Source organism: Sinohyriopsis cumingii, chromosome 10, assembly GCF_028554795.1.
Source record: "Sinohyriopsis cumingii isolate HCF-2022 chromosome 10, ASM2855479v2, whole genome shotgun sequence".
In the NCBI taxonomy this organism is placed as follows: domain Eukaryota; kingdom Metazoa; phylum Mollusca; class Bivalvia; order Unionida; family Unionidae; genus Sinohyriopsis; species Sinohyriopsis cumingii.
In genome coordinates this window covers 33,887,218-33,959,306 of record NC_142970.1, presented here as the reverse complement: position 1 = coordinate 33,959,306, position 72,089 = coordinate 33,887,218, and the positions used below count along the sequence as shown (strand labels likewise).

At 36.3% G+C, this 72,089-nt stretch overlaps 1 protein-coding gene across 2 annotated transcripts; it reads right to left on the bottom strand.

The window, feature by feature from the left end:
• Positions 1-12,942: 12,942 nt before the first annotated feature.
• On the bottom strand, positions 12,943-60,795 carry LOC149789855 (uncharacterized). Of its 2 annotated transcripts, XM_089973372.1 has the most exons (4): positions 60,670-60,795; positions 44,546-44,678; positions 20,264-20,456; positions 12,943-13,129 (listed from the first exon to the last, which is right to left on the bottom strand). In XM_089973372.1, the coding sequence occupies exons 1-4, from the start codon at positions 60,676-60,678 to the stop codon at positions 13,126-13,128; spliced, it is 339 nt and encodes a 112-aa protein (XP_089829498.1). In that variant the 5' UTR covers positions 60,679-60,795; the 3' UTR covers positions 12,943-13,125. The 2 variants fall into 2 exon arrangements, with proteins under 2 accessions (XP_089829498.1, XP_089829497.1); XM_089973371.1 differs by lacking the exon at positions 12,943-13,129 and having other exon boundaries at positions 18,786-20,456.
• Between the last annotated feature and the right edge of the window lie 11,294 nt (positions 60,796-72,089).

Here is a 72,089-nt window from a genome sequence, read left to right as displayed (position 1 = left end):
AGGCAAAGTGAGAGATCTATCTAAAACAATGCCCCGCGACAAAATAGAAGAATTATATTCATTGTGTGTTTTGATTAGCAATATTAAAACAAAATAATCTAAAGAATATGTACGACGAGACGAAGATGTAAGATCCGCATATAGAATGAAAAAGATGATGGAATCCAAAAGTAAATCGATTGGACATCAAAATGACGATAAAATTAAACAACATGAAGAAGAAATCAAAAGATTACAAGATGAGAAAACTGCCGATATAAATGCTATCGTTAGCGATGATTTAAATAAATCCGATGATATATTTGCCAACATTGTTGATTTAAATTAATTTCTTATGATGCTATTATTGATAATCTTGGCAATTTTTGGTTCAGATGATATTTTACCAACGACACGTTCGGGTTGACTTTCTTCAGTCTTTCTCTGTCTATTGATATATTTAATTATTTGTTATGTTCATTTTGAAGATCGAGCAAATCAAAATTAAGTTGTTCAGCATTATTAAGCAATGCATCACGTCAGCGATGACGGCGTTGATTCTATTAATATCTTTTCTAATATCGTCGTGCTTAGATCTATAAACAGATATCTCTTCAGCAATGTTCTTATTTTCATCACATAATTCATCATATAACTGTTTATTCATTTTAATTTTATCTTTTTCTATCTTCGTATCACTAATAATCTTATTGACTTTCACAGTTAGATCCTTACCTCTGGCAGTTCCAGTAACACCCGCGAGAAATTCTTTTTTTTTGTGTATGATTTTTCCCAGATCTTAAACAACCTAGACAGGCCAATACTGTACATACGTGCGATTTTATGCGGAGATTCCCCGCGCATGCTTATTATTTTTTGTTCATCATCGTGAGACAAATACTTAGGAGCTTTAGGCATATGAGTAATTGTAGAAAAAAATAAAAAATAAAAAATAATTATAAAACAAATATAACCGTCACAATTATGCATAAAATAATCATGGACATAACTTATGATTAAGTAATTATGATGAAATAATTATAGCTGATAATTATGTCGGGAACTATGTCGGGAATTATGTTGGTAATTATGTTGGTAATTATGATGAAGTAATTACGACGGTTTTGCGTTGACAAATGTAATAAAACCACGCTATTTATGCTTGACAATTCCTCCATGATTACCTATGCAGGTATGTTACTATGATTACGACATAATTATTATACTTACCGACATAATTACCGCGATTAATAATCATGGTGGTAATTATAATGGTTTTGCGTTCACAAATGTAATAAAACCGCCCTATTTATGCTTGAAAATTCCTCCATAATTACTTTAGCAAAGTATGTTACTATGATTACCGATGATTACTATAATTACCGACATAATTACCAACATAATTATTTTTCCATGAGCTTTTAATCATAATTGTACATATTTTTATCAAATTTTATCATTACCGACGCAGATTTTTTTTACATATTTAAGTACTTAACGAATGATTATTTTGTTATATTTTATGTTGTTTTTTTGGTGATCGCTATAACTAATGAAAATGTTATAATCGTATTATTATTATAATGATTTTGATATTTTCCCTAGCATCAAAATACATACGATGTGGCCCAAAATAAAAAGTTCGAAATGATAAAATAATTGTGATATGACCGTTATTTATCTAGAATTAGATTGTTTTTACTTCGCGGATAATAATTCTTTAATCTGATCAAATTTAATGCATGAATGTACATAATTTAGAATTTGATCTCGTTCACACACAATTTCAATAATATGTTCATGCCACAGTTTATCTAAATGCGATTGCATTAATAAGAAATTTTCGTTGCCGTATTCGTCAATGATTATGTTCATGGAAAATTGTTCTTGGGGTACTGTAAATATTCTCCTGATTGCGTTTTCAAGAACAAACTTGTCGTATATAAAAACCCTCACATGAGTGTACATATTATAATATCATGTCATTAATTTACAATCTATGATTTATCTATGATTATATGATCTATGATTTTACATAAAGATTTATTGACAAAATTCCCTTCTTAAATCATGTGAATGTCCGACTTGGTCAGTAATTTTAAAATTAATTCGTGACAAATACTGATCATGTGTACGTAGGTAAACCGGATTAATCGGTTCTTGTACAATTAAATATCCAGGAGGTACCCACGGAGTGAATGCATAAAGAATATATCCTTGTTGAGCTTGATTTGATTATGTAGTGTCTATTTGAAAACTATCATCGATTACGTCAGAAACAAGATTAATCGCGATTGTTGACGTTATATTAACGACTTCTGGTGAAATATGACGACCTTCACCATGCAGATTATTGTTATATCTGAGGATATTTGGAGGTGGCGTTATTTTTCTCCGTGATAAGATGATTTTAGGGAAGTTTTCCGTGATAATTTTGTTTAGTTTATCTTTATTAAATTTTGGTACAGTAAATTCGAGATTACCTGGTCCTTCATATTCTTTTTCTGTTATTGTATAATAATTAAGAAATGGTTTTCTAGGACGGGGGAAGGAAAGAGCATGTTTAAGTGCTGTTTCAACAAAAATATTATTAACATAATTAAGATCTGATCCTGTTTGATTTAGATGTTGTATTGACTCAATAATGTGTTGTTTTATCCTCGGAATAATGTTGTGATAACGACAAAAGCAGATTTTGTATTTTGTCAATTGATTGTTTGATCTTAGAATTAATGGGATCGGAATACATTTTATAAACATTCATATAAGTTATCTCATCACTGAAATAATAAAGACGATACGCACCACCGGCTCCATTCCATGGAAATTTTTTTCGATATCTTTGAGTTATCATAAATTTTGTTTCGTTAACGGAAAAATCATCTAACCGTGGTTCTGGTGGTCCTTTATATTCCGGCGGAACTTCAGGCCATCCTAATACGGATCTTACCGAGGATTGATAAATATCTACAGCGTAATTGGGTGAATCTATTTCAATCACAACCGATAATGTTGGTTCGTGGACTGTGATGCTAATTGTTTTATTCTTTTCCGATTAAGGATATGATTCTGCGCTGAAATTCACCATGTAATTCCTCAATTTGATAACTTCCCGTAGGAATAGAAACGACTGGACAATCGGGGGTTCCATCCGGTTTATTTTTATCGGCAAATACAAGCGAATTATTTGTTTGTAATCCTCCAAATGATGTTGATCTAAGATTTGGCCAACTGGTATATACTCGCAACTGTGCAAGCGCAATTTCATTTACACGAATTGGTGTTGGAAAGTTGACATTAAATTCAGGATTTGTCGAGCTTATTGATATCATCGTGGTTTTCAACGGTGTTGTATTTAGCGCAATCTGCCGAAGTAGTTCTTGTTGCATTATTATTATCACAATGAGTTAAATTGGAAAAATCTGACACAGCGACGCCACGATGATAGATTTTAATCATTTCGGAGAACTTGATATCGCTAATTATACCATCGTTGAGACACTCCGATATTAATAAAGACAGTTTTAAATACGCATCCCTTACTGTATGAAGTTTTGTTGTGTAATCGTGTAGTTTTGTATTTGTGCACGATGATATCTTTCTCGCAATATATTAAGAATTCCAGCAATCGTTGTTGACGCTGAAACACAAATCGTTACAATTACCGGAACCGTCATCATTATCGTTGACAATAACACTCCGGCGGCCGCGATAACAGCTGATGCCGAATAGATAATTACATCGATGGTAATTATACGTCGATGATATTTTTTTACTTTTTTCGTGTACGTATCGACGAATAACTTTAGTTTTTGTTGCCATGTACATAACAGATTATATCTGAAACTTTGAACGTCCATATTTACTACGCAGTGAATAATTGAGGTGTCTCAGCAACAAATTCCAGACACCACCATATTGTTGACGCGGTCAGTGTTTTATCAAATGCTTCCAATGTAAACGTTTCCATGTCCTTAGAATTTAATACTACAGACACGGTTCCAGAAAACTTTTCGGATGAATGTTCATGACGCCATGGATACATGGTAAATATTTCGATTTTGCGCTGCTAAATATTGACAATCTGTATATGCCACTAACTGTTGCAGTATGTTTAATGGTGTTTTGAAGTGACCATGTTAACGATCCTGATGATATCGTGTATACGTTGTTAGTGATACTTGCGTGGGAAATTTTAATCCAATCAATTGTTTTAACAATGTTAGCAATTCCACTAACAACATCATCAAGAGTTTTTTTTGATTGTATTAATGTTTGACATAGCTGTTTTAATTTCGGTAAGTTTTGCGTCGACGTAAAATGGATCCCCCAAAAATTCTTCACTAATTTTTATTGAGTTTTTGAAAGTTTCTTCGAAGAGCTGCAAATGTACCTAGATGAGAATCAAATTCAAGTTGAGTTGCGACAAGTCTAGAATTTACTAAGCTGATGGTACTATCTACGTATTTCTTTGTTGATGCGTCTTCATCAGATGTTGGATCCCTCATAACAACTATTTTATTTCCATTCATGTTAAGTTCACCCGTCATTATATCACCGGTATTTTTTAAACGATCAGCAACACTGCGAGTAATTTCATTTCTAATAATTGCAATTGATATACTTGAATCCCTGATTGTACCACGATCGGTGAAAACGGGAATGTTGTCCATGGTAGCGCCAAGAACTCGTCGTATTATATCACTCCACATGATATTGCTGGTCATTAATTTTCCTTGTTTATCTTGAAAAATAACAACCTCATCAAGGTCAACTCCAGAAAGATTCATAATTTCAGCAAGATCATCTTTAGTCGCGTATTTTGACAGATTAATATCATCTTTTTTCTTCCTTCTGAATTCCAGAGAGCATCCGTAGATATCAACCATTATTGATTTAAGATCTATTTAGATTGTCTACTTGTGTACCCAAGTACAACTTTATGAGGTGGTTCGGTTGATTTTGATATAGCATCAAGTACAGATATTAATTCACGACCACATATTGGTGGATCAGTTATTGTTTGTGTTGGTAATGTTGAATACCAAATAGGAGTATTCGCTGTTTATGTATTTAAGAAATTCTTGTGGTGGCGCTAATCCGTACGAGTCAAAATAAACAATTCCACGTGGATCAATTGCGTAGGCAACCCAGTGAGTTCCTGCACCAGAACTGTTATCGAGATCGATGATGCCGGTTTCATCACGATTTGGTTGTTTCGGTAATTGATCTCGCATAAAAACACCTCTGAAGAAATTTATTTTAAGTTTTTTAGCAGCATCAAGTAAATCAAAATTTGACATTGGTATTAAGGCCCTTTCCGTACCATGACGGTGGAGTTCCCGGAAGTCTCAGGCCTTTTCCGTACAATGACGGTGGAGTTCCTGGAAGTCTCAGGCCGAGTTCGTACAATAACGGTGACAGTTTTATGCGGTATGGTTGTGGCATACTTGGTTTTTTGGGGCGCCTTCCTGGATTTTGTTGACGTCGTTTTTTTTGTTAACCTTCCTTGTGTAAAATTCCTTTTCCTAATGCTTTCTTTGCTGCCTTTCCAGCGATGCTTGAAACAGTACCAAGTGCAGCTGCCTTTGTAAAGGCAGGTGCAGCCGCGGCAATTAATGCTGGTAATGCAGCGAGAAGTGGAAATATACCACCGGATTTAATTATGTCGCTGATGGCACTCGAGGAAAAATCAAGTCTAACGCCAGTATTTGCAGATTTAGCTTTATTAAAACGCTTATATTGACGTTCTAGCAATGATAGTTTATTCAGATCACCTGCGAGTTGATTCAGTTTTAACGATAATGTTGTTCCAATTTTATTTGCTGATTTTGATTGTAATTTTTTAATTTGACAGGACTCACGCTGACCCTAACATGATGATATGGCATTTTATAATTATTATTAGTAACTAATTGTTACAATTACATATTTTCTACTGGTGCATCAATAACTCGCATTCGTCCACCAACACATTCAAGTAACATTGAAGTATCGCTAAGGATAACTGCGATTGCTCTGAAACCACCAGCGGGTAATACTGGTTTGATTACGACACCTCGAAAATGAATATCAACAACAGATTGTCTAGATAACTCAAGATGCCCCAGCGAAAAGTAATAAATTGGATATAATCTTGTAAAATCTAACTGTGATATTTGTAAACCGGTATCTATATTTTGATCACGTCCCATAAATGTTAGTAAACGATGATATACACGTGCTACACTATTTATGGTATAATTTATCTTTATATCCTCGGATGGCTCTTGTTGACCATTTATTCTTAAAGAAACCTCAATAACTCTGAGTTGATCAAATAGCATATGACTACGTTCTTGTGAGTTTAGTCTCTCATTATTTAGCAGCGCAATGAAAATATGACGTGGTGCAGAAATACCCTGTTGTGATGCTATATGCCATGTAAATTCACCTCTAAGGTTACTTTGAATAGGTATCTGTGGTTACTGTTAACCATGATAACAATGATTTACCACCTTGATCCATAAAAGAAAGTAATTTTTGTTCTTCAGCAATTGTTGGAATTATTACTGGCATCCATAGTGAAAGTTTTGATATAATAGCTTTGCCCTCAGCAACGCCAGCACCACGCCAAATTGCATCGTTGTCATTATTTATTCTCAAAAGTGCAACTGTGTGTTTAGCCCCAAAAATAACCTTTCTAACATTTCTACAAAATCCAAAAATATGAGATAGTGGGATTGCGCATGAAAATCTTATACTTAATCCTAACAACGCTGATGCACGTGTTGTAAATCCTGGTTGAAAGTTGCATTAACACTTCCTAAAATATCAAAAGGAGCAGCTGGTCTAGCCGCGTGCTCAAAATCAACTGGCTGGACATCTGAAATATTTTGTGGTACTAATATTTTAGTATACTGAACATGATTAGCATTGTCGGTGATATCTTTAGCAAACAGCATTGATGGACCAGCTGATTTTATATAATCATCGGAATATCTTGCTAAATCTACTATTGTTGTAGCTACATCAACATCTTTTTGAATTGTTTCAATATTTTTTCCATCAATCATATACGTAGCGCTATCAAACACCGCCATGATTCCATTGTTAACAAAACAAATACGTAAATTTTCAGCATATTCCACATTAGCTACAACATTTGTCACAATTTCCACTTCTACTTCAATAAATGCCTCAGCGGCTAAGAAATATCTACTTGTGTCTTGAACTTGTAATTCGATTCTTCCATGCCGATTTGGTTCTCGTGCGTCATAAGAATAAAACTGATAATCACGTATTGATTCATCTTTAATAACTGGTGCATCCATGTCAAATGCCGGATCGGATACGCGTTTAAACATTTTATTGTAATTACCATGATCTAATTCATCGTCTACGAAGACCACTTCCTACTATTAAATTTGCGGTTATATTTCTTATGCTTCATCGGACAACTCTTCTAATTTCTAATTTGCGGCTTGTTTTATTATTTTACTAACATCTGCAGGCATAACCTGGCCAAGTTTACTGGTTGTGATCAGCGTCGTATTAATCGAGCTAATCTATCTTTGATTGATACTAATGCTTTACCGGAAAGATTACCAATAGCACCAATACCTTTTTCACGAATTACGTCAACAGCTTTCATCGATAATTGTTTTGCAATAGGTATTACTTTTGGGGCCACCCTTGCAAATAAACCTTGAACAACATCACCAAGTCCATCTCCGTAAAATTGTTTATAAATTGGTAATCGCGAGTTTACTACTCCGACGTTGATTGGTCAAGCATTATGAATAATCATCTAATTTGTTACTTATTTATCTAATCGTAGTCGCAGTGACCTAGTCACTATGATAATCATCGACGAGTTCATCAATAACGTGTTAATATATATTAATGTTCATGATGCCGTTAGTAAATAGTCGCTGGAAAATATCAGCTGCCTCACTGATAATTTCATGAGAATTATTCCCGGCGCGTTTTCCTCCAATCAGAATTTCTAGCCGCGAAACATCGGAAATAACATTGTTAGGACAATCTATAAGACCACTCCCTATGGTACCTGTGGTTAAACCATGTCCTGTGACGCCGGGGGGATCATCAGGTTTTTTTTTTTCATCTTTAACTGAAGGACATGTTAATAAAGATTTTTCATTATTTATTTATTTATTAATTTATTTATTTTTTTGGCATCTTTGATAAATTTCATAGAATTATTGTCACGTCGGAAAAGTTTATTTCTAAATACTGAATATACAACTTCAGTCCAATTGTTTTCATTCTCCCAGTAATCAACATACCTAGATTTTACATATCTTGATCTTTCATTGTATCCGGAGGCAACATCTAATGCACTTACATAATCTTTGATAGATTCGATACCTTGTTGTGAAAATTTACCTTTAATATTAATTAAGTTTGGATTTTCCTGAGGAGAATTTGGTTTAGGAGATTTTGGTTTAGGAGATTTTAGTTGTTCTGTTTGTTGCAGCCATGGAGGAAGTTGATAAACATCTTCAAAAGGTTCAAAAATATCCTCGGGTTCTTCTTGATGTGATTTTCTTGCTTTTTCTCGTTTTCTCTTCATTTGTTTTTGTGATTCTTTCCTCGCGAATTTTTCTTCTTGGTCTTTATTATATATTTTTGATACATCGGAAATATATTCGCTATAAATTTCATCACCTTTATCAATCCGGGGTTTATTTAATTTAATCTTAATTAAGACATCAGCCCATTGTTGTGGATTGGTAATACATCTTTGATGCATTGGTTTTAACATTTCTTTTCTATTATCGTATCCTCGACCGGCTAAAAATAATATACCTTCCCAACAAGCTTTATCAATTAATTTTAAAGCTTCTTCAGTAAATCTATTACGTATTCTTTCAAATTTTTTTCTTCATCTGTTTCATTTACTTTAATAGGTTTTTCTTGAGGTATTTGAACAGGAAGATTTCGTAAAACCTTGATGTTTATTCAGTTTTTTTCAGCTATCTTTTCAAGTTTAGGAAGAAGGGGTTTAGTTGTTTCGGTAACAAGTTTAAATAACTGTTCTGCACCCGTTGCAAATTCAACTTGTGATTCCTGACGTCGTTGCAGTTTTTCGCGGAAAGAATCACGAACGGGAATAGGTTTCTTGATTGCTTCTAGTCGCTCTCGAGCCAATCTTCCTTAGCTGGTCGCATTATTGATATATTAAAAATCTTAATGATGATTCAGTTATAAGCAGCATGGTGAGTGAAGCCACAAATGATGGTTCCGTTGTGTAATCGTCACGCAAAAAATTGCTGATTCATACGTGAAAAATTCCGATATGACTTCGCTGACAAATTTAGGGCAGCCCCAATGGAGTTAGAATGACTAATAAAGGATTTATTTTACGCATTTTTAATCATTTGTTTTTACAATCGTCGATTACATCATTGGACCCTTCAAAAAAGGTGGGTTCACTCACCATGCTGCTCAAGGAAACAAACAGAAAAAGAAATAAGTCGAGACAACGAGGTTGAACGAGAAAGGAAACAAAGAGAAGAAGAAGATTTGGAATTTGGAGAAATTCGACGAAGGAAGGAATTACGTTCTTCACCAAGTAAGAAAGTAGCCAAATGGAAACCAGTCTCAGGAGAATGGGAGAAAGAAGCAGATATAAAATAAGTGAGGAAGAAGGAGCAACTGGAAGTGGTCTTGTCACTCGAGGAAGTGGTCTTATTACTCCATGTCCAAGTAATGTTCTTGCAGATGTTGAACGGTTAGAAATTCTGATTGAAGGGAAACGTGCTGGAATAATTCTCCAGAACTTATTAACGAAATATCTGATATTTGTCAACGATTACTTACAGGAGGTATCAAGGATATTAATGTTTATCGGCCTCTTAGTGATGAAATAGTTGATGATTATCATTGTGATTGAAAGTAATTAAAATCAGTTACAATAAAATAAGATGATTATACATAATGCTCAACGTGGACCTGTAATGATCAGGGTGATACATTCGCGATTACCTACATATAAAACGATCTACGGTGATGGACTCGGTGATGTTGTTCAGGGTTTATTTAGAAGGATAGCCCCAAAAGCAATACCAATTGCAAAGCAACAGGGAATGAAAGCTATTGACGATGTTCGATATAAAGGTATTGGTGCTGTTGGTGATGTTGCTAGTAAAGCATTCTCGGCAATCAAGGATAAACTAGCACGATTAATACAACGAGAACCGCAATCATTAAAATTAGCCAGCACTGAAGTTATGTCTGCAAATGTTATAAATCAAGCTGCAGATAAAAACAAGTAGAGTTGGCTGTGTACCCATGTCAGAAAAAGAAAAGGAAAATAACCGCTAGTCTGATATCAAGAAGTGGTCTTCGTGTTAGACGATAGCAATTATAATAAAATGTGATCCAGCATTTGACATGGACGCACCAGTTCTCAAAGATGAATCTGTAACTAATTATCAAGATTTTTTATGACATACGAGAGCCAAAACAGCATGGTAGAATTGATCTCCAAGTTCAGGATACAAGTGCATATTTCTTACCCGCTAAAGCAGTTATTGAAGTAGAAAGTGAAATTCTGAAAACAAATAATACTGAATATGGAGCTGATGTTTGAATTTGGTTTTGTTAACAATGGTAATATGGCCTTAATTAACAGTACTACATACGTGATTGACGGAAGAAAACAACACCATTGAAATATGTCAAAACAATGTCGATGTTGGCACGATGATATTGGGTCTAGCAAGATATTCTGATGATTATTCAAGATCAGCTGGTCCGTCAATGATGTTTGCCAAATACACTTCTGACCATCCTAATAACATACAGTATAATATAAGACGACCAAGAAACTTCGCCGACAACGCTGACGCTGATGTGTGGTTGGTGGTTCATGGTGCTAATGTAGACTTTAATTTGGGATTCGCAGCGCGTCAATCAATGCTAAAAGATGGTCGTAGAAGGTTTTCATGCGCAATTCCACTGTGACATATCTTTGGATTTTGCAGAAATATCAGAAAGGTTATTTTTTGGAGCTTAGCACACAGTTGTACTTGTAAGAAAAGCTACTGACGATGATGCAATCTGGCGCCCTATCGGTGATGCTGGTGAAGTAATACTGACAAAACTTTCGTTATGGATGCCAGTAATGACTCCATCAATCGACGAAGAACAACGGTTGCTCTATTTTATGAGTCATTGTGGTAAATCAACATTATCGTGGTTGACGATGACCTCAGATAGTGTTCAAAGTAACATTAATGGTTTATTCACATGGCATATTGCATCACAGCAAGGCTTTTTCTGCACCAAGACATATATTTATTGCATTTCAAGAAGCTACAAGAGTAAGCTCACAAACACGCAGTCCGATTATATTTGACAAACTTGGTGTTACTGAAGTTTCATTAAGGATAAACGGGCATCAAAAACTAGCTGAGGATATAATACTGAGAATAAACATGTTTGATGACAATAATGGGACTTGATAAAATGGTTGATTCTGATCTGCAAATATCACAACTTGATTTTACAACGCTGTATCCAGTTTGTTACTTTTCTCTGGAACGTTTAGACCTATTCAGGCAATCTTTCGTTGATATACACGTCCGAGCTCTAGTAAACGTATTACCCGCTGGTGGTAATTACAGAGCAATCGCTCTTATACTTAGCGACAAAACAATGTTGCTTGAATGTGTTGGTGGACGAATGAGAGTTATTGATGCCACAGTAAAAAGACATGTAATTAGATCGCTCATGATAATTATTGTCATAACATCATGTTAGTGTCAGTCTGACTCCTAGTGAGATCAGAAATCTTCAATCAAATTCAGCAAAGAACTGTGAAATAAAAAATATCACTAAAAAGGATCAGATCGCAATTGGTCAAACAAAAACGTCAGAACGTCAACTCAGGCATTTCAGTGACGCCAAACAATCAAAAAAGGTATTAAACATAATCTTTATGCGAGCGCCATTAACGATTCAATCAAGACTGATGGTATATTTCCACTTCTTGCAGCTGTATCAGCGTTAATAGCCGCTGCGGCTCCAGCTGTTGCAAAAGCAGCTGTACTTGGTGCTGTTGGAACTGATGCTGGAATGGCAATAAAGAAAGCAACAGTTCAAGGAATAAAAACTCCTAAAAAAGGGGAAAGGGTATAAGATTGCCAGAAACCCCTCATTGGTACGGAAAAGGTCTGAGACTTCCAGGAAAACTTCGCTGATTCTTCCCATGTGTAACAGACTAGAAACCGAGTGGGTTTTGGACTAAATGAATAAGGCAAACACAATGTGTTGGACGATGGAAATTTATAAAATGAATTAATAAAATGTATAAATATTATTAATTCAACGATTTTCTCACGCTCTCAACATACGATTGATCCAGTCACTCTACACAAACATTCGCAAATTGAAAAACGAAAATATGATTATGTAATCTTATGTATAGAAAGTGAGATTCAAATAATCTCAAGGAATTCAAATATGTTTCAAATAATATTATGCAGTATAAGAGAGAGTCACATAATATCACGTATGGAATACGATTAAGATTCAAATAATCTTAAAGAATTCAAATATTTCAAATAACATTATGCACTGTAAGTGAGATTCACATGATCACCTAGAATATGCAATGTAAGCGAGATTTCACATAATCTCCTATAATACCAATAAGATTCAAGATAATCTCATGCAATTGAAAATGTACTCAATTGAAACATCAGCTGGAACAAACATATGCATCTTGACACTCGTACAGTCATATGATGCATCAACCTGGTTATAATAATGAGTACTGAAAAATCTTTAGATATATGCTAATAAATTAAACTAATAGCAACTTATAATTCGAGTTCACCACGTTTCAAATCTGCGTAGTAGTAAATGCATTATTACACGATTTGACATTAAACCCTGAATAAGCTTCACATACCAAATAAAATATGAATTTAACACTTACCCCTATGGCTGGAGAACACAACGAAGAACGTTCACTCCTTGACGAGATCCAAAGCGACCAGTGTCAGTTAGAAATGGAATCTGCCTTAAATCCATAGGAAAGCGAGTAATAGTCAGGGTAAAATAGCCGTGCATATCATGCTTTTATTGTCTCTCGTCACGAGTAATTCTTGACGAGATACATGCTAGTACAGTCGCTTACCTGAAATAAAAACAATTATTCACCTTAGGTAACGTTCTACGCATGTACAACGAAAGATGGTCAAATCATTCTAAGGCAAAACCAAGTTATTTCTTGCCTTATTCTGTGACAGTACCTTCCCCCAAGAAAAAAATGTACACATTTTTTTAGCTTTCACCGAATAAAAGAAAAATAACTACTAATGCTATCTTACAATATCTACACTGATTATACGGTAATCTGGGTATTCTATACTGGGTAAAAATGTATCCAAATTTCCAATCATGCCCTACTCAAGTAGTCTGCCCCTGTATTTTCAACTCCTCTTATTGCCTCTACACGGAAGCGATAAGGTTGTAGTGTCAGCGCCCAACGCATCAATCGAGCGTTAGCGACCTTGGTCTTGTTTAAATACAACAGAGGTTGGTGATCAGTCTTGAGAACGAAATCTCTCCCAAAAAGATACGCTTGATACTTCCCAATTTCCCACACTACGGCCAAACACTTTTTCTCAATAACGGAATAGTTTTTCTCCACGGGTAACGATATCCTACTCGAATAAGCTACGGGCAACTTACTGTTATATTGCTCTTGCAATAAAGCTGCTCCCAACCCAGTTTCAGAGGCATCTGTTCTTAAAATAAAGGGTTTGCTAACATCTGGCAATTTTAATATAGGTGCACTGACTAATTTCTTTTTCAGCGCGCATAAAACTCTTTCTTGTGGCGGTACCCACTCTACTTTGTTTGGTTGCCCCTTCTTTGTCAGATCAGACACTGGGCTAGCAATGGCTGAAAAGTTTGGTATAAACTTTGTATAAAATCCTACTAGACCTAGAAATGAATGAACTTGGGTCTTGTTGTCTGACTATGGTGCATTTCAAATCGCTTCCACTTGCTTGGGGTGAGGTTTCAGCTGTCCCGAACCACTGAGCCTATGACCCAAACAATCTAAATCTGTATAACCAATACTGCATTTAGTGGGTCTCACTGTGAGATTCGCTCTGCGGAGTCTATGGAAAAGTTCCGTCAAGACGGACACGTGCTCACTCCAAGTATTCGTGTACACGAATATGTCATCTACAAAGCTATCAACGTTTGCTGAACCCTTTAGCAACTTGCGCATCAAGCGACAACACGTGGCACTGGCACCTACTAATCCTAATGGCATTACCTTGAACTGATATAATCCTTTCTGGGTCGCAAATGCTGTCAATGCACGGGACTCGTGAGCAATGGGAACCTGCCAATATCCCTTGGACAGATCCAATTTGGAAATCCATCGGTTACCCGACAAATTCGCAAATAGACCCTCCATATTTGGCATTGGTTCGGCATCGAACACCTGATTTTATTTAACTGTCGGAAATCTATACAGAATCGGTTCGTCCCATATTTGTTTTCTGACTAGCACTACGGGAGATGCATATGGCGAGTTGGAGGGTTCAATCACCTCTAGATCTAACATTTTACTCACCTCTTCGTCCACAGCTTCTCGTGCGTTGTATGGTACCGGATAACCGTTGATTCTAATGGGGTCAAATGTGTTCAGTTGAATTGTGAGGTATACCCAGGTTGTACAACCAGGTCTGTCAGTGAATACGTTCGAGTATTTATCCAAGACCGCGTTAATTTGCTGATGCTGGTCTTTGGTCAACTCCACACTCACAATGACTTGATCTGTCCCTTCCCTCGCAGCACCCAAGGGACACTCAAGAGAACCTCGATTTCTGACTCCTACGTCGTCGTCGATGACTACCGTACAAACGACATATAAGACCCCTTTTTCTACATTGTCGCCCTGTCTCTTGATGTACAACTTAAGCATGTTAGCACGGAATGACCTAAAATGACCGTCGATGTCAATTTCATAGTCATTGTCACCCTTGACCTCTTTAACTTCGTAGGGACCTTTCCACTGAACTAGTAACTTATTAGTGTTTGTAGGAAGAAGCGCGCTCTGCGGTTATAATGCTTGGTATATCTGCGTCCCGATTTCATTAATTCATCACGTGCCATCTGGCATGTACTTTCCAGTTTTTCTCGCAGATCTAACACGTACTGGAAGGTAGTTTTTATTTCCTCGGTCGCGACGTCATCTGTCCAAAGTTCGCTCAGTATCCGCATCGGGCCTCGAACTGTTCTTCCGTAAAGTAACTCGAAGGGTGAAAACCCTAAACTTTCTTGGGGTACTTCACGGTACGCGAAAAGAACCGCGTTCAAATAGCGGTCCCAGTCTTGCGGACGTTCCGCGCACATTTTTCGTAGCATATGTTCCAGGGTACCATTAAACTTTTCTACCAGTCCATCGCACATCGGATGGTATGGGGTAGTGTTCAGCTGTTTGATGGAAAACAACTACTTATTTCATCCATGAGGTCAGAGGTGAATTGGGCACCACAGTCCGTAAGGATTTCTTCTGGCACCCCTACCCTACTGAAGATGTCAACCAATGCTTCAGCCACCAGTTCGGTTTCAATAGTTGGTAACGCTATGGCTTCGGGGTATCTGGTTGCGTAATCCACAAGAGTAAGAATATACCGGTTCTTCCTTTCGGTAACCGGTTGTATTGGTCCACAATATCTATTATTGGCATCTGTCCTAAGGGCACCCTTGTGACCCTTCCCTTATATACGGTTTTCTGGCATACATCACAAGACCTACAGAACCGTGTGACATCGCCATTAACACCAGGCCAGTAGAATTCAGCGACTACTCTGTTGGTGGTCTTCGCCTTACCCAGGTGTCCTGCCATGCTAGACTCGTGTGCCACCCTAAGTACTTGAGATCTGTATCTCTGGGGTACGACCACTTGCCAATACCTCTTACCCTCCGGAGTGATAAACTCCTTATGAATTAGCTCGTTCCTACGAACGAATCTCGAGCTGCCCCCACCCTTGTAGTGTTTAATTGCGTCGGACGCCATTTTCTCAACAATAGTTTTGATGGTCATTATGATTTGATAATGGCAAGTAGAAAGATAGTTCGTGATACATTCAACAACAATTATTTTTGTTACAGAAAGAAATATTTTCAAATCTACCCGTACCATTGTGTTATCAACCAGCAGATACACGACGAAAAAATATCGACGTTGATATACCAGGCTCCTCGACAGAGTCAAGGAAACAAAATCTTGTATTATATGTTATTCTTTTAGTTCCTGTCAGTGCTGTTGAGAGCGCGTTAACTATGGACAAAACTCCATGGACGCTAGGATACGCAATGACGATTCATTCATCACAAGGACCATCTCTGATACAAATGTTAGGATCGTCGATGATCGTATCAAATGGTCAAACTTAATTTGTCTCGTAGTTTCTCTCGAGTCCGAAGAATATTTCAGCTGCGGAGAATTGTCATAGACTTCACAAAAAATAATAATCAAACTGCTGCAGATAATAGCGATCATTTAGTAAGAAAATATTGGTTAGTTATAAACAGTGTGACAAAAAATTAAACGTGTCTTTAATCTCGATGTTGAATTTATCATGACGCTAAAACAGCTGCAAAACAAGTGTGCAAGCTGTAACTCAGTACTGTTGTGGCAGTATTCAAATAATAATCCAAGACAATTTACCGTAGATATAATTAATAGTAGTCTTGGTCACACACGTGAAAATATGATGATGACTTAAATGTGATCGACGTCGAGGTGCTAGTTTGCAAAAGTGAATGCGGCGGTATTTGTGTGTCTTCGGGAATTACTTGTAATTGTTCACGTACATATCCACGTTAAGGAGTAGTTGAATCTTACCACGCTATAAATTTTATGTGTCGTAATACTTCAAATAGGATAAGTCGCTCGTTTTCTACCACCTATAAGTTCACCAGGTTCATATAAATATCTAACAGTCACATTATCTAGTACTGGTTATTTTGAAAAGTCATGTTGTTGTATTGGTATATGTTTTTGTGATCGCATTATTATGTTTCATGGAAATCGCTCTAGTAATTTCATTATTTAACGCAGCTATCACACTTGGTAATCTTGAAACCCATTCGCGAGATCTTATATCTTTCTGAATTATTTCCATTGCATATTGATATCCAAATAACCGCTCAGCAAGTATTCGATTAAATTGTTAAATAAGTGCCTGATGATGATGAATTGCGGGATGTCCTCATCTAATTTTGACATTATGATTTTTCATCAGAGATAATATGTACCAAGAAATTCGTTGCCAGGATTAAGCAGTAGAAACGGTGGCCATCGCAAGGGTCGTCGTTGATAAATTCTCTCAAAAGCAGATACAACTTCAGCTGCTGTTTCAATTGATAGTGGTTCTGCTTCTATATATATACTTGCAACGTCAATGACGGTTAACGCGTATTTGTATGTACGTGATTGACGCCTACCAATTTTAATAGCATCGTGTGGTGAAAATAAAATATCTACCTGATAAACTTCATTAGGAGTGCTGATATCAAAATGCACATGCTGACTATTTTAGTTGTTGGTAGGTACATTTGCCATATTGCCAATCGTGCTAACCAATTTTCAGCAACATAACGTGTAACATTTGCTGCATCAGCAAGTTTACTAATCGCTGCTCTACCTCTCCAATATCATCTTGGTCTATAATAAATTGATTCCATTATGATAATAATAATAATCAGTTGATTAATTACCGGCCCTTAATACTAGTTTACCTTTCATCGCAGATCTTATCAATCAGTTAGCTAATGATTCCCTGAAAGATTTTTTATTATGGAATTTAGCGAGTGAATCAACTTCACATCTGCAATATGTTGTTGTTCTTAATCCTTATTTGTATTCGCTATATCATGAACGTGACACGCTTGATCAATTGCATTTATTCGATACTCTCCAGGTCTTGGTTGATCTCGTTCGCCAAGTCGGATATCAAGTCGAGTTCCAGGACCACAAAAATTATATCCGGGAAGATGTTTTCTCCTAAATACTTAGCCCATAGAGATCCTGATACTGTTTCCAATGCAGCGGCTATATCACCACCAGATACTTTGTGCTCTGGCTGTGTCAGGGGAGATACATTTATATTTGTTGTACCACATTTTACACATTTACCTGTAAGTACACTTTTTTATTTTCTGTTGTTATTGTTGTTAATCCACTTGTGGGGCTATATGCTCTGCATCAAGCACAATATAAATCCATGTTATTTATTATATTTGTAGAACATGGATGTCATTAATTGCTCAGCGAAACGAAAGCGAGTGCCAGTAAAACATATTTCAGCATTACCGTATTGCATCAGATTGATAATAATAGGTCCATTCGGATCGGGTAAAACGCATTTACAGCTTAATTTGATAATGAGATGGCTCAAATGGGATAAATTATATTTAGTGGCACCATCTGTAGATATTCAAAGATGCTACGATGTGCTTAAAAATTTTAATGAAAATGCAAAATTGTTGGACGAAGATGGTAATGATATTTTTGGTTTTATCACCGATATTGATGAAGCCCCACCTGTGGATGACCTCGATGGATTTATTAATAATCTCGTAGTATACGATGGTGTAATGCTGGACAAACAATAAAATCTAGTTCGGATATTTTCTCGAAGCAGACATAAAACACCGATGTAATTTGTGTTACTCAGCGATATTCCCAAATACCTAAAATGACGAGAGATAACTGCAATATTTTATTTGAGTTTAATGGAGTCAATACACATACTCTGCGAAATATTCATCAGACTTGGCGTAATGGGGACATGGACATAATTAAGTTCAAAAACTTCTTTTCAAAAGCACAATCTACCCCACACGCATTTATAACAATAAATTTACATGATCCTCGATCACGATATCGTATAGGTCTTGATAAAATATTTGGTTGAGAGACTGATATAATAATGATTTAATTACTCACACATTACAGCAGCAGAGAGGCTGCGACCAAAATATGTGTCCGACGGTAAACATAAACACGCAATAAAATTTAGAAAAAAAATCGAACGACAAGAAAGAATGAAGCAACAAAAAAAAAATAATACCAATTTGAGAAACTCTCGGTGTTTGGTTAGAGGCTTCGGTTTTGTGTTCTTACGCTTATATTTTTCATAGGAAGTTTTTTTTCTTCATAAATGGACCTTCCAGCAAGTGGTCTGTTCACCCTTTCTGCTGCCTTATGAAAGTATTAAGCTGCCACCGACAATGTGAGCTATTTATGTTGCATAATTAATCAAGATGACATCAACAAGACAAATTACCAATTGTAAATACATATATTGCTATTTTTTAAATATATGTACAATAGATATACCAGTTTATCGTCATATTTACATAATCATGTCAAAACGTTGCAATCGGTATTTTTGATGTTAAGGACGTCGTCTTGATCACGTACGTTCTAGAAAATGAGCATTAAAAAGATGACTTCTTAATGCTTTAATATTTTATAAATCTAGTATTCTGAGGAGACTTACAAGCTATTGCCTTTACCATCTGCCACATGACATAAATAAGAGCTTGCTCGTTGCATAACTGCACTACTCCCAACGGGATTGTCGTTCAGTGAAAAAAAAGTTAAATGAACCAAATATATAAGAATAATTGCTTATTTCGCAGTAGGCATCCGCTTCCCACAACATATAAAAAGTGGATCAGATATCTCAGTGCGTAATTGTCGAAATTGCCTCTGTACGTAGTCCTTCCTTTGCAGAAATGACGTTTGACAATTTAAGATGCAAAAGTCAAACTTGGTCATGATGACGGTAGAAGTGCAGATCCGTATATTTGCAGTGTAGCTTTAAGTCCATAAAGGAGAGAAAATATTTAGTATGGGATGCTCATCCAATGCGAACACGCTAAGCTGTGAGTTGAAAAATGTTGAATTATCGCTCTGAGCTTCGTGATATTGGTTAAAGAAAATAAGGTGGGGTAAATACATCACTGGAATGGAGAACGAAAGAAAGGAAGAAAGAAAGAAAGAGAATAATTAGAAATAAGATAATTAAATACAAAAATTATATACAAAAAGAAATAATGTCTTTAAGCCAAGATGATCCATACAACAAATATGTCAGTTGTGATTTTTCATTAATGGAAGAGATTTGAAGTGCATTTGCTCCCAATGCATCACCTCTGAATATATCACTGCAGAAGTGAATAGAAAATAAAATAAAATAGCCATTCCAGCTTCTTTAAGTCTCGCGGACCTTACCGCCGGTCTATCGCCATAGCCCTTGGGAAACCTTGCACTTCCTGGGCTTCCTGCACTAGGGCACACAAATGGCAGCAAACAATTGTCAGGCAGTCGTTAATTGTCGACCCCTGAATGCCTTTCTGCTCACGGATCTTCCCACGAATATTCAACATCATGATGAGGTCCAGAATGGGAACAAAATATACAAGACCTGCAAAGAAAATGTTACATTAATATAACTGCTTCCATTTTATAATGGCGAATGTTATAATGGACATTACTTGCTCCATTAATGTTGCTGTCTGGCACATATTAATATGTGGTGTGGAGCACATGTATGAGAACGTATTGTTACCAACCTAGTCCTATATTTAAAACGTCAAATTGTTTTCCTGATTGTATTAAAGTAGCTCAAGTAACTCATATTTTTTTTAAAAATCCTCTTGATAAAAGTGATTCTAGACCTGTCGGCATTTAACCCATCATATCCAAACTGTTCGAGAAATCAATTGAGACCATTTAGCATCAATTTTTAAGAATATATTTTTAACAAAATATGTGTGAGTTTTTAAAGGTAATGGATTCTCCACCACTATATTATGTATACTTAAAGAGTGCGATAGGCTCTTGATCAAAACAAACATGTAGCTGCAGTTCTGATGGACTTATTTAAGGCTTTTCGTGTCTCCTTTAGGTCCTTTAGGGACCATTATCTTTAATGTTTTTATCAGTGATAGCTTCTATTTTATTACATATGACTTTTTATATAACTGTGCTGACGATGACACTTTGTCCTTTTCTCTCCGGATTTTGAGACTCTGATTATTGCGCTTGAAGCAGAGTCCAGCATTCGGATTTACCGTTTCACTGCGAAGAAAATGCAAGCCAACTCTGAAAGGTGTAAAACACTAGGTGTGGTTTGAAAGGGACATTCAGTATGAAGCCTGTACGAAACATAAGCAGTTCTGTCATAAACAGTGAATAAAGTTTAGACTGCTAGGAACTGCAGTTCGGTTTATATGTAAACAATTTATGTAGGAAAGCATAAAAATAACTGTCTTGAAAACGTATTGGTTAGAAGATAACTGGACTCAATAAACTGATAATGTTACATCCTCTACAACTTCAAGTTCTTACCTTTAGCCAGGAATTTATGCAGTGATATAAACATTACTACAATCAAAAAAACATAGAAGAATGTGCTCTTAGTTACTTATGGCAATATTGCTAATCAAAACGACGCTAAGATTCTGAAAAAGCTCATTACCAAATGGTTAGGTCATTTAATATGGTTCAAATACAATTTTAGATATTCAAATATCTTAGATGTCTCAAAAATTTAAACCTCAGCATTTGGCCACAAATAATTTAGATATGCAGCGGACATTCTATGAAATTAGTTACCAAACCACTCTGGAGGGCAATATAATATTGATTCGTTTAGATCCTTAATTCTTTTATAGAATGGTAAAGACTGTAAATGTAATATCTGCAAATAATGCGAACGTTATGATGTCGACAGTAAATGTAAGCGTTATTATTATGTCTTTGTCTTATGCACTATCAAGTGCCCTAGTGTTAGCTCCTTCCTTTTTTTAAGTAAGGTGTAAACTGCATCACATACTGCTTTTTAGTCCTAATTTGGTACTATCTTAAAGTGTTATATTAATGCATCCAGATACTAAATTCACTTTTAATCACTTTCACTTGCTTATGTTTCATGTTATGTGCTGTGTTGTTGTTTTTTTACAGTTGTATATACTTTTTATTCTGTGTTTCCATTCTTTGCAAATCATGCTTATTTTAATGACTCATCTTGTTCTATGTTGCAAAAAGCTCATTAGAGTTTAAACTGTTGTTTTAAATAAAGTATGCGTCATCTTATCTTACAAGCAATATGCTTGTAGACATGCGGCGTTCAATTGATACCGATAGGTTTTGAATTTTACAACTGAACCATCTTTGAGCATGACATCTATTAGGTTATTTACATAATTTATTTTGTTGTGTGGAAGAAATTTGATTATTTCGTATGCACATTTTGCTGTCCATCGTGTATGTTTATCTGTGATTATACTAATTTTAAACTCTGTTTTTTATTTCGTCGCAATGGCCCCTTCCATCTTTATAAAAAATATGACCATTATATTGGAATATTATTAACATGTCAACATGTCTTTTCTTTTTCTCGTGCACTTATAATAACCAGTTTGATGTAACATCGTTTAATTATTTCATAAGTATTCACACTGTGTGTGTGTGTGTGTGTGTGTGTGTGTGCAAGAATGAAAGCTAAAATCCTGTCAAAGATCATCTTTCTACTTTCGTTTATTTGCTGTGCAAGGTTGTTACCTAAAATGATGAATGAACATTCAGTTAGAGTATCTTTTTTGTTATGTTTATGAGTGATATTTCTGTACTCAATTTGATCTTACTCCAGATTAGGTCATTTTATAAGTGTTATATTTCTGTACTCAGTTTGATCTTACTCCAGATTGGGTCATTTTATAAGTGTGATATTTCTGCACTCCGTTTGATCTTATTCCAGATTGGGTCATTTTATAAGTGTCATATTTGAATAATTGAGCTTTCACGCTGTCTAAATAATCATGGGATGATGATATTCCTTATGTTCAATTTCATTGAAAAATTCAAAACAAGTCTTGATTTATGCTCCTTAAAAACTGTACCGTTTTAAAAATAGATGAAAGTAATATTGGTCCTTTCCTTGTGATCCTGTGTATGCATCATCAGTAATTCCATTTCATTTGGAAGACGTATTTCAAGCGATGTAACGTAATTTTCCTCTTTTTGGGGTATTGTTACATCAACGATCGAAGTATTCGTTTTGATTTTTAACTGGAAATGTTCGAATATATATTTAACTACTATGGTTAGATACAAACTATCTAGGATGAGTTTAACGAATATTTATGCCTGTTTTAAATTCAAATTTATGTGAACACCTTTGTCACATTTTAAGGAGAGTGTCGTTTACATAATTTTTGAGAACTTAAATTAGGTTCAACTTGTATATTTCGGAACTATGCCATTATTTATATCTCAACAGTTCTAAGATATTTTCAGTGTCTTTACAACGCCGTTATAGATACACGGCAAGGCTTGTCCGGAAGAGATACTCTGCTTTCGCCCTTTCGCTTAGCTAGTGAAATTTAAATTATTTTCTTGAAAGATACATCCCCCAATTGGACTGAGGTAAATAGCTCGCTTAATTCTTACACAGATGCACTCAGAACCTATTGTTTGTTGCAAGAAACTACTTACTGCAAAAACTCTCTCAAACGCATTTGGCATTGGCTTTCGCACAACGCTCTAAAAGGATCATTAAAGGATACCAGAAAGCACTATGATCTTAACACATGACCACTATGGTGTGAATACATTTGTGTACATACTCTCCCGTACGTTTGAAGGTTTTGTTGAGAGAAAAAAAGCTTTGAAATGTTTCTGGCTTTTTCAAATTTGTTTGTTCTGGTCACCGTTGATTAAATATTTTTATATATAATTTTTATTATAATGTAACTTAGGTATTAGTATCAGTTGGAATTATTCACAATGCATAGTTTCTGCTGTGCTCGTTTGAATCTATATTGCCAAATTACGTATTATGATGACAACAGTGAGGACGTAAAACTTAACTGAATAGTTTTGCAGAACTTCTGGATAGACCTTTAAATGATCATAGTAGCGTTGTGAAATTTCCACTTCTAAAATGCACTCAGAATAATTTTTGTCACGTACTTAGAATGCATTGTATTTTATCCATTCTAAATTATCATCTTTGTTCAAGTAGTATTCATGATTTCTTTCATCATATCCACGTGGTATTTTGCTAACTTTATCTTTTCTCGCTCATCAGAAACACGTCATTGTCTGTCAGCAGTTCTAATTCAACACTAGGTATCTTTAAACGTGCATCGTGAACTAGTTTATGTTGTAATACAGATATTCATACATTCCTCAACAATGGCACATATTAACCCTTCATGACTTTTCAAAATTATTGATTTGCTGATATATGAGTCAATGCTTTTTCCTGAAATATTAATATGTAATGTCTATTTAATGGTTTAGTGTCTCTGTAAATTGTAAATGAATGCCTCATGAATCCAATGCTAAAAACGAACAAGACTGTATTTTCAACTGTTATGTATTTTTCTTCTTTCATAACCCTATCAGCTATGAAATCCTTATCGTATCTGCATTTTGATCTTGATCATTGTGACACGTGTTTTGATGAACAGATGGATGTCATGACCAGACAAGTCATGAATGAACAGTTAGTTTGTGTTTGAACATTTAACATTCAGATTACATTCGCATGTGTGTTACCACTACAGTTGCCTGATAAATGGTAATGGGCTCATACTTTGTTCTGAATTATTTATAATTTACGGATATAATATATGTTTTACTGAGCTAAAATGCATTTTGCAATCATCTCTTACTAATGTAGATTTGTGTCCCTAAATCTTCACAGCTTTGTAAATCAACACAGCGCATAGTAAAATAATTTAATACAATCCATTCCCTCATAAGCGATGACTTATTTATATCTCTTGTGGACTGATATCTGGTACAAACCAAATCCGGATGGAATGCGTTTTGGTGACTTTCTTTGTCCAGGATATTTAGTCTTCAATAGATGATCTGCATCTGGCCGACCGAAAGGGACATCGTCTCGCAGCATGACAATAATACATTTTGGCACACCGATGCTTTTTAATTAACAACAAACATCTCACTAAACTTGTAATTAGTGTTGATAGCGTTTAACGTTTACAACTTTTCATGCAATATATCTATCCAGTTATATACATGGTAAAAAGATCTTGTTTCTGACACCATTTTAGGTTTGTTATATTTACATACCACCAAATACTAACCTAGTACCAAACGAATTAGACAAACTTGTTCAACAACTTCCTGCGCCATTTGTTTTACTCTGGGATTTTAATGTCCATAACATTTTATGGGGATCAAATCATATAAGTGAAAGAAGTCACAATGTTGAAGACTTCATTTCTAGCCACAATTTGAGTAACACCAAATTACCGACATATTTACACCCAGGAAAGGGTACTTACACGTGCATCGATTTGACAATTTGTTCTCCGCTGTTTCTGGACTACGAATGGAAGGTCGCTGATGACCTTCACAGCAGTGATCACTTTCCAGTCTCCCTTGAAAATATTAACTCTACAATTGATGACGCAATTCCTCAATGGAATATTACCGACTGGGCTGTTTGAAACACTCTGTAAAACTAGGCTGAATGAGGATACAGTTTTCAACGTTAATGGCCCTATTCAGCATTTTACTTCTATTTTAATCAAGATTGCAGAATAATCCATTCCCAAGTCCTCACGAACTGTAAAAGAACCCCTAAACCTTGGTTCACTAAGAAATGTAAGGAAGCCATTAGACAACGCCGAAATACTTTGAAAAAATTTAACAATAGTCCGACGCCCGAAAACTTAAGTATATATCGTATTGTTCGGGCCAAAGATCCCCGCACAAAGAAAGTAAACGAGCATCATGGAAGAGATATATTTCTTCTTTAAACTCTCGTTCCTCTATTAAGAAAGTTTGGGACACTATACGCAAAATAAACGGAAAGAGAAAACACAATTCTCTCCGACATCTGACACTGAAAAATAACAATTTTAGGTCAAAACGTGACATAGCAAATATTCTTGCTAATAGTTTCTCTAAAAATTCCTCATCATCTAATTATTCAGAAGCCTTCCGAAGATTAAAAACTTAAAAAGAAAAGTCACGTTTAAAATTCACATCCAACAACTCGGAAAGTTATAACCAACTGTTCTCACTATCAGAGCTTAGGGAGGCTTTAGACAAGGCCCATGATACATCCGCTGAGCCTGACCAAATACATTACCAGTTTTTGAAACACCTTCCAGAATCATCGTTAACAACTCTTCTGAAAATCTTCAATGATTTAAAGTTTACGTGTAATGTACCTAAAATCTGGAAAAAAAGCAGCAGTAATACCAGCTCCCAAACCAGGTAAAGACAGCGCAGATCCAACCAATTATCGACCTATTGCACTCACAAGCTGTGTGCAAAACAATCGAACGAATGATCAATTCTCGGCTTTAATATCTCCTTTCCAAAGTGGCTTCCTATTTGGCCGGAGTACCAATGATCATCTGGTTTGACTGGAAACATTTTTTCACGATTCATTTATCAAGAAGGAACATTTAGTAGCGGTTTTCTTTAATTTAGAAAAGACCTATGACACGACATGGAAGTAGGGGATACTAAATGACCTGCACGATCTAGGTCTAAAAGGCCGTCTGCCATCTTTCATCTCAAACTTTCTCTCAGAGAATACAAAGGACGAGTGGACTCTACCCTCTCAGATCTGCACTAGCAATAGATGGGTGTGCCCCAGGGCAGTGTTTTATCTGTGACGCTTTTCAACACCAAAGTCAATAGCATCACCAAGTGTTTGGCTCCTGGTGTGGATTGCTCTTTATACGTTGATGATTTTTTAATATGTTATCGATCAAAGCAAATGCATACAACTGAAAGACAACTACAGCAAAATATCAACAAAATTCATAATTGGGCCAGTACTAACGGTTTCAAATTCTCGAAATCAAAAACGGTATGTATGTATTTCTGTCAGTTACGAAGACATCACGATGAAACTAAACTCACGCTGGACGGAACACCTATTCCAGTTGTTGAGGAAACAAAGATTTAGGTATTATCTTCGACAGAAAGCTGACTTTTATTCCACACCTAAAGAACTTGAAAGCTAAATGCTTAAAGACATCTAGATCTACTTAAAGTAGTAGCGCACACTGACTGGGTGCTGATAGAAAAGTCATCCTCAATTTATATAAAACGTTTATTTGCTCCAAACTGGACTATGGTTGCGTTGTTTATGGTTCAGCCAGAAATTGATGTTGAAAAATGCTTGATCCAATTCATCATCAAGGAATAAGACTCGCTCTGGGAGTATTTAAGACATCACCGTGTGAAAGCCTTTTAGCTGAAGCGAACGAACCACCGTTATCACATCGTAGAGAAATGCTTTCCGCCCAGGTTGCTCTCAAATTAAAATCAAACCTTCTGAACCCCGGTTTTTCGGCTGTTTTTCAACCCAAATACAAAATCTTATACAAAAATAAACCAAACGCCATACCTTCCTTTGGCATTAGAATATCATTAAGCCTTGATAGTACAAAATTGATCTTTCTAAAATTCAGAAAACGTCCATCTCCGAAGCACCACCCTGGCTACTGAAACAATCAATAGTACTTTTTACGCTACACGATGGAAACAAACCTGAGATAAACCCTTTCATTTTCCACAACTCTTACCATGAACTCCTCACCGAATTTAAAAACTACACAAGAATTTATACCGACGGATCAAAGGATGATGAAAAGGCTGCTGCAGCCTTCGTGTGTGGAAATCAAACAACGCAAGTTCGCTTACCAAATGGCACATCGATTTTTCAGCCGAAATCAGAGCAATAGACCTTGCGCCGCAATATATCATGAACAAACGTATTTTAAACAGCATCATCTTCTTCTACTCTCTATCAGTACTTCATTCACTACACAATAGAAAAATGGAGAACCCAATGTTGACCAATGTCCTCGTCAAAAATACTAAGCTGAGTACCTCCCACAATATCGTATACTGCTGGTTACCTAGCCATGTTGGTATTAAAAGTAATGAAAAAGCAAATCGCGCTGCTAAAATGGCCCTATCTCATGAACCATCTGATTGTAAAATACCGTATACTGATTTTAAACCTAGTATCAAAGAGACCTTACGTCAGAAGTGGCAGGCATCATGGAATGATGCAGTGAATACTAAACTTCACGCCATCAAGCAAACCCTAGGAGAATGGACTCCTTCCTACATAAGCATGCGTAGAGAGGAGGTAGTCATTGCAAATATTCGAACTGGTCATACGTATACAACCCACTTTTATGCTATCCTAAAGGGTGAAAACCCACCAGAGTGCGTTTCTTGCAATAAACCATTCACTGTTAAGCACTTTATGATAGAGTGTTCTGACCTGCAATCTACGCGCGATCAGTTTTACAATGTGCATGACATGAAGGAACTTTTTGATACAATAAACATCACTTGTATTATAGAGTTCCTGAAAGCAGTGAACATTTATTCTAAACCCTAACTTTTATGCTATCACCTAGAGCAGTTTTATGTAATATATAAATACCGTCCCTTTTTTCAATACATTTTCATCACTCGTCATTAACATACACCATTTACATCCCCCGTTGATAGAGAAGCTTTATTTTTCACCGTTACCATCTTATCGTTTTAATTTCAACTATTGGGTTTTTATATCGCTGGTCGATATGATACTTTTTATAATTTTTAAAATATTATACATATACCATTTTGTATGGCGCTAAATAGCCAAACAGTGCTGACGCACAGTTAAAATACAATCAATCAATCAATCAATCAATCTTTCGCATACCAGGGCCCAGCAACATGGAATGAATTGCCCCCTGAACTTAGACAGTCATCCCATTCAAGAGTGCTCTAAAAACTCACTTATTTCGACTGCAAGAACAAACTTAAAGACCTAATAACGTTCATTACCTTAAATATTTTCAGCATATTGTTTATGTTTTTTAATTGTATGGTGGTTTTTTTTTTTGGTTTCTTTTTTTTTTGTAATAATATCATTGTATGTTCTTTTATGTTATAGGCGTTGTCTAATGTTATAAAGCGCTTAGAGCTTCTAAAGATTAGGTAAAGTCCTCATTATTATTATTATTATTATTAATCTTATTAATATTATAGAGGCTTACATTTCCGTGTTAGCGATAGAGATATTGTTGATAAAGATATATTCCAAAAGCTGCTTTTAAACTTTCAGCAATCTTAAAGTTATAATTTTTTTAGTGTCATTTGGACATGATCTTGCATCGGTTTCTGTCAGATCATCGTATCGATAGGCAGATTTAGAATTTTAATCGAAGTGAAAAGGTGCAGAAAAAAGTACTTTTCTCGCGTTCAATGACGAATCACTGATTCGTCCAGGGCCGTGCTCAGTTGGGGGCATGTTTGAATTTAGGTTTGGCATGAAAACTCGCCATTAAAATGCACAATAAAACTTGGTAGACAGTATTCAGGTGTTATAGAGCAGCAGTATTCCGATGTTACAGAGCAGCAGTAATATACAGATAACTGTTTGACAAATATATTATGTAAGTCATGCTTTTCCCAGAGGCTAAGTTTCGCCCCTTTACATTCCTTATACTATGTCATACACTACCAAATCCATGGTTCCTTTACTGTACAATCAAACCGCCACATGCATTCGACTGATATCTACATTTAATAGTTATTTAGGTGCCAACGTCTGTTCCTTTGCAAAAAAGCAAATATTGTTTTGTTTAGACTTCGCAGAGCATCCTGCTTGCATGCATGTCACCAGATATATATCTTCCACATTGTTTTGTTTTTTTATTTGTTGGATACTGCTTTGTTGACGTTCTTAACTCTGGATTTGATTTCTTATTAACGGCATATTCAGTTCAACTACATCATGAATCAAAAGCGCCGATGATAGCCTAATCAGACGTATGTATGTATGTATGTATGTATGTATGTATGTATATTGTATGTATGTATGCATAGGATTTAACGGCATATTAGCCATTCCTGGTTACAGAGTGCCAAGTATGAATTTTAACTTGTAAAAGATGTATAGGAATCAGACTGCCAAAGTCTTTAGGATAATAAGTCAGTAGTATAGAAATTAGCACAGTGGATATTGTATTCTGTGCTCATATTTCAAATTTCAAAGGGTGGGGGGTGGCCGAGTGGTCTAAAGCGCTCACCATTACTGATCACTGCTATCTCACCTCTGTCTGTGTGGGTTCGAGTATCGGGTTCGGTCAATGTAGGTATGAGAAAGTTTGTCAGTAGCTTTTCGTGGGTCAGTGCTTCTTTCCGGAATTTTCCCCGGTTCTTCCTGGCCGTCAGGTATAGCCTATCTTGTGCTGAAAAATCGCGTTAAACCCTTCAACAACAATAACAACAACAAATTTCAAAGTGCTCTAAAATAGTAAAAGACTTGTACAACTTTTGAAGATGCTGCAGTAGCTTTGTTTCATTCTATTGCTCTACAAAAGTCATAATTAAATTGTAATAACCCAGTTAATACTCGGAAAGAAAAAAGATGACTCAAAACAATAGCTTTTTCTCTAGAACTACATGCATGTATATTACTTTGTACATATTACAAAATCGGGATTGCTTATGCAAAGCATATCTAAGGCTACAGTAAATAAACGTGTCTGTAAAATCATGACACTTGCGCCGCAAATTGTATAAGCTGCCATACAATATGGATGGTATTCTATAACACAAACGAAACAAACAAAAATACTAATGACACGAGTTGGATTTTTATAAGGAGATTCAGTCAAATCTGACAAACCTGTAACAATTCCTCAGAAGTTAGTTTATAGGTCGGGCCATTGTTAAATTCCATTCGTTTTCTTTTGCTATATAGTACAGTAAAAGAGGTATCGGTTTCAGAATGGCATACTAAGTAAAACCTTGAATATTTTTGCTGCATCTCTTGAATTTAACTGTTTTGGTATTTGGCTGGCAAAATTGCTACTTTTGGTTTATTTTTGGGTTCATCAATTCGATTTTAAACGAGCTTATGGCTTTAATGATGAAAAAGCCCTATTCTGAAATAGGCAGTCCACAAAATCGATTGAAAATTTACATAATTCTGTTTATAATGACTTTCAACTTACACATTCATTATTTATCCTTCTCTGTGATATCCTCCCCCGACTCACTATCGTATAACTTGTCTCATACAAGTAATATATTAACGCTTTCTTCTAACTTACAGATCTTTCGCTGCAAATAGTTTTTCATTTAGCTAAAACATGTAATTCGTTTGCAATCAAATCATACGCTTCCTCAATTTAAAATACTTTTTTCTGTTCTATGCACCTTCCTCAAAAACTTGTCTTTTGTTGGTTTATTTCCTCAAAGCACTGCATTCGCTTTTTTCGCAGTTTGTCACATGTTTGCCAGGCACATAAATGCCTGTAGACAGACACGCATCTGCTTACGAACATTTTGACCACAAAAAATGCATGTCAAACCAATTATTTTAATGATTTATTAGTACTGCAATCGACCTTGACATGAAAACAATCACTCCGTCATTTTATGACTGATGTTTACAATGATTATACTCAGCCACTCCGAACCCCATGTAGCTCCCTCTTGCCGCTGCGAGGCGAAGGAAATGCCTTCGTCATTCTATACTCGCGTACGACGAAAATGGTCTTGCTACGCACCTGTTTGGCTTGCTAATAGTGCTAAATGTACTAAATGACAGGCTAGCTGATGTTGTTGTTGTTGTTGTTGTTGTTATGGGGTTTAACGCCATTTTTCAGCATGTGTACATAGGCTATACATGGCGGCCGGTATTAATGGTGGAGGAAGAACCAGGGAAAACCCCGGAAAGAACCACCGACCCACGAGAAGCTACCGGCAAGCTTTCTCACATATCCACAATGGCCGAGCCCGAGACTCGAACCCACGCAATGGCCGAGCCCGAGACTCGAACCCACGCAGACAGAGGTGAGATGGCAGTGATCCGTGACTGAGAGCGCTTTAGACCACTCGGCCACTCGAGGCTCCGACAGGCTAGCTGAAGTTAATGTCCAATAATGCAGTTAAATTTCTTTAAATGTATAAAAATAGGCAAACGTTTAAAGCAATTTTGTTCATTATAAAAATTACTGATAGTTAAGCGCAAATAAAAAATTTGTATAAATTCCAGTAGATCAAACATACCAATCAAGACGGTTGGAGATAATATTTTGTTTCTAAACAACTGTTTGATATGTTAGAAATTCGATGCAAGATATGTCATGAATACAAATCAGCAAACGAACCCGAGAAATGAAACAAAACAGACAGCTAGAAAGTCAACAGGAGGAAATGCTCCAAGAAAACAGTTTTGAAGTTCCTTTTTGATGTTTTGATGTCTTGAAGTCCGATGTCAGAAGACAGAAGAACGAATACTTTCTGATGCATATGCATTAAATTGATTTTGATTTTCATCATTTTGCTCAAGGAAAGGTTATACCTTATCTTTCACACTTTCATTACAAATTACACATTCACATTTTCGTGCCCAATTTTTGTCACTTTTGTTCAATAAAAGCCGTTTTAAGAGCTAACTATAACTTTAAATAAGCATCATGGCAGAAGCCAACCGTTTCAGAGTGGATGCCTTCCTCTCCCAGTATTTTCAAACTGAGGAGGAGAGCATCGACAAAGGACGCTTGATAAAGGTCTACAGAGCCCCTTGGGTTCATGCCATAGATCTATCCCAGATACAGGCCCAAGAAAGGCCAACAAGCATAGAAATTCTTGCAGCCCTCTCCGCAAGAGGCCTGCGAGACAAAATTGACAACTTCCATAGTATCGGGAAGGGAATATACCTAATATATCCAAAGGATAACAAAAAGTATTACTAGACGGTAATATAATAATAAAAGAACACGTCGCAAAAGTAGTGAGGCCACCCCCCATTACGCGACTTTTCGAAAGGAAATTTGCGGATATTTATATATCCAAGTTTCCCCACGAAATCCACCTTTATGTTTTGCAAGGAGGGTTTCGAGCAAAGAACTGGGCTTCAAGTGCTCGAAATAAAAAGAGGCACATACAAAGCTATGCGTGGTCTCCACAAAAGAAAAATTATCATCAAAATTGATATTAAAGATACGGGGAAAATCCCAGAATTTTTCAAGATCATCGGGATACCAGTGGTATTATAACTGCCATATGAGCAGGCCCTGTTCCAATTACAGCTCAATTGGTCACAAAGTGTGGAACTGTCTACAAAAACAGAACAACACAAACACAAACCCACCAAATACAATTCACAATACAACACCCCCATCTTATGCGCAAGCTGTAGCCCATAGCACAAACACACTAACCAACACCTCAGACAATGATGACAGCGAAGAGGAGATGGAAATGCCATCTTCTCCAAGCTCGAGATCACCCTCTCGAACACAATCTACGTCACCTGCAGAATCCCCAGAAAGACACGTCACACCACAATACACAATTACAACCCAGCCAACCTTTGAACCTGTTTTACCTTCCACCTCAACACAAGAAGATACGTAGGTACAAACAGCTATCCAAATGCAAGACATTCCACCTAAACCATCACCCACAACCACCATAACCATAACTCCATCACAAAATACATCACCCAGAAAAGGCAGGAACAAAAAAGAAAGGCTAACACACCTAAAGCCAATAAGGCGAAAAAGACAACACCAACACCATCAACATCAACATCACATCAACTGCAACATCAGCAACAAGATACACCCAACACAAAACTAATCAAGGGCATACTTCAGGAGCTGGCCCTTGAACCCAAAACTTAAACTCCCTGGACAACAACAATAACATCACCGGCAACAGTACTGGCAACAATAACAACAATTCCAACACCAGCACCATAAACACCAAACATACACCATCACAACATAACAAAGACCAAACTACCTCCAATGCTAATCCACCCAAAGGGAAGAACTATCCCCCCCCCCCGACAAGCCCACATAAATGTTCTAAGAAACAAAATGTACCACATGCGCCAAAAAAAATTCCGAAAGGGGAGGAACCTCCCCCCAAAACTAACGAATCCAAACAAACTACAAACAAAACGAATGAAAACAACAACAACAACAACACTATTAACATAGACTAATAACTTTTCTTTATTACTATTTTTAGTATACCACAAGGATAATGAAAACCAATAATTCCAGTTAAAGAAAGGAAATGAATTTTTTTTTTTAAATCCTAAACATTCTGTCCATTAATGTAAATGGACTAAACAATACCAAAGCAGATAAATTAATCAACTTAGCACAAAAATATGATTTGATATGTATTCAAGAATTGTATCACATCTCACCTGAACTGATGAAATATGTAGAAGATAAACTCAGTGCTATCTTCTTGACTAATTTAAATTATCTAGATACGTGCTCAGGTGTTGGAACACTAATCAATAAACACCTACTTAATACTAAATGGAAAACTTTTGACACTCCCCTCGAATTAAATGGAAGACTTCTACACCTCTCTATTAACAACCTACACATACTTAATGTGTATGTTCCTGCAAGAAGCAATAGGAAAATTGCATTTCATCATAAACTTATGAGGTACACTCAAACATACAACACAGAAAATATCCTCGTTATAGGTGATTTCAACACCTTAACAGAAGGAATCGATAGAACTAAGAGAATTATCCCACAAGATAAAAAACACATCAAAATTATTAAAGAATTCATTACTTATAATAATTTAATTGACCCTTACAGAATACTATACCCTGCTAAGAGAGAATACACTTACTCATATGGAAACGAACAGTCAAGAATAGATAAAGTATATATTAATAAAAGCTTCCAATATAATTTAGTAGATAGTAAAATCATACAAGCACAAATTTCGGATCACAAACCAATTGAAATAACACTTAAGAACCCAAAACAAAATAAATGGGGAAATGGGTCATGGAAAACGAATAGTTCTATCCTTGACCTACCCAAATATAAGCACGAAATAACTGAACTTTTGCAAAATATAGACCATGAATTCTCCTACTATTGTTGGGACGAAATCAAATCTGAGATTGTAGAAATATCCAAAAAGTATTCAAAATGGTATCTGAAAACAATAGATTAATAGAAAGTGAATGTAAAAAATAATCATTGAAAACCCTAATACCCCAATAAATCAGAAAGATACTGCAAAAGAAGTTTTGAATCAAATTGAACAAAACAAACTTCAAGGTACAAAAATTAGAGCAGGAAAATATGATTCTCTGTATAAAATGGGGAAAAATATTTACAACAAAGAAGAGATTAGGAAAGGCTCTGAAAGAAGTATCACTAAACTTATCGATAATGGAGAAACATTCGAAGGAAAAAAGCAGATATTGGAATATATAAGATCGTACTAAGAAAATCTTTATACATCCCAAAACATAAATGAAATTACAATTCAGAACTATTTAAATAATATTAATTTACCGACATTTTCACAGGACTCGAAGGAAAACCGTGAAGCGGAAATTAATGATACTGACTTTATATATTGACATAAACTCAAAAGTACAAACAAATGGGGCTCAAACCAAATCTTTCAAAATCTCAAGATCTGTTAGACAACGCTGTCCCATTTCAATGTTACTGTATGTTATAGGTATTGAAGCCTTACACAATGCTGTTCAGCAAGACAGTAATATAAAAGACATTAACATACCAAATATGACAATAAAGTGCAAAACGTTTCAACATGTGGATGATTGTTCAAACATTATTACAACTAAAACATCATATACTCATTTAATAAATCAATCTAATATTTTCGGAAAGTAGTAAAAGTTTAGCAGTAACGATATTACAGATGCAGTAGAGATAGACACCATCATTAATTTAAATGGAAACCTAATTGAATATCAAACAATCAATATTAAATTGGGACAAAAAAACTTACATATTTATAATATATATGACCCTGGAGGAAATAATACAAACCCAACCCAAACTTACTCGGTGCTATTCAAAGGTAAGGGTATAAATAGCATAAATTGCGGGGACTTTAATGCACATCACACTGAATGGGGTGGTGACCATATAGACACAAGAAGGAAAAGCATCGAAAAATACGCCAGAGAGAATCAACTTATAATATTAAATACCGGCACACTCACCAGAATAGACCCCATCCACGGAAAACTGACACCTATTGATTTAACACTCGCAACACCAAACCTTGCACTTTTCACGGACTGGGAAGTGCTACAATAAAGCTCACTTGGCAGTGACCACTATGGCAGTGTATACCAATACACATACAAAGTCCAAAAACGCAAAAAGTAACCATACAAAAATGGAAAACAAAGCAAGTCAATGTGGACCTCTTCCAGTATGCCTTGAACAAGATACAACTAGAAGAACTTCAAAGTAACGATGCAAATCAATACAATCACAACATAACCCAGGCTATCAATGAAGCGGCACAAAACAGTATACATAAAACTAGCTGGAAATCCAACCACAATAGTATACCATGGTGGACAGACAATTGCCGCATAGCCATCAAGGAAAAAAGGAAAGCCCTCAACCGTTTTAAGCACACAAAACTAGCTTCGGACCTTTAAATATATAAACAAAAAGAAAACAACACAAGAACAGTAATAAAGGAAGCAAAAACTAATTCATGGCGAGCATACTGCCCTACACTCAACCATCATGCCAACTCTAAAGAAGTCTGGACAAAAGTCAAAGCCATGAAAAGGAAGGTCCCGGCAACATCACCAAAAATATCAGGAACCACACCAACCAGAACAAAGCAGAACAGCTGGCACGACATTTTGCTAATTCCAGCAGTAATAACAATCATACCCAAAAATTTATGGAGCAAAGACGGACAATCGAAGAAGAATTCCCTCACATATTCACGGAGCAAACCATCAATGACTCACCACTAAATGACCCATTCAACCTCGATGAATGGAGAAAAGCACTACTTAACAAAAAAACCACATCCCCAGGTGAAGACAACATCGGCTACGACATCTATAAACATCCCCCGATAAATATGCAAATAATTATACTAGACATGATAAACCTAATATGGCACGCTGGAAACATACCCACATTATGGAAACAAGCAGTTGTCATAGCCATACCTAAACCAGGAAAAGACCCAAAAATCATAATATCATATAGACCCATCTCCTTGACTAACACCATCTGCAAAGTCATGGAAATAATTATCAACAAACGGCTAAGGCACCACCTGGAACAAAACCAGCTACTTACTGAAAATCAAATTTTATTTAGAACCAAACGCTCCACCATTGATCAGCTAATTCAACCAGAATCCAGCATTAAACTCGCCTTTAATGCCAAACGGAAAAAGATATGCACTTAATTGCGGTATTCCTAGACCTCGAAAAAGCGTTTGATATGGTCTGGACTAAAGGCCTCATTTCCAAACTCAGTCACTTTGGCATAACATGAAGAATGCACAGTTGGATCTCGAACTTCCTAAGGGGGCGGTAAATCAAAACTAGAGTAGGCGATGCATTCTCCGCGACTTACACTCTGGACAACGGAACTCCCCAGGGAATCGTAATAAGTCCAACACTGATCAACATCATGATCAACAACCTCTGCAACAATATTACCAACAAACTAGTCGTACTGTCCCAATTTGCTGACGATAGTGAAATATGGAAGACAGGCAACCCCAACAGCCAAAACAACATCAAGCAACTACAGCAAAGCCTAGACGCCATCGGCAAATGAGCAGACAACTATGGATTCAAAATATCTGACACTAAAACAGTAGGAATGCTTTTCTCCCCAACAAACAGGAAACCTACTACATACCCAAAACTCTACATTAAAAATACACCAGTCCCATTTGTAAAAGAAACATACTTTTTGGGAATGCTACTTAACGAAACACTTAATTGGAAAACGCATATAACAACCCTAATCAAAACATGCCAACAAGACATCAACATCCTAAAAAATATCAAAGGGACAACGTGGGGAGCTGACCAACAAAATATGCTCAAGCTCTACAAATCATTAATCAGGGTTAAACTGGACTACGGTTGCCAGGTGTATGCCTAGGCAAACAAGGACCTGCTTAAGAAACTGGACAGCATACAATATAAAGCACTTAGACTATGTACGGGGACTCTACTTAACATCTCACTCGAGGAGCTACAAATACTAACGGGGGATCTACTGCTGCACCTCAGACGAGAAGAGCACATATTGAGATATGCTACCAGAAACTCAATACATCAAGACACTAACCCAACCAAAATGATTAAAAAGTGCAACATTCCGTTCAGGCAAAAACGAGCTCTAAACCACCAGCAGGTAAGAAAATACACACACTCTGTGATGAAATTCAACTATCCGGAATTCAAGCAGAACAATACAAAATCAAAGATCCTACCCCTTGGAAAAAATGCACGTCCCAAATAAACCTGTCTGCCCCGAATTTGGATCCAAACTACAAAACCCACCAAAAATACTAACAGAAATCCAGAAAATCATCGAAGACTTCTTAAAATCTACACAGATGGATCAAAATCTAAGGAACTAAACATAACTGCTGCTGAAATAGTGGTGCCGCAACAACAAGTTGAATTTGGTGCAAGACTTCCGGATGCCTGCTCCATCTACACAGCAGAATTCTGGGCAATACATGAAGCACTCAAATGGATTAAGACCCAAAACCACAGCCAGTAGGTCATTATAACAAACTCACTAATCGTACTCAAATCCTTAGAGACTGGCACGTCAAAAAGTAGAGCAAATATGCTAGATCAGGGAGATCGAAGATAAAGAACAAACCATCGAATTCCTATCGGTACCTTCTCACATCAATCTGATTGGCAACGATAAAGCTGACCGAAGGGCGAAAAACAATCTCCTGAACAATTTAATAGAAACACTTAACTACAGTGTGTATGAGATATATAGCCAGAAAAGAAGCAAAATGAACAAGAAATGGCAGCAGGCCTGGGACAACACCAACAAGGACAAACATTTATACCAAACTGCAAAAAGAGGCTACAAAGGCACCTAAAATCCTGGAAATCGTGGACATCCGAATTATCAATAGGATCAAAACAGGAAAAACTTTACTCCGAAACAGCTTTGTGAAACATCTCAGGAAGGAATTGAACAAAACTACTAACTGTCCACATTGCCCTGCTGCAGAAAAACTGGACCACGTATTCAACACCTGTCCCAGATACCATAATCAACGAGTCGGTTTCCAAGATTGCCAAAAGAAAATTAATTCCCCTACAACATACCCTGAATTTTTGGACAAGGTACGCAACAAAATCATCGATACCACATACATGAACATAATAAGGTACCTCAAACAAATTAACAAATATGGCAACATATAAATACACCAAAAGTAATTATAATAACAATTAACAGAAGGGCTAAAGCAGTAATATAAGAATGCTAGCTGAAGCGCACGCCCATGGTTGTTGTGTGTGTGTGATTTTTCTTTTCTTTCCCGCATGTAGGCATGCAGCTAACACAATACTAACCATCATGGTCTGAGAAAAACAACACATATATTCTCATAACTATGTATACATATTATAAAGGTGGCAAACCCCTGCCATCAGGCCCAGATACACAAGACAACAAGAGTAGTACGATATAAATAAACACAAAAAATTCTTAGGTCCCAACCATCTTAAGACTTTAAGGTGACCTAAGTTCAGTCATGAGGCCCCCCACACAAAGCGGAACTAAATAAACAACAACACAATTCCCAATTATTAACACGACATGTAAATCCAACACTGATACTCAGACCAAACATACTAATTTATACAACAAAAAGGGGCAAAATATACCTTCCAAATTCAATATAGCTTTCAAACAAAGAATCGTGGCGATAAAAGACCATCGCAACATCAAGATCTAAGGCAGCGGAAGTCGAGTCGAAGCAGAACAGCAAAACACTAAAGAACACGAAGAAGAAAGAAAGAGGGTATCACAGAATAAAGAAGGAGTAAAGAAGAAAACGGACATGGACTTTCAAATTGCCAATTTATATGAGGTTCTTCCTTCGGCTATTGAAGACCTCTTTCGATAAATGCTCTATCCCCACAACCCTAACTCGATCCTTTGTATACCACCATCAAAAGCGAAAACCGAAAGTAAACACAGCGTGACCCAGACATGTATGGGGTGCCTGACACCCAGCTGATTGACAACATTTCGGAAAATCTAAAGTACACCATGTACACCACATTCCAACTTTAATTAAGATAGTAATGAAATTACACAACTCAAAGGATTAGGAAAATTACACGAGTGGCTTACACACCATTGGAATATATTTCTGTCTACTAGTACAACTGGACTTTATTTGATCTTACGCGCTTTGCCGTTTCTGGGCGTACAGCTTTCCTGCGACGTTTCGCGTCCCGCGGACACCTTGCCTCCTTTCCTCGGCCGGACATGTTCATGAATTAAAAAGTGCAACATTCGCACATAAAAGCCGGACTGCAGTGGCTCCATTCCTACAGTCCCGATCATTTGAAAATCTCGACCTTCGAGACTTAACCACTCGCGAAAGCACTAGTTGCGTAGGCGACTAAAATCATTTAATTAATTGATTGACAAGAGTATCCAAAGCCCACCCCGTATGCTAAGGCATATATTTTCTACAGACACACAACACACACGCATATAGAAAACAAACAGGTAGACACCTTATTTTATAAAGGTTTCTCTTTTAAGATAAGGATAAATAAGAATTAAAACTCTCATGAATTTGACCTAAAAGGCTGTCCAAACACATATACAACAACAACAAAAGCACCAAATACTTACACACATGGACATATGACTCTGGCAAAGTCACTGAATACAACAACAAACTATGGGGAAAGGGAAGGAAATTATTCCATAGCCGTACCTATGGAGTAATAATAGTACAACCCTAAATCTAAGCTACTGGGATGGAAATCAGGCCCAATGTAAGCACTGACATAGGGAAGATAGTACATCACGTAGCTATATGGGCTAAGAAAACTGCATAACTTGATAGATAAAAAATAAAGCAACCCTGCAATTATTTTACCGCATTATTGTTTTTACACAATAATACTTACAACGGGAGGACAGGGGAAACCCACACCAAAAACACTTTTTGAAAAACAGGGTGTCACTTTTAAGTTCTATAAAGCCATATAAGCTGGGATGGAGCTAAGAGGTGTCAACAACGAGAAATGCAATGATTCGATGAGATATAAATCATTTGATAGAAAGGAAAATAATGAAAATATTTTTGTTACCCAAGACAAGGTTCCTCTAGGCATGGTAACAGCAAGTGTGAATGCAGAAGGTTTTGTAATAGCTGGTCAAGTAATTCATTGTCTAAATTCTACAACACAAAATACATAGGTTGGTGTGTGTGTGTGTGTGTGTGTGTGTGTTAGGGTCTATGAAATACCTCAGGAGAAACATTTTAGGCATCGACATAGATGATAAAAAGTTTTTTTTTCGTTTTTTATTTTACCTGGAAAAAGGCGTTTTTTTACGTTTTTTATTTTTTTGCGTTTTTTTATATTTGGTACTTCCATTTTTTTTATCATCGGCCATACAGGCGGTCGTCTGTCATACTCTAGATAACAAATATCGATCAATAATGAATCTATGATGCTAGTCTACGATACTTTATGTAAACATGCTACAACATAGTGCTGATATCTGGTAGTGTAGGCCAGGCGTGTATACATGGAAGATGACGCCGTGTTTAACCTTTTGCAGTCCCTTTTTTGGAATGTCTCGCATGCTATAAAGTCCAATTTTTGTAGTTTTTTGAGTATTTTCTATTCATCAGATTAGGATAAATATCTTTCACAAAATAGCGTGTAAATAAGTAAAATATTGATTTTTGTGTTGCCTAAAAACTACTGGAACGTTTTTTTTTTCGTTTTTTATTTATTGAGAAAAAAGCGTTTTTTTACGTTTTTTATTTTAATTTTAACGTTTTTAACATCTATGGGCATCGATCATCTTCAATGGCAGAAATACATTTAATTAGGCTAGAATAAACACTATTAACAGATGTATATTTAAAAGAAAAACCCACATGCTTATGCCATTATTTCATTGCATTAGACAAATAACCCAAGGACTATCGCGTGTGCTTGAAAGTAGACAACACTATTGATATTACTGTTGATGAAGGCGCATTCATGAATTTTATTTGTTTAAACAAACAACATATCATCAGCAACTAAAGATGACATTCGTACTGTATTGCGATTTCGAATATGTATTTGACGAACGCTATGATGATTCAAGCATCAAAGTATTTAATTAATTATTTTTGAACATTTGTACCAGACGTGTGCACACGGCGCACTACTTTGGCCTGCGACATCAAGCAAACACACTCGCTCTGGATATTAAAAAAAGAAGTTAGGGCATATCATGTAATACCTACTAAAGTAGTTATACAAGTCGAAGAATTATATGTACCGGAAGAACTTCAAATTCACTTTCATTTATTGAAGAAATTGAACATTTATAGACAAAAACATACAAACCTAGAGTTTCAACACAAAATATCTGAGGTACTAAAATTATGAGTGATAATGACCTGGAACACATTCTCAAGGAAAACAAACAAGGGCAGAATATGTTGCGACTATTCGCAACTAAAATCATACCTATTAATCGTGTATCAAGCCCCTTTGAGTAAGCACGATAGTAAAAATGATGCATTAAAAATATAATTCTTTGAGATCGTAAGTTTCGAGGATAAGTTCAATCATAACAAACAACAGATAGATAATCATATCTTGCATGGTCGAATCATTGTTAGAAAAACCTATGAAGCATTAACGCAAAAAAATTATGGAACCAACTTAATGGAGACATCAAAGAAGGGTGTTATGTACACGAAGCAATACACACAAGAAACTAGATAATCAGTGCAAAGGTAATATATCTGAAAATAACTCAATCTTTTTTTTAAAGCAAACCAATTATATAGAGCTGAGAGTTTCATCTAGTTCAGTTATCACCTGATACAGGCTGGGTGTAATCACTTATGCATTACACTAACAGTCCAATATTTTCAATTACATTGCTCAATTCGAGTGGAGGCCTTTCATTTTTACCTTGATTTTTAAGCCTTGCCTTCTGTAACATTCGGGTTCAAAGGACACACAAACACCAAGTAAGGATCCTACAACTTTATGTAAAATATAGCTATCTTTGCAAAACTAGAAACCAGTGTTGCTTACAGCACAAAGCCCCACCAAGGACTGCCTGCTTCACCACTTTCATCCTGTTTTAGTAAGGGTTAGATATAAGGGATCTTAATTAATTTAACATTTGTGCCTTATCAGAAGGGCCTGACTAGTCCAGGTTCAATTAGCCATGAAAAGATAAACAACAAAATGGAAAATTTTGACAGTCTCTGGTATCAAATATCCAGAATGTGGGGATTAATGTTCTGGTCAACTATCTCTGCTAACAGCTCATACTAATAACACCTTCATCAACTCGTACAGTGTGTATTGCTGAACAAACGTTTTTTATTTAAAATCGGACTGCCATGCAATTAACCTTGAAGAATTGCTAAGATCAATTGTGCCGTTCTGCTTGGTTCAGGTTTGTTGCCTTATAATATCGCGCTGTGACTGAAGTTCAAGCTCTTCTTGTGAAATTTAGTAAATTTCATTGGCTTAGCCTAATAACAAAATCTGGTTCAGTTAATAATTTTGTCTATTCGCTCTTCCATGCAATTTCTAACGCTGTTGCTATGATATTTTTACATACGCAGTTACTATGTGGGCATATTATTATAGAAGTAGGAAGTTTTAGATGTGAATCGCTATTGCTTTGAGTCATTTTCTCATTTTGGTTTGAGTAGTAATTGATTTATTACAATTTATGTTCATGAACCGGCGCAAGGAAACAAAGCTCAAAAAGATCATTCAAATTCTGAATTTAGTCTGGATTTTTACTTTTCTCTGTTCTTCTCAACGATATTTCAAATTTAAAGAATGCAAAAATCTCTAACTTCTACAATACTTCAACCCTTGCAAATACGTGAGTTAAGAAGTTATTTGCGGAAATATCATTAACTTGATCAAGTATTGCAATGAATGGTGGTGCAAGAAGGTTACATTCATTCATGGGCATGGATGAATCAAGAAGTTTATCGTTGAGATACAGCTGTGATATTCTGAGCGGCTTGGTTTTCATTCACTGGATTTGATAATTGTTGTGTCCATTTTGTAACGTGTGCAGGAGTAGCATTTTAGGATCTGCACTGTGGAGAAGCTAAAGTTCCTATGTTCAAAAATTCTATATAGCTTTATTGAAAAAATGAATTATAAACCTTCCTATATTTAGTCAAAGCCTGAAGAGGTGTAACGGTTTTGGATTACTGTCTAGAGGATTAGGGTGTGAAGGTGGGTGGTTGGATTAGTAGGTGTAAAAATGTACTTTTACAAAGTAAACTATCTTTGATCAAATTGCTCGGAGATTAAGGATTACTAGCTACTGATGTTATTTTAGGTTTCTTTGTTTTGTTTGGTGATGTCGGGATAATTGAGTAATGAACGTATATGCTTACCACAAATTAAACAGCTACCTTCCCCCATGGCTTCTGCTGTCTGTCCAAAGGTTACACAAGGTGCGACATAGGTAACAATGCATATTCCAAAATTGTCAAAGCACCCAAAAAGACTGTGAGACCAATTTCCAACCTAATAATAATAATAATAATAATAACAATTAATGATGACCATAATAACAATAATAACAGCAACTTTGTTATTATCAGTGATTCCTCATTCACAACTATCCATTTATATTGATAGTCTTAACCTATCAGTTTTGTTCTCTTAATATATCTAGTCCCAAAAATGTATGGTGATTTGTTTGGCTATCAGAGTAATTTATGTTTTAATTCTAAATATTTTTTTTGGTTTTGAAACTACCCTGTGCCGTTGTTAATTGTAATTATATTTCGGTATACATAAGAGACGAGACGAGGCATATCTTGAAATCAATGAATCAGAATATACTTATATCAAGCAAAACAGTTCGTGATCAGTTCACATTACATTTATATGCAAGCTCGAAACTACTAAATATTATTTTTTCATTTATTGTAGTTGTTTCGTACAATATTTAAAAAAATATTATTGATAGTTTTAATTACGTTACCATATGGAGCGTGTTATGACAAAGAAAAGGTTGAGAATCTGCCAGTATCGTTTCAGGACCAGGTGTCGGTCGCGAAATGACTCGGTATCGTTTAATACTATGCTGGTCACGAAACGCAATGTAACAGTTCCACCTAGGAATAGTTAGTATTTATAGAACCGTTTTAAAAATTTACCAACTAGCACAACCATTCGAATAGAATGAGAGGGGTTTCTTGACATACCATCTGTAAGCGTACCCACGGTGCACTTTGTAGAAACCTTACACAAATTCCCCTATTGCATGAGGTTTGTGGGTTGGCGGATTGGACCTTCTTTTAAGGTATCCGCTTAATTTGGTTCTCGTTATCTAGACGTTGACCACCCTTGATGTTATTGTCCGGTTCGAGTAAATATAAATATAAGTGGTGAAACTTATAGGTGGAATAGATAGAGATCTGAGTAGAGATATAGAATAGACAAACACGAACCCCCGTACATGTAAATAACAATTTAATCAATTACATAAAACAACTGTGATAATTCTTTGTATCAGGAATATACTCTGCTTTCAGAAATAAAACTTGCACCGAATTACAAAGAACACAAATAAATTTAAATAAAGTAACCGATCTGTTTTACTGATAGATTTAGTTCATCATAGGATCGAGTGAACAATCGAAGCCAATGCCTTGTACAATTGAATAACCTGTTCTTCCGGTTCACTTCACTTACACTGTAGCTGTTCCTTCGACCGCCCTCTGTTTTACCTCTTTCGGTCCTCAACTCTATGCGTAGCACGTAGATTCACAGATACGTCACAGGATACGTCTCAGAATTAATACGTCACAGGATACGTCTCAGAGATAATACGTCGCAGGAGATAATACCTTGCAGAAGCTATTTTCTCCCTTTGAGCTGTCAGCGTCCCTAGCTTCTACCGCCAAATTTGTTCGTCGGTTTTTCTCGACAACAGTTCTCATGAACCACAGTTTTACAGAGAATTTCTCGAAAAAATTACTCTTGGAATCTTCTTACGCTTGTTTTCTAATGCAGAAAAGCTTAGACTGATTAAACTTTTCGATGTTTCGATATTAAAATTAGGAAATTTAGTGTGGGAAACACGCCGCTTATTTAGCGTAACAAATCAGAATCAAATATATCTGCCGCCTTTTTCCAGAGGAGCCAAAGTCGTGGTCAACTTGACCTTATAGTTTGAGTAACAGTGTTCTGCAATCTTTCAATCCTGACATTTACAGTATGGAATCGAAGTTAGCTTTTGTTTCCACGAGTCTTCTGTTGGCTAAATAAACGAATGCTTAATTAAGAATAAAATTCTCCCTTCGAAAAGACATTACCGATTGTGACAGAATGGCGATTTGATACGCGCCTGTCCCCATAAATCTAATTAACTGTTCTATGGCAGAAGTTAATGTGTACCTCAGAGATCGCCATAAATTTGCCCCTTTACACCATCTCTACGATAAGATTGTCATTACTACTGCCTCGGTGTCCTCGGGATATGGTCAACGGTCCTTTACACAAACATTTCAATTACAATGATATTTTCAAATATTTTCCACTCAAACAATATCTATGTAGCCATAGAGGGAAGACAAGTAAAATACCAGAAGATTTTTGTATTATGATCCTTCAAACACTGTTTGCTGCTGGGTATAGGGCGACAGCATGACCCTCTCAAAGCAGAAATTGTGTATTTCACGTTGATAATGGTCTGCGCGGAAAGCACTTTGGCGTTGGAATATACCCAAGACCTCGAAACGGTGTATTGTGACACATCTAGCTCAGCTCACACCACGAAATGTCAGCGGATATTTGTATCAGGTAGGTAGTTGCGACATATGACTTGGTGTATATCTTGCCTTCAATATGGCAGGTGTAGAAGAGAATATTATATACCTCTGTTCTTGTTATAAACTAGGACTACAAATAGTTTATGGTATGATTTGCAATTATAAACATTCTAATGAGGGTCCAGAAATCTTATATAATCTTTACAGTCTTATCTACAATTAGACTAAGATTTCCTTGGAAGTCCTCACATCTTGCTTCGTAATATATTGGATTAGTACTCCCTTCTGAAGAAAAAGACGTAGATCAATATTTTCTGCATTAAAACAAACAGCTGAAAATTTGAAATGGCCAAGAGAGACTGGACTTTATTATTGCAGATTTGAAAAACATGCCAGTTTGATAGGTGGTGTTTCTCTAAAATGTTACACAATTCATATTAGGTGAAGATTTAAAATATCGCATCCATAGTGATGTCAAGACCGTTCTTGACGAGCAAAAGCGAGGAACTTTGGAAGATTCCGCTCACACAACTGATGACTACTACTTGACTAATTGCTATAAGTTAAAACATAAGCAGCAGAATAAAGATACAGCTGTTCCAAATGATTTTATTCCTCAAAGGTCAAGATTCAAAATCACGGTCATGTATTAGGAACAATACGGTTTTGTTGGGTCAAACTGTCTTATTTTACTATAAAGAACCAGAAAACATTCGTATTGAAAGGATCGATATCATTTATTGGTGATTCTCCCAATCCAAACCCTTTTGAAATATTAAGGGACACGCGAGAATCTCGGGATCATTTATTATCAGATATTTTGATTTTATTTGACAAGCCTTCTTATAGTAAAAGTGTTTTTACTCAGACAGAAGAAGGCAGCTTTGTTAATATATCTCTCCATTGTGTAAAATATGTTATCAGACTTAGTTTTAGGACTTGTGACTATAGGAGCTGTGAATTCTTTACCTATTTAGAGTGCTCGTTCATTGCTAGGTAATTACGCTGCTGTAAATAAGGTAGTACGTAATCCACTAGGAAAGAAGCGTTATTTCGATCAAAAAAGAGAAATTCTATTGAATTTGAAATCATTGATTTTTCTGCCATTTGTACTAGACCTATGGCAAAATGAGCTCTTCAGAATTATGCTGATTAGGATAGTTTTCATTTGGCTGATACAATTAATGGGTTACGCTTTTGATGACGTCACGTTTGCCTAAGAAAGTTGTTAATGAAAAGGTAATGATCACAGTGATCCTGTTTTTACGTCTCATTCTTCCAACTCTAGTAGTGTGACAATAGATAATCCCTTGTCGTCGAACAGGAACAAGATCCTAAGATAGCCTGTTTCAGAGGGCTATCAGCCAAACTGAAACCACAGAGGTACCAGATTGCTATTTAGTGAAAAATGGGGTTTCATGAGAAAATGGAGGCCACCTGAAACACCTGCTGGTCACAAGTTGTCAGTGAGCTATCAATTAATAGTCAATGCTTTCCCATGAAGCTCCATTGGAGGGTCTTTTATGAGTCAGTAAAACCTATCACAAGATTTTGATTCCTTTTATTGTTCGAAAATTTGAAGTGATGTTTCTAAATACTGTAGATCTTGTCACACTTGCCAAATAATAAATAATAGGACTTATTATATGCTCATTTTTCCCCGTTAACTTTACATTGTTAGAATTGGGCAATATTACCCGATACTGAACTCGCGCGCCAATACACATGTAGCTTTCACGTGCATAAAGGAACTACTTTCTATACTTTCTATTGTAAACAAACAATGGACGCAGACGCCAGCTCCTTTGATTTGCAAACAAGTCATGTCCATCCGCGTAAGAGGCGCTTTACGTTGTCGTTGTTTAAATTTGTTTCTGAATGAACTAAAACAGATGTTTCGTGGATTGCCACTTACCAGCTGTTTTGGCACATTCCGCGTTGATACAATGTTTTGGATTTAGGCTAGGTACAGTGTACAACAGACGCAAGAAAGGGTCCTTACAAATGACAATAAAGAAAAGAATGTAAATATTTCAATTTGCTGAAAATTTCAAATAGCTGATAGAGTATTGGATTTTGTTATTAGAAACTGTGTTTATTGGAACGAAGTGGTGATTATGATATGGTCAAGGAACACATTTTAAAGGATTATGAGTTGGTGCCTGAGGCATGTGGTCAACGGTTTAGAAATTCAGGCTTATGTTTTATTTGTATGGGAAAAATAGCAACTGTTTAATAGATGGTGAACAGACAAGAGGGTTGACAAAGATTATGATGATCTCAGACAACTCAAGAGTTCAAACAATTTTGAATAGTAACGCCAGAATCTACCTTGAGAAGTAAAAGGATGAAACTTTAGAAAAGGAAGCTAGTAGGTTGATGACTATTATCTGACTTACAAGGTCTCATGTGTACATAAATATTCCTCTCAGCTGATTTTTGTTAGAAAAATTCTCTCTCACGCGAGTACTTCCGAATCTCAAACTAATACAACTATTGGGAATCAAATTTCTGATAAAACTGATCAGAAATCGTTATCTCCCCCACGTTCGCTTATTGTATGAGGAAAGATCACGTTACTTCTGATTGTTATCGTTGAAATTTAGGCAACATAATAAGGACAGAGCTGTTCCAAATGCTCTCGTTTTTAAGAGGTCAGTGTCACGGTCACTTATTAAAAGCAATACATTTATTGGGAATAGCAAACCCCAGAATAACTGAGATTGGAAAATTATAACTATTCATGTCCAAAGGTTCGATATCACTTCTTGGTGATTATACCAAGACTATTTGTATTAAGATATTAAGGGATACAGGAGGTCCTAGGACTCATTAATTGTCAAGTACTTTGCCTTTTCCTGCAAAAGTATTCTTATAAGAGATTTGAGTGTGGATGTGCTAATGTTCCTCTCTATTGTGTTAATTTGTCATCAGACTGACTCAGAACCTGTAATCATAAGAGCGGTGACTTACTTGCCTTTTGAGGATCTTTCTTTGATAATAGGTAATGCCTAGTTGGAGATAAGATAGTGATTAACCAATTGAAACTAAATACCCTTGTATGGATCAAAAATTGTATCCTATTGAAATTGAAATCCTGGTTTAAATCCAGCTTGTGCAGTTACTAGAGCTTTGGCAAATAATGCAGTTGGAAATGATTTCGATCAGAAAACTATGACTTTAGCTGACGCATTTATGGACCAGTATTTAAATTAGATCAAGTTTACTAGTAGTATGGATCAATCAAGATGTATTGACCGCACTGAGTTACGAATCTATATTCTTAAAATAACTCTAAAATAAGTGAAAAGCAACAAGCTTTCTAAAATTCAGCAAATAATTTCTCTAGAATGCAAAGTGAAAATGAGAAGAAAAAAAAGAACTACAAAAGTGGAATTAAAACCCAAAATATTCCAAGAATGACGGACACAAGTCCTAGTAAGTTAAAGTCCTCAATAAGAATTCACTAGATGTCTAGAATAAATCCAAAAATTGAAGGTGATCATGTCTGTGGTAACTTATAGAGTGCTGATGTATCAACAGACGTTTTAAATGACAGTAATATAATTTCAGGTTCGAATTCGCTATACATTCCAGTGAATGTCTCCATCCAAGAATTTTATTAGAGTACTTTTGTATTTCCAGAGGAAAAAAATCACTTGAATTCTAACATTTGAAGAAATAAAATTCATACCAACTGGACACAACTTATAATGCAAACTGAAACAGCTAGAGATTAAAGCATTACTGAAAAATCTTCCTCTCAGTTACAAGATTTTATTGTATTCTACTTCACCTCAGGAAACAATTTGCATTTTCTAGAAAATAACCTTCTAGGACCATCCTAATGTTTACAAAAGAAAGAAGCATAACATGGATTATATTAAATTCACTTCGGAAATTCAAAGCCTAGACCTAGACCCAAATAAATATATTTACTTCTATTGATAATAATACTGATGTTTATCCAAAACATGTCGAGAATAATTTGGTTATGTATTAGTTGTTTACACAGAATAAAATAAGAAAAATCAATTTTGGGTCAATCAGAAATTAATTCAATTTTGGAAAAGATCATGTTCAACATAAAATGTTACATAATAATAGCATGTAATGAAAAAATGTAAAATAACACTGACAAACAAAGCAAATTAAACATGCATAACACTTCACCGCATAAAGAAAAAGAAAGATTTATGCAAAGAAAGTTTCTTTTTGCTATTAGTCAAATATACATGTGGTAAAAAAATTACAAAGTACACATAAAATAATATACTTTTATACACGTGAATATGCATCTGCTATTAAATAGTCTTCTCCCCTGACATGCCTGGTGTCAATATTATATTCCTACATCAGAAAACTCCACCTTCAAAATCTCTGATTTTTTTTTATCTTGCCAACAAAAGTAAGGATTTTGTGATCACTAAACACAATAATAGGAGAAGCTGAACTAACAGACTTCAAACTTGTAATGCCAAAATCAAAGCCAAATATTCCTTCTCGATTGAGGAATAATTTGTCTGATGCTAATTAGATTTCTTAGAAAAATAGCACACCATTTTTGTTTTCTTGAATCAGTTCTTCTTTAACCCCAACATCACTTGCAACAACAGACAGTTTAAGTGACTGACTGAAATTTGGAGCTGAAAGAACTGGCGCACTCTTAAGTATGGGCTTTAACTTATCAAACCCCTCCTGACATTTTTCAGACCAATGATAATTCTTTTGTTTGCTCAATTCATTTGTCAAGGCTTCAGCAGCTAGGGAAAAATTGGAACAAAATTTACGATAGTATCCAGCCATACCCCAGAATCGCATTAGCTGCGTTTTACTTACAGAAACAGGGAATTCAGAGATAGCAGTGACCTTAGCATTCATAGGTTTAACTTGTCCATGTCCCATGATGTCATAGAAATGTTAGAACTGTACGGCAAAACTCACTTTTAGATAAATTAATTGTATAATTTGCATTAGTGAGTCTGTCAAGAATTTCCGAATTGTTAAATAATCTTTCCAGGTGTCGTTGTAGATGATGTAAGCATCACAATTATCTAGACCAAATGTAACCATGTACATTAGACGTTGAAAAATACTACAAGAACATTTCATCCCAAACGGCATTCCTTAATCCTGATAAAGTCCAGCTTGAGTCACGAATGCCGAAATTTCCTTTGTCCTTTCCGTCAGTGGAATTTGCCAGAATTCTTTCAGAAGGTAGATGTGGTGGTATTTTCAAATTTATCAATGCAGTAATCGATGCTTCGTAATCGAAATGAATCTGTTTTAGACAAACTATTCACCTTTCTATAGTTAATTCACATGCGGAGAGTATCATATGTGCAATGTTTGCCTTCTTAGTAAGGGGTGGTTAATTGGATTTTGCTGGAGTTATCTAGAGGATGACCTCCCTAGATGTTATAGCCCGGTGGGAGTGAAAATATAATACAATTTCAACAGAGAATTGAGCAAGATTACTGGGAAGAAATAAAGCAATACGAGCCCCCTTAGACAAGAAAAATAACAAATTTACTCAAAACAAATTAAATGTGGCAATTCCAATTCAGTCTAAATCATGCATACATAATTTAATAGAAGTGTCCAATTTGGATTTATTTCATCATTATAACGAGTGGTGAAAAGAGCGATATGTCCACGACTGATTGCATCACCTTCTCCCCCTTGATCATTTATCAACGTCTTCCTGTTTCCTCGAGCCTTCCTATTCTCTGCGCTTCACTCCTTCCGGACTTCCTAGTCCTGTATTCTGAACTCGTCCTTCTTTTCTTTTGAATTCCGTCTTAGGACTGGCTCGTCTCTTTCCCAAGAAAGCTGTTCCTTAAAGGACAAAATTACCTCATAATCTCTGTATGCACCACTTCCTACACAGACATAAAATTCTCTCACTTCGTTACACTGAAGCATACTAGCTAATCACAGACTGCGTAAATTCGGACTTAGTACGGTAAAACATTACCCTCGTTTAACAGCGACTAGTCATAAATTACCACGTGATCTATCGAACATTACCTTATTCTTGTACCTATGCTACTACATGTTCGATTACTATTGCAAGAAATTCACAAATTCTAACTCACAGCAATCTCTGACCTACAAGTTTATTTAAACTTTACAAGATCAAATATAAATAAGTAATTATCGTCACCTCAAGATAATCAATATTTTCCTAACAGACAAAGGAAATTATTTCATATAACCCTATGAAATCCTACACATATGAAATTTCGGATCGCATGCAGTCAATTCTACTGATGAACTAATAACTGTAAAATTAAAAGGTAAATTGCAGAACAAGTCTAGCATCGACACTTTTCCATTAAATTGAGTAAACGATACATAATACGGAACCTAGTCATAGCAAACACATTTGCATAAACAAACAATCAAAAAAGAGAAAATTACATGGGAAATTAAAATTGCGTACCTTAATGCTGTTCTCTTTCAGAACGTGTGCGTCCTAGCACTAAACCTTGTCTTTTCTCACAAGACAGCCATCTGGTCCCTTTTTTGTTTAACAAGGAAAGGACTATTCTCTTTAGGCTTTCCCGAATCCAGAATTACTCCCCTTTCAGGAAATTTCGGACTAAAGAATTCCGACTAAGGTCGTCACTTTAAATTCACATTGCTTACAAAGTGTGCGCCTTAATTTATTCTGCCCAACTGTAGGTAGCGGTTCCTAAATTTTCCAAAAGATGATAATTTCTTCCGTCAGATTTAGACAGCATATGATCTGTGAACTACGTGGTATATCAATTTCCCTATCAAAACGATAATTTGACCTGGGTTCCTATCGAGCGGTTATGATTGGTAGCTCAAATGTTTATATTCTCAGGACATCGTAGCAATACCCAGATCAATCTCCCTGGGTCATACATTTTAGCCTTTCAAGTTTAAACACTGACACACTGACACGGGGGGGGGGGAGAAAATAAGGAAGGTCGAGGTGACTCTTCACTAAGACGTTTCTAGCTTAAATGGAATAACTTTTTAACGCCCAACGCATTCAACTTTTAGGTTCGATACAATTCAAAATGTGACACTTCACAATATGGTTTCGGAACAAGTATACATGGTGAACTCCAGTCACTTTTTCTTGGTTTAATGAAATCATTCTCCAGCAAATACTGAAATTCTTTTATCAAACGTTCTCTGTGCGGATGTTTTATTCACAGGTGTGGAATTTACAATTTCAACGTCATAGTAGATTTCATTTATTTTTGTAAAAAACATCTGGAAATAAGTGCTCATATTCAAGTAATAACTGTTTCCGAATTCCGAAGATTTGTCCGATTGCATTCCATTGTTTAAATCTGCACGGTGCGAAACAGGTACAACTGAAATGAATGCTATCTCTATCAGCATACTTCTTTAACATACTTATATGGAAAATTTGTTGTTTATTTTTGCGCCACGCAAGAGTATTGATGACATAATGTAAATCATTTACTTTCTTGCCAACAGTATAGGGACCATAATAAGTAGCCTGAAGAGGGTTTTGTGGTACGGGAAAGAGAGCCAGAACTATATCAAATATTTACCCGTATCAAAACAATACGACCGAATCATATTTTTTCAAAGTTTGATGAAATCTTTCTAAAGCCATTTGTCTCTCAGTGTGACAGGCAGAATATTTGAATTGTTGGAAGCCTAATTCGTAATGTATTTGCTAGAAAATTCCAGACATGAACTTTTACCCTCCATCAGATTTGACAGATCTGGGATGGCCAACTTGAGTAAAAATCGTTATCAAATCTTTTACTATTGTTTTAGTTTTTTTTATATATCAGAATAAAAGTACAAAAGTCAATTGAACTCAGTTACATTATATTTGCATAAAGTGAAATAAAACAAAAGGAAACTAAAATGAATTAGGAAACAAAGAAATTAAATATACAGAAAAACTGATACTCTTTTACTACTCATTCTCTTAATTGTAATCTGTGTGATAAGAGACAATCACTCAGTGCCTCACAGGAACACGTTCTTTGGATCTATGTTTCTGAAGGCTATAAGCGAAACTGAAGCAACAGACTTGAAATTTTGTAAAAAAATGGGGTCCTTATGATTAAGTAGAAACCACCAGAAGTAGGCGCTGATCATGATTGGTCAGTAAGCTATCAATTGTTTTCCTAAGTCATGTCGTCAGGACATTTTTCGTCCAGCTCATGATCCTCCGGTTTCTGGTCAGTATGACTTATCACAAGATCTTAAATCATTATTATTGGCGGAAAATTAAAAGTTATATTGCATAGTACATTGTTCTTGTCTTATCTGTGGAATGATAGGAAAAACCAATCAGAAGGTACCTTCTGTTTCATATGCAGCTTATTCCCTTATTTCACGAATCATTTAGTAGAAAAATAGTTGACTGTGTCGGCCCATTACCTAAGACAAAGTTAGGCAACTCAATACACGTTGACAGTTATGTGTGCTGAAACAATATTTCCAGAGACAATTCCTTTGAAGAATATAAAATCTAGTCCATAGTAAAAACGTTTATAAAGTTTTTACCTTTTTTTCTTTTGTCTTCTCAAATCTGTTCAATCCGATCAAGGGTAAAAACAAATCTGGAATTTTCAACAAGTTATGCATGAATTAGGCGTACAAGAGTTTAAATCTGAAGTGATTTGGAACAATTTCATGTTTTTGAAATATATGATTAGGTCGTACTGCACAGAAAAAAATTAGAACGAAGGTGTCCATTTGTTGTGGGAACAGGTTCAATAGTCTTTAGGTATTAATCCTTTGACATTAGTTTTTTGACATACTGTTCATGGACCATTAAAGGTTGCTAAAAGAGAATCTTCTTTCTGCAGAAGATTAAAAAATGAGTATCTAAAAGAGAATCTTCTTTCTGCAGAAGATTAAAAAATGAGTATGTCTATGATTTTCAAAGACTTGTGAAGTAGCAAGAAACAGTCCTTACCTTACACAATCAAAAATGAAATTAAGGCACGATAAAACTGCAAAGGAAAGGAGTTTCTGGCTTTGCGATAGAGTTATTGATCTCTTGCCCTTACATTAAAATCCTTTTCAGTATTATTGTCTTATATAGTTAAAAGTAAGTGACTTGAAAATATATGAAAGGAGTATGTTGATATAGATGGTTCTGTTCATGAGTCAGTCAATTCTGTTAATACTGTCCCCCAAACTGATGAATTAGACTATGGCGTGTAATTTGAATGTAGTGACGTTGGGTGTAAACAGTCTCCGTAATGTATATCTATTAAATAATCTGGACCAGAAACATTCGCATCTGCAACAAGAAAAGAGTGAGTTAAAGAAGTTGCTGTGGGAATAAGATCACTCTCTTTCTAGTTGTTCCAACCCTAGCAAATAAAATCTAACATGATGTTGAAATGTAGATTCTATCTCTGTGAAACAGCATCCTCTCAAGCAGGAATGTTTGAAAAAGGAAATTCAAGATTTGTTGAGGAATTATTTCATTGAACCAAGTAATCGCAACATGAGTTCGCAATTTATTCTTGAGCCGAAGCCAAATAATATTTTCTGTATGTGCACTGACTGCACAAAATTGAACAGTGTCACGAAATTAATTTCATTTCCAATACCAATAATCCATGACTGCATGGAAAACATTGGAAAATGCAAAATATGTCACTATGTTTGACCTGTTGAACGGAGTTTGGCAAATTCCACTCAGGAGCAAATGAAAATTCAGCATTCTTGACTAAAGATGGACATTGCTAATATACAATGATACTGATTTGTATGAAAGGTTCCCCTTGCACTTTTCAATGTTTGATAAAAATGAAAATATCTGGTATAGGTAATTTGACTCTTAAATAGATGACCTCATAATCAACAGCAACACCTGGGAAGACTTCGTAGAAACCATCCGGAAGTTTTTTGATCGACTCAGTGAAGCATATTTGACAATCAGTTTAAGTAAAAGTAAATTTTGCCGTGCTTGGGTTACTTTTGTAGAACATGTCATAGGTATCATTTCTTTGAGCTTCATGTTGTAGTCATTGACCTGTATGTTGACTCGCTACTTTAACGTGTATAAAAGTATTATATTGCATTGCTCTGCATATATGTCATATCATTCATGAAATATATTTCTATGCAATATTAATTATATGTATATTTTACTAATATTTGACAGTGTTTTTAATTTTTCAACCAGGTACACAACTATTTAGAGAAGGCTAGCCTGAAGTTTTCGTCCTCACGCTAAGGACTTCATCAGCAAACTGATTTAATCTCTACTGACTGTGAGCATTGCTTGATGGAATGGTGAGCAATTTTAACAGATTGTCCCAGATATGCGGCAGGTTCTAACAGACCGATTCAAAATTTTCTTTCGGTTGATGAAACTAAAAACACTTAGTACTTTCAAGACTGGACTATTGTAATTCATTTCTATCTGGTTAGTCTCAGTATCTCTACAACAGAAACTTCAAAAAGTTTAAAACACGGCTGCTTGGATCATCATCAGAGTACGAAGAACCGAGCACAACTCTCCTTGCTCTGTAAACCTTTACTGGCTACACCGTTCGATTCACAAAAAACAAAATCTTTTCACTATGCTACAGTTCGTTGACTTCCTTCAGTCCAATATACCTATCTGACCTCACCCATGTGTGTATTCCATCTAGAAACTTAGATACTCTTCGGAAACTCGCATTCTCATTGTTCCCACTATTAAAACGATTTCATACGGAGAACGTTATTTTGCTTACCATGGCCTAGCTGTGTGGAACGAATTGCACATGTATCTTAGACATAATGATAGTGTGTCTTTATTCAAGAGTGTTCTTAAAACTCACTTATTACGACTACAAGAACAGTCTTAAAAACTTACTAATATTTAGGCGCTGTAATACGTCTGTTATGTTTTATTAGTACAAATCACGAGACCCTTGTTTCCTTGAAAAAAATTGAAAGCCTCGTATTACGTTTTTGCTGGTGCGTATTTGCATTGTATATGAGTGAACAAATGCTTAGAATTCGGCATTCTAATTATCAGTCTTGGAAGAGTTATTCGTTGAGAGGAATATATTTATGTAATTTAATAACCATTCGTTGTAATTAAAGTGCTCTATGGTTCATTTAAAGACTATTTTGAGATATACAGCCATGTTGGTTATATGGGCGCTACATCATTAAAAAAAATCTTTTTCACCTATAAAACCTAACTACAACAGCCATTATGAATTCCATATGGTCATGTGAACATTCCGTTTTAAAAAAATGAGCGTCCAAGTGGTTTTAGATCATCAGATTAGTCAAGGTTGATGTTGGATTGTAATTAAATGTGTTAGATCCCCATAGTTACTCACAATATTGAATTCCCATTTTACAGAATGACGTCCGATTTCTTCCTAAAATAGAAACCAATTTTAAACTCCCCTAACTGCCTTAAGTACTAAAGTTTTGTGTTGTTTCTTTTTTAAATGGCAGTCCATGCTAAAGATTCCTTTTGGGACCAATAGTGAGCCTCAATGTTAAACCGACGGGCGTATTGCACTAAATTCTCCTGGTGCCCAGAATGGCCAACAATGTTAATTCCATGGACATTTTATCATTAAACTACCCTTGTGCCCAGAATAACGAACAATTCTAATCCGGTGTGGGTTTTACAATGAAATTCGTCTGGTCCCCAGAGTCTCATTCGATATCAAACCTATGAAAACTATTAACATTAAATTCTCATTGTTCTCTGAATATCCATTGGTGTTAATCTATATCCATCAGTGTTAATCTAAGGACGTTTTTAATATCAAATTCCCCACGATCTCAAAGTATTGAACAATATCAAGGCTATAGACACTTGGAACCTTAAACTCCTTTGTGCCCAGAGTTGTTTTCAATGTTGATCCGATGAAAATATCCAAACTTAAATTCCCATTGTGCCAGGGCGAACTGTAATGTTCATCTTAATGGACGTTTTTAAATTACATTCTTCCTGACTCTAGAGTGGCTTAATTCCTCTTCTGTCCAGTGTCATGCAACTTTAATCGTATATTCGTTTTGAATTTTTAATTCCCGTTGTGTCTAGCGTGCCATCGTCTCAAAAGGACAGCTTAATGTAAAACTTCCCTTGTGTACATGTAGACCCCCATATATATATATATATATATATATATATATATATATATATATATATATATATATATATTTGCATCACAGTTTTAGAAAATTCAAGTTTATATTTGTGTGTCAAATTTTGGCTCTTTATCTCTATGGGTTTATTCAAGTTATGCATATTCCAAGTGACCATGTCGCAAAATTATGTTGGGGGGGGGGGGGGTAAATATATTGTGTTCAGGTAGTAATTTTTCGATGTAGGCCAAAACATGTTTAGAAGTGAATGGGGGTGGGGGAGGGTGCCCCACTCCTGCATCCATTTGAGAGCGCCCATGCATATCGCAGCTTTTATTTGCGATATTCAAACAAAGAAAACAGAGAAAATTTACTTGCAATGTCCCTAGCAACGTCATTAGCTGATATGGATGAATAAAGGTAAGCAATACAGTTTTGTTGACAAATAAAACCTATGAGAGAGAAAGAGAGAGAGAGAGAGGGGAAGGGACATAAGGAAAACGGAAATAACTAAATTTTGAAGCACAGCTAGAAACCTGAATTTTCTCCAGCATTGATTAGTAATACGCTCCCTCCTCTTTATATGCAAGAATTTTGCTCGCACTCAAAATGGGGGGGGGGGTCAACATTGTATTGTGCATAGTTTTTCTCTGTAAGATACGCTAACTAAAATGGTAGGTGACTATGTCATTACATAAGAATTCTTTGTCATGTCACTGTTTTTAAAACGTGTCATGATAGAGTTTCTTACCGTTAAGGAAAATGTATACAATTTTTGGACGCATGACCATGCAACCTAACGTCATTCAACACTTCCCTTGTTGAAGAATATATCATACCAGTAGTTAACAAATGTGAAACCGAACACTTGTAACAATATTTTGCACTGCATGTAAAATCTAAAAAGGTACGCAAGTTCAAATTTGAACTCTAACTCTCGAGGGAAACATTTGCGTAGGCAGAACTAAGATAGTAGGCATTCAGTAACATGAAGCGTGGAAAGTGATAACCTTTACGACGATATAAGAATACTATTGATAATGATACAGGATGGTGGATGGCCTGACTCAGCAATAGACTTCGTTAAGTCTAGCTTCAGAAAGGAAATGTATATACTATTTACTCAAACACCATACGCAAATATCTATACTTGTACACATTTATAAAAGGAAGAAAGGAAGTAAAGAATAAACCAGAAATGAGTGCCCAGAGCAACACCCACAGTGTGATAATAACACACATACATATAAACACACACAGTGTGATAATGACGCACATACATATAAACACCCACAGCGTGATAATAACCACATACATATAAACACCCACATTGTGATAATGACGCACATACATATAAACTCCCACATTGTGATAATAACCACATACATATAAACACAGTGTGTGATAATGACGCACATACATACAAACACCGACATTGTGATAATAACCACATACATATAAACACCCACAGTGTGATAATAACCACAGGCATATAAACACCCACAGTGTGATAATGACGCACATACATATAAACTCCCACATTGTGATAATAACCACATACATATAAACATTCTGGTTCTGCCCGACAGCAAACGTTGAAATTAAAATACATAAAGTAAGATAAAAAAAAGGACATGAGAACTTACCTCAGCCATCTTCAAAAGAATGGTTTTGAAGTATATGTCTCGATTCTTTTTCTATCCACATTAACTTAAGTATGGAAGATTGAATTATCGGTAGGTATAGTGTGTGGATAAAGCATGGGCAGTGTTCGGAGCAAAGTCTAATGATAAGAACCGAAGGTCACGATGACCGGTTGTTCTGCATCCTGAGATAGCTCTGTTAACAGTACCATAATTTCTCACGTAAAAGCAAGTGGATAGACGAACTGACACTTATTTACCGATAAGCATCCGTTAATAAAACTACATTTGATTTCAAGTAGGGGATATATACTGAGCTTGCGAGAGGAAAGAGAAATTAACATTTCAGTACTGAAAATATCCTTATTAGCGTTGTTATACAAAAAAGAAGCAATTTAAAGAGAGGACCACATATAGCATGAATTCATGCATAATAATAATAATTCTGTAAATGAGATACTAGTCTTAGGCCAGGTGTTAGGATCATGTGACTGGGTGGGACATCATGAAACATGTCTGCGGCATGATGCCCCAGTACTAGACATCACTGTAAACTGTCATACTGCAGACATGGTAACGATATGACTGAACTATTGTTAAAGCTACGTTAAAAGTCCATAATACACACACAAACTGATATACAGAATATCAAGACAATACTTCAATTTACTATACGTTTGGAGTTATTTGTCGTTTACATTTATGAAATTCACTTGTGTGATTGCATCTCCTTTTCTCATTTCCATTTGTACTTTAGTAGTCATGTATACAAGAGGGAGACAAAAACCTTTGCTAAGGGGTTAATATGGGTCTAGAGGTTTCCCGATTAGGTACAGATAGATTGGTACACGGACAGAAAGTCGTGATTCTTATTGTTCATGTCATTAGGCAGTTTTCATGTGTGAAGGCATTTCTAATATTTGTTACCGCTTGTCCATTGAAAATTTCTTTTTTAACTTCTGGTCCTTCTCATTGACGTCAAGTTGGTTACTTATTCCTTATTCCTTATTCCCGATTCAATAAGGAATAAGTAACCAGTTACCGATTGAATAAGGAATAAGTAACCAGTTACTTATTCCCGATTCAACTATTTATAAATACATTTGGTTACTGATTCCTTATTCACATCCAGCTGGGTATTCGTTGTTTTTTTTATAGTTCCATAACTAATTAGATATAACTTCTTGAAGATTAAAAGCCCTTCAGGCATGCATTAGTGTTATTTAACCCAGTTAGAGAAATAAGAGTGTTCTTTGGTGCCAGCTATATATAGCTGACTAGAGACAAATCGCGGACTATGTGGAGGAAGGGGTTAAGATATTGATAGGTATACATAAGTACTAATTTGAAATAGGATTAATTAGTTGTTTTAGATGTTGGGGTCGCGTCCTGTTTTGCATGGCGCGAAATATTAGTATTTGTGTTCGAAAGCTTACTAATGGCTCAAGTAAACGTGAAACTACAAAAAACCATACAAGTGTGAAATTGGAGATTTCTCTTATGTGGTCATAATGTGCTTAGAGACGAATTATTTCAAGTATCTACGGGATTAGGAAGCCCTCAGTTGACATCGAATGTTATCTTGAAGTCCTTGGAACCGGGTAAACAAACATACGGGTAGGTGTATGAAACACGCTCTGTGTGAGGCAAATCTAATAATACTTAGTGCGAATTAAACCCGTACCTAAACGATTTCGATTGCAACTTCTGGTGAACAGTTTCTATTCAGGAATCTGTTCGAACATAAGCCAAAGTCATTGAAAGAATTTGTTTAACCTATTTCCAGAAATTGGAGCTACATAAAGGGGGTGGGTGGGTACTGCATAGGGTCGTCCATTAATTATGTCAACAAAATAGGGGGAGGGGTTTTGAAGAAGTTTGACAATTGTTGACATGAGGGAGGGGGGAATTCAAGATAAATTGACGTCAACAATGTTATTTTTTACAAAAAATCAGCCACTATGCCCATTATAACAACTGAGGAACATTTGGCTTCCCTATGGGAAGATGATAGAAGCTAGAATATAAACTCTCGATTTTTTCATGAATTCAAAGTGTTATAGTCAATTTGAAATCTGTTAAACAAGTAAAAAAAATGTATTAAAATTTATTTGTAGACCTTTTAATTTCCATAATTCTATTTTTAGCATAAAAGCCAGCCGTATAAAATATTGTTAGTTTGTTGGGGGGGGGTAGACTTTTATTAGGGGGGTCACTGAAAGTTTGACAGTTGTTGACAAAGGGAGGTGGAGGGGGGTAAAAAATTGCCTAAAAATTGTTGACATAATTAATGGACGTCCCCATATGCGGCAAGCATATAATATCTTAATTAAACAAGTGGACCAATACGTTTCCTCTTGAAAGAGTTTTGACATGGACTTTTCACTGACATTTTGTCCAACCACGAAATAAGTCCTGATGAATCTAATCGAGAGGAATCAGCAAAAGAAGGGGACAACCTATGGGCACCGGGTAAGAAAAAGACGCACAATCTGGATCGATTGAAAAGATTGTTATTATTGAACGCCTAACTAGAATATATCGATTTCAACGCCTCTCTGAGAATATCTAGTTAGGGATCTCTTCCAACTGTATGAAAAGTTTAAAGAAAATTCGTCGACCCGATTTTTGGAATCCGGAGATGAATATATGATAGTTGTAACAAAGTCCATTAGCAGATTACCTCTTCAGTCCATATCTGGTTCCTACAGTACACCAATAAAACGACATTGACATTTATTATTGTACAATAGATTCTAAAGAAAATTAGTCGAGACGATTTCAACGAATTTGTGGCTAAATAAAAGAGATCGAGGACAACACATGCGATCAGAATATTATACCTTACGTATATAGTTGGGCGGGCCTCTACGTCTCCTCTTTAGAGAGTTCTGACAATTGACCTTCCTTGATATTTTATCTCTGTGCGAGTCCATCCACGAAGGAAATCCTGACGAATATCGTCGATAGGAAACAATGATGGGTACCAGGTATAAAAAAACCCACTAAAATATTCATAGATTGTATCAAACATTTGCGTTAACTGAACCTCTACTAATAACATTTTGATTACAACGCCTCTTGGATATTATGTAAATAACAGAAAGAAAAAGTGGAAGAAAATAAGTCGAGCCAATTTCGATAAATTCTCGGCTAGATAAAGTTAGCACAACACATGATGTAAACCCTTTTATTACGCTTACATTTGAGCTAATACGTCTCCTCCAGATACAGTTTTTACACAGACCTATCCTTGATAATGTAATAAATTGAGCATCAACAATTTGCTCTAAATGTTAAGGATTTCATAGATTTAAGTGATCACATAGTTGATTTTGGGAAGTCGGTGTCCTCAGCCCGACTAATTAGCCAATTGCTAGGGCATAACATCACAGACTGCAGTGTTGATGAGATTCCAGGATGGATGGTTATATTTCAAAGTGAGTGCAGGCCAGAGTACCATAAGTGTCCCTGGAGATGAATAGTCCCTATTAAAACCTAACCATATCTAACAATTATGTGAGTGCATATGCAGTATTCGTGATGGATGACATGCAAATTGTGCAATAGAGTAATTCAGAGGGCACTGTTCCGTGGTCTGGAGACGTCTTGTGTTGATGTTAAAATGGTAGACATGGTGGAATGTTATAGGTGAAATGTGGCCTAAAAGTTTAATTTGACAGGTCTGAGGAGGGTGCAGGTAAAATAGTAACCTGTCTAGGTGATAGAGTTGTATATTTTCATTGCGTGAAAAACTATCGATATTTTGCGGAAATGGAATCAGCACAAACAGTGCAGCTGTGAAGTTCTCGCGAAAACAGCACAATAAGGGGCGCCATAGGGAGTACCAGGTATGAAAAACAAGCAAATATTAATAAACGGTATCAATAGTTTGTACTCATGGGAACCTTACTTAGAGAATTTTGATTTCAATGCCGCTTATACTGTTTCGAAATAAGGCCCTTTTCTAACAGCAGAAAAAATTTAAAGAAAATTCGTCGAGCCGATTTCGAGAAACTCGCGACTAAATAAAGGAAGTCGAGCAGGTCACACGCCGTAAGATAATATACATGTGGGTCATTAGTCCCCTCTTTATAAGTCTTGACATGAACCCTCCATGGATATTTTATCTCTAGGAGATAGAGTCCACCTACGAAGGAAGTCCTGACGAATTTCGTGCAGACGAAAGAGCACAATAAGGGGCGCCATAGGGGGTACCAGGTATGAAAAACAAGCAAATATTAAAAAACGGTATCAATAGTTTGTACTCATGGGAACCTTACTTAGAGAATTTTGATTTCAATGCCGCTTATACTGTTTCGAAATAAGGCCCTTTTCTAACAGCAGAAAAAATTTAAAGAAAATTCGTCGAGCCGATTTCGAGAAACTCGCGACTAAATAAAGGAAGTCGAGCAGGTCACATGCCGTAAGATAATATACATGTGGGTCATTAGTCCCCTCTTTATAAGTCTTGACATGAACCCTCCATGGATATTTTATCTCTAGGAGATAGAGTCCACCTACGAAGGAAGTCCTGACGAATTTCGTGCAGACGAAAGAGCACAATAAGGGGCGCCATAGGGGGTACCAGGTATGAAAAACAAGCAAATATTAATAAACGGTATCAATAGTTTGTACTCATGGGAACCTTACTTAGAGAATTTTGATTTCAATGCCGCTTATACTGTTTCGAAATAAGGCCCTTTTCTAACAGCAGAAAAAATTTAAAGAAAATTCGTCGAGCGGATTTTGAGAAACGCGCGACTAAATAAAGGAAGTCGAGCAGGTCACATGCCGTAAGATAATATACATGTGGGTCATTAGTCCCCTCTTTATAAGTCTTGACATGAACCCTCCATGGATATTTTATCTCTAGGAGATAGAGTCCACCTACGAAGGAAGTCCTGACGAATTTCGTGCAGACGAAAGAGCACAATAAGGGGCGCCATAGGGGGTACCAGGTATGAAAAACAAGCAAATATTAAAAACGGTATCAATAGTTTGTACTCATGGGAACCTTACTTAGAGAATTTTGATTTCAATGCCGCTTATACTGTTTCGAAATAAGGCCCTTTTCTAACAGCAGAAAAAATTTAAAGAAAATTCATCGAGTCGATTTTGAGAAACTCGCGACTAAATAAAGGAAGTCGAGCAGGTCACATGCCGTAAGATAATATACATGTGGGTCATTAGTCCCCTCTTTATAAGTCTTGACATGAACCCTCCATGGATATTTTATCTCTAGGAGATAGAGTCCACCTACGAAGGAAGTCCTGACGAATTTCGTGCAGACGAAAGAGCACAATAAGGGGCGCCATAGGGGGTACCAGGTATGAAAAACAAGCAAATATTAAAAACGGTATCAATAGTTTGTACTCATGGGAACCTTACTTAGAGAACTTTGATTTCAATGCCGCTTATACTGTTTCGAAATAAGGCCCTTTTCTAACAGCAGAAAAAATTTAAAGAAAATTCGTCGAGCCGATTTTGAGAAACTCGCGACTAAATAAAGGAAGTCGAGCAGGTCACATGCCGTAAGATAATATACATGTGGGTCATTAGTCCCCTCTTTATAAGTCTTGACATGAACCCTCCATGGATATTTTATCTCTAGGAGATAGAGTCCACCTACGAAGGAAGTCCTGACGAATTTCGTGCAGACGAAAGAGCACAATAAGGGGCGCCATAGGGGGTACCAGGTATGAAAAACAAGCAAATATTAATAAACGGTAACAATAGTTTGTACTCATGGGAACCTTACTTAGAGAACTTTGATTTCAATGCCGCTTATACTGTTTCGAAATAAGGCCCCTTTCTAACAGCACAAAAAATTTAAAGAAAATTCGTCGAGCCGATTTCGAGAAACTCGCGACTAAATAAAGGAAGTCGAGCAGGTCACATGCAGTAAGATAATATGCATGTGGGTCATTAGTCCCCTCTTTATAAGTCTTGACATGAACCCTCCATGGATATTTTATCTCTAGGAGATAGAGTCCACCTACGAAGGAAGTCCTGATGAATTTCGTGCAGACGAAAGAGCACAATAAGGGGCGCCATAGGGGATACCAGGTATGAAAAACAAGCAAATATTAATAAACGGTATCAATAGTTTGTACTCATGGGAACCTTACTTAGAGAATTTTGATTTCAATGCCGCTTATACTGTTTCGAAATAAGGCCCTTTTCTAATAGCAGAAAAAATTTAAAGAAAATTCGTCGAGCCGGTTTCGAGAAACTCGCGACTAAATAAGGAAGTCGAGCAGGTCACATGCCGTAAGATAATATACATGTGGGTCATTAGTCCCCTCTTTATAAGTCTTGACATGAACCCTCCATGGATATTTTATCTCTAGGAGATAGAGTCCACCTACGAAGGAAGTCCTGACGAATTTCGTGCAGACGAAAGAGCACAATAAGGGGCGCCATAGGGGGTACCAGGTATGAAAAACAAGCAAATATTAATAAACGGTATCAATAGTTTGTACTCATGGGAACCTTACTTAGAGAATTTTGATTTCAATGCCGCTTATACTGTTTCGAAATAAGGCCCTTTTCTAATAGCAGAAAAAATTTAAAGAAAATTCGTCGAGCCGATTTTGAGAAACTCGCGACTAAATAAAGGAAGTCGAGCAGGTCACATGCCGTAAGATAATATACATGTGGGTCATTAGTCCCCTCTTTATAAGTCTTGACATGAACCCTCCATGGATATTTTATCTCTAGGAGATAGAGTCCACCTACGAAGGAAGTCCTGACGAATTTCGTGCAGACGAAAGAGCACAATAAGGGGCGCCATAGGGGGTACCAGGTATGAAAAACAAGCAAATATTAATAAACGGTATCAATAGTTTGTACTCATGGGAACCTTACTTAGAGAATTTTGATTTCAATGCCGCTTATACCGTTTCGGAATAAGGCCCTTTTCTAACAGCAGAAAAAATTTAAAGAAAATTCGTCGAGCCGATTTCGAGAAACTCGCCACTAAATAAAGGAAGTCGAGCAGGTCACATGCCGTAAGATAATATACATGTGGGTCATTAGTCCCCTCTTTATAAGTCTTCAGATGAACCTTCCATGGATATTTTATCTCTAGGAGATAGAGTCCACCTACGAAGGAAGTCCTGACGAATTTCGTGCAGACGAAAGAGCACAATAAGGGGCGCCATAGGGGGTACCAGGTATGAAAAACAAGCAAATATTAATAAACGTTATCAATAGTTTGTACTCATGGGAACCTTACTTAGAGAATTTTGATTTCAATGCCGCTTATACTGTTTCGAAATAAGGCCCTTTTCTAACAGCAGAAAAAATTCAAAGAAAATTCGTCGAGCCGATTTCGAGAAACTCGCGACTAAATAAAGGAAGTCGAGCAGGTCACATGCCGTAAGATAACATACATGTGGGTCATTAGTCCCCTCTTTATAAGTCTTGACATGAACCCTCCATGGATATTTTATCTCTAGGAGATAGAGTCCACCTACGAGGGAAGTCCTGACGAATTTCGTGCAGACGAAAGAGCACAATAAGGGGCGCCATAGGGGGTACCAGGTATGAAAAACAAGCAAATATTAATAAACGGTATCAATAGTTTGTACTCATGGGAACCTTACTTAGAGAATTTTGATTTCAATGCTGCTTATACTGTTTCGAAAAAAGGCCCTTTTCTAATAGCAGAAAAAATTTAAAGAAAATTCGTCTAGCCGATTTCGAGAAACTCGCGACTAAATAAAGGAAGTCGAGCAGGTCACATGCCGTAAGATAATATACATGTGGGTCATTAGTCCCCTCTTTATAAGTCTTGACATGAACCCTCCATGGATATTTTATCTCTAGGAGATAGAGTCCACCTACGAAGGAAGTCCTGACGAATTTCGTGCAGACGAAAGAGCACAATAAGGGGAGCCATAGGGGGTACCAGGTATGAAAAACAAGCAAATATTAAAAACGGTATCAATAGTTTGTACTCATGGCAACCTTACTTAGAGAACTTTGATTTCAATGCCGCTTATACTGTTTCGAAATAAGGCCCTTTTCTAACAGCAGAAAAAATTTAAAGAAAATTCGTCGAGCCGATTTTGAGAAACTCGCGACTAAATAAAGGAAGTCGAGCAGGTCACATGCCGTAAGATAATATACATGTGGGTCATTAGTCCCCTCTTTATAAGTCTTGACATGAACCCTCCATGGATATTTTATCTCTAGGAGATAGAGTCCACCTACGAAGGAAGTCCTGACGAATTTCGTGCAGACGAAAGAGCACAATAAGGGGCGCCATAGGGGGTACCAGGTATGAAAAACAAGCAAATATTAATAAACGGTATCAATAGTTTGTACTCATGGGAACCTTACTTAGAGAATTTTGATTTCAATGCTGCTTATACTGTTTCGAAAAAAGGCCCTTTTCTAATAGCAGAAAAAATTTAAAGAAAATTCGTCTAGCCGATTTCGAGAAACTCGCGACTAAATAAAGGAAGTCGAGCAGGTCACATGCCGTAAGATAATATACATGTGGGTCATTAGTACCCTCTTTATAAGTCTTGACATGAACCCTCCATGGATATTTTATCTCTAGGAGATAGAGTCCACCTACGAAGGAAGTCCTGACGAATTTCGTGCAGACGAAAGAGCACAATAAGGGGAGCCATAGGGGGTACCAGGTATGAAAAACAAGCAAATATTAAAAACGGTATCAATAGTTTGTACTCATGGCAACCTTACTTAGAGAACTTTGATTTCAATGCCGCTTATACTGTTTCGAAATAAGGCCCTTTTCTAACAGCAGAAAAAATTTAAAGAAAATTCGTCGAGCCGATTTTGAGAAACTCGCGACTAAATAAAGGAAGTCGAGCAGGTCACATGCCGTAAGATAATATACATGTGGGTCATTAGTCCCCTCTTTATAAGTCTTGACATGAACCCTCCATGGATATTTTATCTCTAGGAGATAGAGTCCACCTACGAAGGAAGTCCTGACGAATTTCGTGCAGACGAAAGAGCACAATAAGGGGCGCCATAGGGGGTACCAGGTATGAAAAACAAGCAAATATTAATAAACGGTATCAATAGTTTGTACTCATGGGAACCTTACTTAGAGAATTTTGATTTCAATGCCGCTTATACTGTTTCGAAATAAGGCCCTTTTCTAACAGCAGAAAAAATTTAAAGAAAATTCGTCGAGCCGATTTTGAGAAACTCGCGACTAAATAAAGGAAGTCGAGCAGGTCACATGCCGTAAGATAATATACATGTGGGTCATTAGTCCCCTCTTTATAAGTCTTGACATGAACCCTCCATGGATATTTTATCTCTAGGAGATAGAGTCCACCTACGAAGGAAGTCCTGACGTATTTCGTGCAGACGAAAGAGCACAATAAGGGGCGCCATAGGGGGTACCAGGTATGAAAAACAAGCAAATATTAAAAACGGTATCAATAGTTTGTACTCATGGGAACCTTACTTAGAGAATTTTGATTTCAATGCCGCTTATACTGTTTCGAAATAAGGCCCTTTTCTAACAGCAGAAAAAATTTAAAGAAAATTCGTCGAGCCGATTTTGAGAAACTCGCGACTAAATAAAGGAAGTCGAGCAGGTCACACGCCGTAAGATAATATACATGTGGGTCATTAGTCCCCTCTTTATAAGTCTTGACATGAACCCTCCATGGATATTTTATCTCTAGGAGATAGAGTCCACCTACGAAGGAAGTCCTGACGAATTTCGTGCAGACGAAAGAGCACAATAAGGGGCGCCATAGGGGGTACCAGGTATGAAAAACAAGCAAATATTAAAAACGGTATCAATAGTTTGTACTCATGGGAACCTTACTTAGAGAATTTTGATTTCAATGCCGCTTATACTGTTTCGAAATAAGGCCCTTTTCTAACAGCAGAAAAAATCTAAAGAAAATTGGTCGAGCCGATTTTGAGAAACTCGCGACTAAATAAAGGAAGTCGAGCAGGTCACATGCCGTAAGATAATATACATGTGGGTCATTAGTCCCCTCTTTATAAGTCTTGACATGAACCCTCCATGGATATTTTATCTCTAGGAGATAGAGTCCACCTACGAAGGAAGTCCTGACGAATTTCGTGCAGACGAAAGAGCACAATAAGGGGCGCCATAGGGGGTACCAGGTATGAAAAACAAGCAAATATTAATAAACGGTATCAATAGTTTGTACTCATGGGAACCTTACTTAGAGAATTTTGATTTCAATGCCGCTTATACTGTTTCGAAATAAGGCCCTTTTCTAACAGCAGAAAAAATTTAAAGAAAATTCGTCGAGCCGATTTTGAGAAACTCGCGACTAAATAAAGGAAGTCGAGCAGGTCACATGCCGTAAGATAATATACATGTGGGTCATTAGTCCCCTCTTTATAAGTCTTGACATGAACCCTCCATGGATATTTTATCTCTAGGAGATAGAGTCCACCTACGAAGGAAGTCCTGACGAATTTCGTGCAGACGAAAGAGCACAATAAGGGGCGCCATAGGGGGTACCAGGTATGAAAAACAAGCAAATATTAATAAACGGTATCAATAGTTTGTACTCATGGGAACCTTACTTAGAGAATTTTGATTTCAATGCCGCTTATACTGTTTCGAAATAAGGCCCTTTTCTAACAGCAGAAAAAATTTAAAGAAAATTCGTCGAGCCGATTTCGAGAAACTCGCGACTAAATAAAGGAAGTCGAGCAGGTCACATGCCGTAAGATAATATACATGTGGGTCATTAGTCCCCTCTTTATAAGTCTTGACATGAACCCTCCATGGATATTTTATCTCTAGGAGATAGAGTCCACCTACGAAGGAAGTCCTGACGAATTTCGTGCAGACGACAGAGCACAATAAGGGGCGCCATAGGGGGTACCAGGTATGAAAAACAAGCAAATATTAAAAAACGGTATCAATAGTTTGTACTCATGGGAACCTTACTTAGAGAATTTTGATTTCAATGGCGCTTATACTGTTTCGAAATAAGGCCCTTTTCTAACAGCAGAAAAAATTTAAAGAAAATTCGTCGAGCCGATCTCGAGAAACTCGCGACTAAATAAAGGAAGTCGAGCAGGTCACATGCCGTAAGATAATATACATGTGGGTCATTAGTCCCCTCTTTATAAGTCTTGACATGAACCCTCCATGGATATTTTATCTCTAGGAGATAGAGTCCACCTACGAAGGAAGTCCTGACGAATTTCGTGCAGACGAAAGAGCACAATAAGGGGCGCCATAGGGGGAACCAGGTATGAAAAACAAGCAAATATTAAAAAACGGTATCAATAGTTTGTACTCATGGGAACCTTACTTAGAGAATTTTGATTTCAATGCCGCTTATACTGTTTCGAAATAAGGCCCTTTTCTAACAGCAGAAAAAATTCAAAGAAAATTCGTCGAGCCGATTTCGAGAAACTCGCGACTAAAT

Coding starts and splice junctions, on each gene's coding strand:
- LOC149789855 (XM_089973372.1), bottom strand. Junction 20,457..44,545: donor AGGTAGCTGTTTAATTTGTG/GTAAGCATATAC, acceptor TTTTCTTTGCAG/GTCTTGTATATTTTGTTCCC.